This window comes from Macaca nemestrina, chromosome 5, assembly GCF_043159975.1.
Source record: "Macaca nemestrina isolate mMacNem1 chromosome 5, mMacNem.hap1, whole genome shotgun sequence".
Classification (NCBI taxonomy): domain Eukaryota; kingdom Metazoa; phylum Chordata; class Mammalia; order Primates; family Cercopithecidae; genus Macaca; species Macaca nemestrina.
Window position 1 is genome coordinate 17051147 of NC_092129.1, and position 72089 is coordinate 17123235.

General features: G+C 37.1%; 1 long non-coding RNA gene across 1 annotated transcript; it reads right to left on the reverse strand.

Annotated features, from left to right (window-relative positions):
• Positions 1–31571: 31571 nt before the first annotated feature.
• Positions 31572–60073, reverse strand: LOC105499727 (uncharacterized). Its single transcript, XR_011623023.1, has 3 exons — positions 59904–60073; positions 55741–55796; positions 31572–33468 (listed from the first exon to the last, which is right to left on the reverse strand). It is a non-coding gene; the product is annotated as an uncharacterized lncRNA (long non-coding RNA).
• Between the last annotated feature and the right edge of the window lie 12016 nt (positions 60074–72089).

Sequence of the window (72089 nt, forward strand, 5' to 3'; positions counted from 1 at the left end):
TGGGAACAATGAAAGGCCTTGGCATCCAATAGTTCAGTATGTACATTTTCATTAATCCCCAGTTTGGTCTTATACTTTGCCATAGTTGTGCATCCTTTAGTCTGGACCCTCTCTGGTTAGGTTTCCTCAAAGAAAAAAATCTTTTATTTTCTTTTGGGAAATTGTTGAAGGGGTGTTTACTTATTCTCTTTGAGAAGGGGACACAGGACTTCCAGCTACTCTATTTAAATATTGTCAATAAATCCATCAATTGAAATGTGTTTAACTTTACATTTAACATTTATCTGGTATCTTCAACCCTGAACCTTTTGTGAGTGGGATATGTTAGCTTATTTCCTGTTAGTATCTTACATCTACAAGCACTTAAGTTAAACATTTCTCAACTCTGTTTAGAAAGTTAGTTACTACTGCTTTTTTCACTTTCTACCTTTGAAAATTTTATTAATATATTTCCTTTCAGTTGTCTTCTATCTCATTCTTTTTGCCTTTGGGTTTATATATTTTTATTTCTCTTAGTAATCACTTAAGTGGGGCTCAAAGAAGTAGGTACCTAGGTTTAATTTGTCATGTTTAACTAGAACTCAAGTACATTTTTTTAATGGGAAGCTTTATCACCTTTTTCTGGGAAAGGCAAGGAATCAGTGATTACTGATAACTCTAGATCCTCTGGAATACACCTATTCCAATTTCTAGGAGCCAATATTCTGCCTGTCAGCTAAACACTTCAGGGTGAGACAGAGTTTGCTGCAATTCATCAAATTGTATTATTATCTGATCTCCAGAAATTTCATGTTATGGAGTCAATATTGTCTTATAACAAAGCTATCCCACCTGTCTTTTTGTTCTCCATCAGTTTTCAATGAATCAACTTGTCTCTCCCATACTTTATTTTTGTGAATGCTGAAGGAAGTGGCCAACATCCTGTGATAGTCATGGTAGCATTTTACTATCAAGCTCCCTAAGACTCAAGTCTCCATGATTACTTGATCTGAACCCAAGAGCTGACAGGCAGTAGTTTAACCAACCACTTTACCACCTTCAAAAAGTGTACATAGTACTAAAAATGTTCATATGGAATTCTTGAATTCCAAACCTCAGCCTTCAAAAATTTACTCACTTACATTTTACTTGGATTCAGCCACATCAAAATTTGTAGGTTCTATCCTTGTAGAAACCTAGATAATAATTTCTAGATAATAATTTTAAATATCGGTCTGGATTCTTTGGTTCTAACTAACCATAATCAAACTAAAAATTATCTGTCAGAATCCATAGAACAATTCAACAGTAAAGCTGAGAAGCATCTGGTTCTCATAAGCAGTCATGACCAGGAACTTCAATGACAGCAGGACATAACCTGTGTCATCTCTGCTATTCTGTATATCACCATCATCATTTCTAGTTTGCACGACAGAGGGCTGGATATGAGCCACCAAGAGTTCATGAGTTTTCAATATTATATCTTCCACCAAAACAAAAGACAGTTTTACTTTTCCAGTTTCAGTCCAAATATATCCCTGGGAAGAGCTTCACTTGGCACAGCTTGAATGAGGTGTTTATTCCTGAGCCAATCAACCGAGGCCATACAGTGGGGTCAGGTAAGACTGTGTTATCTCCCAAGGGAACCACTTAGAGAGGGAAGTTGTGGTGACAGTGGCATGTCCTCAAAAAAGTTTTAGAGCATTTTTTTTCTCTAAGTTCAAAATACAGGTAATGCTATGCTCCTTATACACATCAACTTAAAGTGTAGCTATGAGAGGCAAAGGGAAACATTTTGTCATTTCAAACCCTTCACTCTTTTTCACTCTGAAAACACCAGCTTATAGCAACAAAACTGATAGTTCACTTTAAAAAAGGAAATTTTGAATAGTGCCGCAGTAAACATACGTGTGCATGTGTCTTTATAGCAGCATGATTCGTAATCCTTTGGGTATATACCCAGTAATGGGATGGCTGGGTCATATGGTACTTCTAGTTCTAGATCCTTGAGGAATCGCCATACTGTTTTCCATAATGGTTGAACTAGTTTACAGTCCCACCAACAGTGTAAAAGTGTTCCTATTTCTCCACAGCCTCTCCAGCACCTGTTGTTTCCTGACTTTTTAATGATATTCACAATAGCAAAGACTTGGAATCAACCCAAATGTCCATCAGTGACAGACTGGATTAAGAAAATGTGGCACATACACACCATGGAATACTATGCAGCCATAAAAAAGGATGAGTTTGTGTCCTTTATAGGGACATGGATGCAGCTGGAAACCATCATTCTCAGCAAACTATCGCAAGAACAGAAAACCAAACACCGCATGTTCTCACTCATAGGTGGGAACTGAACAATGAGATCACTTGGACTCGGGAAGGGGAACATCACACACCGGGGCCTATCACGGGGAGGGGGGAGGGGGGAGGGGGGAGGGGGGAGGGATTGCATTGGGAGTTATACCTGATGTAAATGACGAGTTGATGGGTGCTGACGAGTTGATGGGTGCAGCACACCAACATGGCACAAGTATACATATGTAACAAACCTGCACGTTATGCACATGTACCCTAGAACTTAAAGTATAATAAAAATAAATAAATAAATAAATAAATAAATAAATAAAATAAAATAAAATAAAAGAGGAAATTTGAGAGCACTTGCTGACTTCAATTCATTCGACAGGAAAACTTTCTTGCGGTATTGACAACCAGAACTATAAGCAACAGAGTTAAGGATGCTAGAATGAAAAATACTTTTAACATAATTGACAGTAGTAAATATTTTGGATATTGATGGTAGTGAAATGTCCAACCTGGAATTAGAATCACCTTGAAACATGATGCATAGCCATTAAGTCAGTCACTAAAGTGATTTCTGACAATATGATTGGTGTATGCACATGAATGATTTAATAAAATTACATGAATTGGAAGGGAAGGTTTGCATCTTGCCTCAGCACATACAGTTTGTCAGAGCTAGTTATTGATACCTTGCAATAGAATTGACACAAGTTGAATTTGAATTTCTTCAGTTGGTTTGCTGTCATACAGTGATTTTTATGTTCTGTTTGTTTAAAAATACATGTAAGAATTACAATTTGCATTTGAGCTTGTTCAAGCCAGTGCAAACAATTCAAGACTTATAATTTAATACTGAGTTATCCTTCTCTGCAATTTGAAGATGAGGAAATTGAATTATTTACTTTGGGTATCAGTGCAGATACCATAGACCTGATTTATTGCTGGTAATGATAGTCAGTAAGTAGATTAGCACTCTGAGTATTCAAAGTTTAAAACACATCTTATTAATAGTTAAAAGTTTCCTAAGAATTAATGCTTGAATTTGAAAAGCAAGAAAACATTTTGGTAAGTGCAAGTTTTCAAAAACATTAATAGAGACTAGTCAGAAGTATTCCCTACTGTTATAATTTTCTCTGCTTCAAAATTTCAGAAACTCTCTGACTCCAAATATACGTGCATGGTGATTTCAGGTAATTTCACCTATGTGTAAAGTGTGATAGATAGCTGTGAATTTAGGTACATTACTTTAAAATTCCTCTTTTGTGATATTCTCTTTAGGGTAATGCATTAAAAATGCATGCATATTTATGTAGATTCGATTGCATATTTGTCTAACATAAATGTAGATGATAGAGTCATTAGAGCCTTATTCATTTCAACTCACATTAAAATCATTGAAATTTGAAACATTCAGGGATGAGACAGAAGGTGAGTGTGAGGACAAAAATGTATGAGGATGTATTTTCTGTTTCCATTGCAGTTTTAACTTTAGCAGCGTCACAGTGCCCAGGGAACAGAAAGAAAGATTAAAAGGGTTGCTATGAGCTAGGAGTCATATATTTTGCCTTCATGAGTGGGATACGAGCTCTGTTAAAGCTGGTAGACTTCAAATAAAGTTACAGTACACCAGACTGTAGAGGGAGCATTCCAGAGCTGGTAAAGAGATAAATCATTTGACAGTCTAAGAATTATTTATAACTGTTTCTCAGAGTCCCTGTGAATACCAGGGTTGTAAAGGTGTGGAAGAAACTAGGCCAAATGAAGCTGAGTGTAGATTAATTAACCTAGATTCAGGAAATACATGAAGATATATCATTGCCCTGTGTTGTGTGTGGGATGTTCTTGATGGTTTAGTAGAGAGATGGTGGTTTTCAGAATTAAGCTTTAGGAGTAAGTATTATCAGACATGTGCCCCAAATAGGTGTAGATGATAGGATGCTTTAAGGCATTTCCTAGGTCCCCACTTTGTGTCTGATAGAAAGGGTGACTGGGATTATGGAAGATATGGAAAAGATGGTGAACTTTGATATACCTTGGTACTTGTCATGGCTTTGAAGGAGCCCAAGAAAAACCTTTTTAAAAAGTTAGTTGTCCAATATCAGGGAAATATGTGGAGTGAAGATTATGAGTAGTAAGCTTTCCCTGAAAGATTCTCCTCTCGCTACAGACGTTGTTCTACTAAATTCAGGGACTACAACCTTTTTAGACTTTCATAGATAATATGAGTGACTTGTAAACAACTATGTCCAAATTTCCAAGCTTTTCTTGATTTAACTCAAAGTCATCAAATGCAGGAATGTGGGTTAGGGTTCTCACTGGAGGACTGGAAGCTCTGGAAAGCCCCACACCCTGAAGGAGGTGAAGGTCCACTAGTCCACAGACTCGAAGTCCACATAACAACATGCTGCTGTGAGTCAGTTGCTCTTCTAGGAGAAAAAAGCTTTAGCTCGATGGTATTTTTCTGGTTGTCACACACCTCCAGTTGAAAGGCAAGTTGTCATGAATGTTCATCTACAGAGCACTACTGGTTGCCTCAGAACCTCCAGCGGAGGAATGACCTGGGTCTATTGTTTCATCTCCACTCCATCGTGGACTCTGGGATACTTGGCAGCATCTCGGTATCTTGCTTCCCTTCTGGGTCTCTTCACTTCCTTTCGACTGTGATGAATGTGTTTCGAGTACTGTCTGTAATGAGAATGAAGAGATCTACAGCTCACCCTCTGCCAAGTGAACAGGGGATTTTTACAAACACTAATTAATAAGACTCGTTTGACTGTCTGCTCCTTTCACCACCTGCAACCCACCCTACTCTACCCAATCCAAGGAAAGAAAGAAAGAGAAGAGGGAAGAACAAAACAAAGAACAAAGAAGCAGAGAAAGAGACTTGCATAGTTTACATATGAATCTATGCAAAAACATTTTAATAAAATATTTAATTTCACCACACAGAAAACTAGAACTGTCAAGCAATTTACTGCTAGACTCTGTGAAGAGTAAATCTGTGGACTTTTACTCATTAGGCCAATGGAAATAGATTGAGAAAACAATCACTGATTTATGTAAGCTGGGATTCCAAGCAAATCTGCTGGTCTGAAAGAAATCAGGATGATTCTTGCGACCTCATTGATTGTCAGAACTCTAATTTGGGAACACGGGACCCACTTAAAACCTGGACCGCTCTCTCACTGTTTGGGGCAACTTGCACCAACTTCTAGGGATTAATTGACTGTGAAAAGAAAGTCACCTAATGGGATTTTGATACAACATAATCACATAAATATACTGCAAAACCCACGAGACCCCTGCAACCACAAACCCTGAAGCCTCATCAGTCATGCTCCTTACCATTATTTCCCTTCTCTTATAAACCTTTCCCTTCATTTTTGTGCTTCCAAATGCCACAAAATGGAAAATTGTCCTACAATTGCAGTTGCTAATTAATTGTTGATGGCAAAGTGAAAGTCATTGAAAAACAGAGGTAGTACATACTCAGGATATTTGGTTATAAGACCCTGATGGTATCTCAGATAATGGGGATTTATTATGAAGTTACTGATGTGGCAGTAATGGAGATGGGGTTTCACAAAGTCTATGAAAGAGCTAGGTCATTCCAAAGGTACAGGGGCCATGCTTACAGACACAATTTAGAGACTACAACAGAAGGAAGAGTCATTCAAGAGTCAAGGCTTCTCTGTGGAACCAGGCTTTATGGGGCCTGCTTGGGTCTTCAATTCTCTGCTGGGTTCCCTCTGATTTTGTGACTTCTGCTTAACTATCATCCTCTACTCACAGCTTTATTCTATGGTGTACTTTTTGTTGACTCAAAGTTTCTGCTTACTTGTAATTTGGCTCCTCTATGGTTCCTCCGCTTCACATCTGCTTTTGCTGTTTTTTAAATCTCCTGCGCCTGCTGATTACATCTCCTCTGTCTTTCATACCAATATTTCTGCCATATTAAAGGAAGATACTTTGGGCAAGACAATTACCATGATTCCTGTTGAGCAGAATGTTTCTTTTGGTTTGTTTTGTTTTGACTACAAATGCTTTTTTAAAAATTGTGGTAACATTTATATAAAGTAAAACTCACCTTTGTAGCCTTTTTAAAGTGTGTAATTCATTGACATTTAACGCATTCACAATTGTTGTACAACCATTACCACTATCTAGTTTTAGAGCATTTTCTTCACCACAAATGGAAACTCCATACCCATTAATCAATGACTTCTCATTTTTCCCTTCCCCCAGCCACTGGCAATCACTAGCCTTTTCCTTCTCTGTGGATTTGCCTATTTTGAACATTTTATATAAATGGAATCGTATGACATGAACTTTTGTGTCTGGCTTCTTTCACCTCACATAATGTGTACAATGTTCATCCATGGAGCATGTGTCAGTACTTCATTTCCTTTTTACAGCTAAATAATATTCCATTGTGTGGATATACCACATTTTGTTTGTCCATTTATTGTTTTGTGAATGTTTGGATTATTTCCACCTTTTGGTTCCTGTGAATAATGCTGCTATAAACATTTATGTAAAAGTTCCTATTTGAACACCTGTTTTGAGTTCTTTCAGGTATATACGTAGGTGAAGAATTGCAAGGTCATATGGTAGTTTTATGTTTTATTTATTGAGGAACTGCTGAACTGCTTTTCAAAGTAACAGTACCATTCTACATTACCATTAGCAATGTATGAGTGTTCTAATTTCTCCGTATCTTTACTAGCACTTGTTATTTCCCATTGCTTTTTTAAAAAGAGCCTTTTTAGTATGAAGTGGTATCACCAAGTACTTTTCTAAAGCTTAATTTAATTTTTTAAAATTGATATTCAATAATTGTATGTATTTATGTGGTACATAGTGCTGTTTTGATACATAAAATGTATAGTTATCAGATGGGGTAATTAGCATATTTATCTTTTTGTTGGGAACATTCAATAACTATAGTCATCCTACAGTGGTATAGAACACTAGCACTTATTTCTCCTATTTAGTTGTAATTTTGTATCCTTTAACAAATCTCTCCCCATTACCCCATTTTCTCTACTGTTTTCAGTCTCTATCTATTATCCTCTGTTCTACTTTTTACAACTGTTTTCAGTATCTACATATGAGTGAGAACATGCAGTGTTTAACTTTCCTATTGTGGTCAATTTCACTTAACGTAATGTCACCTAGTTCCATCCAAATTTCTGTGAATGATAGTATTTATTAATTTTTTATGGCTGAATAGTATTCCATTGTGCCTATACACAACATTTTCTTTGTCCATTCATCTCTCGTTGAACACCTAAGTTGATTTCATAGCATGGCTATTGTGAATAGGGTTGTGATAAACATGGGGGTACAGACATCTCTTTGATATACTAATTTCCTTTCCTTTAGAGATATACCCTGCAGTAGGATTGCTGGATCATCTGCTAGTACTATTGGTAGTTTTTTGAAGAACCTCTATACGGTTCTCCATATTGGTTGTACTGGCTTACATTCCCACCCACAGTGTATGAGTTCCCCTTTTTCCACATCCTTACCAGCATTTGTTATTGTTTGTATTTTTGATAATAACCATCCTAACTGGGGTAAAATGATATCTGTTGGCCATTTGTATGTCTTCTTTTGAGAAACGTCTGTTCAGATCATTTGTCCATTTTTTAAATTGGATTTTTTTTTTTGCTGTTGAGATGTTTGAGTTTCTTGTATTTTCTGGATGTTAATCCCCTGTTGAATGAATAGTTTGCAAATATTTGCTTCCATTCTGTAGGTTGTCTTTTCACTTTTTTGATTGTTTTCTTTGATGTGCAGATGTTTTATAGTTTTTATATAATCTCATTTCTTTCTGTTTGTTTTGCTTTTGTAGCCTGTGCTTTTGAGGTCTTATTCATAAAAATCTTTTACCAGACCAATGTCCTAAAACACTTTCCCTATGTTTTCTTTTTAATTGTTTCATAGTTCCTGGTCTTACATTTAGGTCTTTGATTCATTTTGAGTTGATTTTTATATGGAGTGACAAATAGGGGTCTAATTTCTGCTTAGATTAAAAAAAAAACAAAACCCAGGAGTTGTCTTCGATTTTCTTTTGATTCCATGTAGCTGCATCACCACAAATGGTCCTACTTTGAATATATACCTGGAATTTGACCACCTCTCCTCATCTCCACTGCTTCCACTTTGGTCCGAGTCACCACTATCTCTTGCTCCTCTACAGTTGTTTCTCCATCCTGTCACTCCCCTGCTGACAGCTGCCTATTAGCTATCAGTCTCACTAAGAATAAACATTCCAGATTCCAAATCATATAAGCCCCTGATTGGATGCCAACCCTTTCTATGATGTAATCTCTTCTCTTTCTCTAACATTTTTCCACTCAGGCAGAGTACTCTGGATTTTACTTAGGCGTAAACTTTTCCTACATCTATGGTTTACTTTTGCTTTTCTCTTTTCCTGGAACACTTGTCTTCACCTATCAGCTTCTTTTTTTGTTATTCAAGTCCCTGTTCAAATATTATTCCTCAAGGCGGCCTTCCTCAACTACCTTAGATAAACTTTTCTTTCCCCAATCTCATTCTCCTTTCTTATTTTAATTCATAACACTTATTACTATTTATTTATTTGCTTAAATAGCTACTGTCTATTTCTCTCACTAGAATATAAGCTAGATGATGTCAAGGTCTTTGTTGTATTTATCTCAGCTTTCCCAGTGATTATTGTAGCATCTGACATAGTAGCTATTCAATACATATTTATTGCATGAATGAATGAATAAACAAAAAATCCCATCCTTCTATGGTGTCCTCAGTAGAGTCTACTGCATGAAGAGGGGCTGGGCAGGCAAAATTAATAACAATTTGTAGGTTCAAAATATTTTTGCCTCATTATCTTCAGGAAAGGACTTTATTGTCTCACTTATTTTCTACTGCTTATTGAAAAAAATTGGATTATTTGTTTTTCTATTCATTTTACTGTCCTTATGTAATTTTTTTGGTACAGCTAAACAGACCACAGTTTCAGTTTCAGCCACTTTTGCTTGAAGGCAACTTTGTTTTCAAAGATGTTTTGCTCAGTCCTTAACTTTTTCAGAAGAATAGTATAACACACATATGTAATTCATATGAGGCTATATTTTTCCCTGATGGGTTTACTAGTTTTAATAAATTGTAAGTGCTATGAATCTAGCTCTCACCTTTTAATTTCATTCTTGATACTATGAATTTTATCATCAGAAAGCATATTCATTTCTTTCCATAACCTTTTCTTCATGCTAAGTGAGTTCTGTTTGTGTAGTACTGCTTCATGGTGGGTGATCCTCAAAAGAGAAAACTCTCTGACCTGTCATAATTGAATAAACACTTTCAAATTTGACAAAAATATGTTATGGCATAGTTATGGCCAAATCACATTTGGCCATTTGTTTTTTCTTGGCCAAAACTCTGATGCCAATGAACTAAGTAAAAGAAATTTTAAGAGCATAGGCTTTGGAGTTGGTCAACGTGGGGTCAAATCTCGGTTTTGCCCCTTATGTTTATAATGAACAAGTTGCTTAACTTTTTTGAATTTCAGTTTCTTTCTTTGTAAAATGGCTAATATAGTTCAAGGCTTCAGTGTCATGAACATGAGCAATGATGCATGCAAAACACCTGGCGGACTCTAGCTGGTAAAGATGGCTGGATAACTGATGTTATTGTTTAGCTATATTTCTTCAAGGTTTTACTTCATAACCATAGGTTCCATATAAAAATCGAAAATTCTTAGTCATTATAATTTTCTTTTGAAAACTGGCATTTGTTATATTTTTAAACATAAAATAAAATTTTGTTATATTTTTAAACTGGTTGACTATTTCCCCCTGTCCCATTTTGAGAAATTGCCTACTGTCTTTTTGGATAGTATTTCTACTGTTTGAAAATGTAACTTAGCAGGGTAAAAGTTGAGGGCTTTTGGTCGAGACAGATGGAAGATAAAGAGGGCATATATGGAGCTAAGACAGATTATGTAATCTAGTGTGACTAGACCTCAGGTTCCCTTGGGTATGTGGTAGGATATGTGGCTGACTGCAAGATGCAAGGCCAGATCTCACTGGGTTTGCCATCCATGCCAAAGAGTTGAAGTTTCTCCAAAAAGTATAGCCAAGCATTGAAACATTATACAATAGACAATGGCATAATCATACTGATGTTTACATATTATTACCATGGAAACAGTATAGAGACAGGACACAGGGAAACTGGTTGACCACTTTTCAAGAGAGAAACCTATAGTGGGTGTTGTAGTGTGCTGCCCAGATCACCTCTCCTGTCTGGGGAGAGCCTGTGTTCAATGACTGGTCTCTTCGTGTTAGCCACCCTATTTTCCTCAGTCTGGGACAACTCTTAAGAGCCATCTTAGCTTCAGAGCTCCTGTAGGATGAGCTGACACTGTATCTGCATCTCAGTTCAACTTCTACTTCTGTCTAATCCTATTTCCCTCACTTCCTTCCAGATGGTGGTCTTAGTGCATTCTCTAATAAACTTCCTGTACAGAAATCTCCATTTCAGAGATCGTTTCCAGGCAACCTAAGACAGAAAGACACTTGCAAAATTTTAAGTAAGAAATTATGAGGGCATAACCTAGTGACTGGCAAATGAAGATGTAAAGGAGATGATATAAATTCCACAAGTATTCAAGAGGCAGTGTCAATAGAACTTTGCCTTTCATTGTGTGTGTGTGTGTGTGTGTGTGTGTGTGTGTGTTAGATGGCAGGGAGGTAGTGTGAGGCTGGCAGGCCACGCAGGAGAGGATGAGACCTAAGATAAATTCTTAGTTTGTGATTTAGGCAACTGGGTGGTCCTCCTTCTTTAGGCATACATGATGCCTGAGCACCCTCCTGGCTGTACTTTCTCTAGTCTAGCTGGTTGTTAGGGCTAGGAGTGGGACTGCCTACTGGGCTATGGAGCTTGAGGCTTGGGAAAAACAAACAGTATCCAGGGACAAAGCCAGAATGAAACCAAACAAAAGTCCACCTGAAGCATCAAACAAAAAAGTGGTTGCAGAAGGAGGTGCCTGAGACATCAGTTAGAGGAGATAGCTTTGGAATGGGGATCAGGCAGAGCCTGAAGAAATTGCTTGAGGCACTGAAAGAGAGATCCAGGAACTTTTAGCTCCTTCGCTGTGGGTGGAAAAAGGAAAGACAGGAAGAGGAGAAGATCTGGAGGGAGAAGACAAAGAGTTTCTTTTTATCAAAAATGTCAACTTTTGTAAACTACAAAGCCTCAGACAATATAAGCTGCTTTTAATTATGTCATTTCTGGGGAATGGGCCTCACATTTTCTGTTATTCACATGACATTGAAAATGGAGGTTCCAGAAAATGAGAGAAAAAAAAACCCCCAGAAGTGTATATAAACTTAAATATTGCCCATGTAATTTACATGATTCTTTTTCCTCGAGGAGTGTAAAAATACAAGAGAAAGAAGAAAATTTTGAGATATGTTTGAAAAAAATCAGAGTTCTAAAGAGAAAAATAAATGGAAATGTATTTAATAGGCAGTAGGATATCTTTCATCTTAGTCCTTTACTAACAATATTTTTTCTTGGAAAAAATATTTTTGTGGATGTGTTAGATAATACAATGAAAAAGAATTATCTGAGAAGAAGAAACTACATTAAATGTCAGCAGTTGTCTTTGAATAGAAGGATTATGAGGGTGATTTTAATTTTCTCTCTACTTTTCAGAAGTTTCCAAATATTCTAAAATGAGCATATATTACTTTTACAATCAGAAGAAGTCAAAATACACAATGAAAAGAAGATACCACATTTCATTTTATTGTGGGAAAGGTGAAGAAGCAGGACATCTTCTAATTTTCTTGGCAAAACACCACATACTCATGAAAAATTGCTTTTGGTGAGAATAACCAGGGGATGTACAAACTGTGTCTCAGAATATAGTCCTTTTTGAAATACTCCGGGGGACAGAGGCAACCAGGGTAATACTTGTCCCTGGCCTTTAGCTCGTGGGGTCATTTCTATCACTGTAGCTTGTGAGTCCCCCTGCTGTTGCAACTGTGCTTCACAATCCCCAATGTGGGAAAAGCACAGGGAACTGAGGCTCCTTGAGATGGTTAATTATAGGTGTCAACTTGGTAGGCTATGGTGCTCAGTTGTTTCTTCAAACACTAATTTAGGGGTTGCCATGAAGGTGTTTTGTCTGATATGTTTAACATTTACAATCAGTTGACTTTCAATAAAGTATCCATAATGTGGTAGGCCTCATTCAATCAATTCAAACCTCAAGAGATTTTCCATAGAAATTCCACCTTGGTTTCCAGCCAGCTGTCCTGACCTATATACTTGCCAGCTCCCATTGTCAAGTGAGCCAGTTCCTTAAAATCTCTCTCTTTCTACATATATGTTACCTACATATATATATATAACATATATATAACATATATATAACATATATATATAAAACATACATATTAATGTGCATATAAAAATATAAAGACCCTTATTGAAACACACCTTAAGCTCATCTTTCCTGGAGCGCACACAATGACCAGAGAGATGTTACTGAAACAGGAGTTTTCTTGGCCACTTTGCCAACCAGGGACCTCCATGGCCAGTGACACCCCCCAGCCTGGGGCTTGCTCAGCCCCAGCCTGCCACTGGAGGTGTCCCGCCCACTCATCCCACCTGTTTTATAACTTGTATCTGCCTTCTGTGGTTCCTGAGCTCTTGTCTTGAGTCCAAGAAGAATGAGGATACTCTGATAATTGAAAGGTGAGGATGGGCAAAGGAGGATAACTTCATCAAGTGATGGAACAGCTCTCAGTGGAGAGGGCATCTGGGAGGGTCCCCCACACCCACAGTCAGGTGAATTCTCTCCCAGTGTGGTTGGGTCCAGGGCTTTTTATGAACTCAGAATGGGGAGTGTTTGCTGATTGGTTTGTGAGTGGGCAAAAGGTTAAAGTGAAGACACCACTCTAAGGTGAGCACGGCAGTGTAGAAAACCAATTAGGAATGGGTAGGTATATGTAAAATAGGTGAAGGGTAGATCAATCAGAGGAAAGCACTGCCAAACAGGAAGACAGGTTCTCAATCCAGTCTGTGGATTTACCCGAGACTTATAGCTCGGCTTTAAACTGTCTTGAGCTTGAAGGTTAGGTTTTAGCTGGGGTCTGCTAAAACTCACCCCTGGGGACTCCACCCCTATCTGCCTAGGCATTTGTCTGCTTCCTGTCTCTACCATTACTGTTCTTTCTCCAAGTCCCTCCTATGTTCTGAGGAGCTAGTCTTCCAGAAACCGAACAGTCACATCTACTGGAGCTCTCCCACACCTTTTTACTGACAGTCAGAGACTTCAGTTATACCTAGGGGATATGAGTTGAAACTTGACAAAATGACAGAGTGTCTTAGAGGGAAATATTGGACTTTGGGCCTCTGAAAGGACATTGTTCTGAAAGACACTCTCTTCCTCCCACCTTTCTATCCTCTCCCCTTCTTCATTCTCTAATTCCACATGTCTTCACAGGAGGTGTTTGATCTGTCCTTTTGGTCCAGTTTTGTGAATTGAAGACTAGAGAGGTTCAGGCTTTGAACAGATAACAAATGATGCCTCTTTGCATTTCATGTTTGCTGATTCTGAAGGCAAAGGGGTGACTGTAGTGGTCTGAGCTTCTCAATGTATAGGAGCAGAGGTTGTAGGTGTCTCCCTCCTTTTTTTTTCTTTAGATAAAAGAAGAAAACACATGTCACCACAGAGAACAATGCTGTTGGTTTTGTTTTTGTTTTTGCTCTAAAGAACTGTCTGGTCTTATATGAAGAAAGGATATTTCTTCTATTAGCACAACTTAGACTTTCCCCTTGTGAAGTAATAACCCTAGATCTATAGTATTCAGGGGCATGTGAAACTTTTCTGAGCTTTACTTTTTAAATTTTTGTTGGTTTGTTTGGGTTTTTATAATTGTGATAAAATATACATAACATAACATCTACCATCTTAACAGTTTTTAAATGTAAAGTTCAGTAGTGTCAAGTACATCACATTGTTGAGCAACCAATCTCCAGAGCTGGCTCATTTGATCAATCTCAGTACTTGTCATAAGCAGCTATGTTTAGTGATTTGGTCTTGGCAATCCCTGCTCTAATTGAATTCTCCTTTATGCTCTGGAGGGTGGGCTTTTTCTATTCATTTAGCAATGTAGTAAACGTAGTAGTTTTCCATGGCTGCTGCAACAAATTATCACAAATTCAGTTACTTAAAACAACAGTTTATTAGTTCTGGAGGTCAGAAGTCCAGCACATGTCTCACTGGGCTAAAATCAAGGCCTCGTCAGGGCTGTGTTTCTTTCTGGACACCTTAGGAGACAGTCATTTTCTTTCCTTTTCCAGCTTTGAGAGACCACCTATGTTCCTGGACTTGTGATCTTTTCCTCCTCTAAAACCAGCCATTTAGCATTTCTCTGACTTTATATTTTTAATTACATTTCTTTCTCTGACTCTCCTCCTTGGCTTCCCTTTTTTGCTGTTAAGGACTCTCATGGTTGCGTCATCCTGAGATAATTCAGGATACTCTCTCTATTTTAAGGTCAGCTGATTAGCAACCTTAATTCCATCTGCAATTGTTGCAGGAAGTCAGGGACCCCGAACAGAGGGACCAGCTGAAGCCATGGCAGAAGAACATAAATTGTGAAGATTTCATGGACATTTATTAGTTCCCCAAACTAATACTCTTATAATTTCTTATGCCTTCCTTTACTGTAATCTCTGAACATAAATTGTGAAGATTTCATGGACATTTATCACTTCCTCAATCAATACTCTTATAATTTCCTATGCCTGTCTTTACTTTAATCTCTTAATCCTGTCATCTTCATAAGCAGAAGATGTATGTTGCCTCAGGACCCTGTGAGGATTGTGTTAACTGCACAAATTGTTTGTAGAGCATGTGTGTTTGAACAATACGAAATCTGGGCACCTTAAGAACAGCTAACAGCGATTTTCAGGGAACAAGGGAGAAAACCTTAGAGTTTGACTGCTTGTGGGCTGGGCAGGATAGAGCCATATTTCTCTTATTATCAAAAACGGGTAAGAGAAATATCACTGAATTCTTTCCCCAGTAAGGAATATTAATAATTAGCAGCCCTGGGAAAACAATGCATTCCCAGGGCAGGGCCTCTAAAATGGCCACCCTGGGAGTATCTGCCTTATGCAGATGTAGATAGGGATGAAACACACCCTAGTCTCCTGCAGTTCCCCCAGGCTTGCTAGGATTAGGAAATTCCAGCCTGACGAATTCTAGTCAGAGCAGTTCTCTGCTCTTGAACCCTGTTAAGATGACAATGCATGCACAGCGGGACATAGAAGTTCATTAGTGATTCTAGTTTTGCCCTGACCTTGTGATCTCACCCTGACCTTCTGCCTTGTGATCTTTTGTTGCCCTTAAAGCATGTGATCTCTGTGACCTACATCCTATTCATACACTCCCTCCCCTTTGAAAATTGCTAATAAAAACTTGCTGGTTTTACGGCTCAGGGGGCATCACGGAACCTACTGACATGTGATGTCTCCCCTGGATACCTAGCTTTAAAATTTCTCTCTTTTGTACTCTTTCCTTTTATTTATCAGACCGACTGACACTTAGGGAAATAGAAAAGAACCTATGTGAAATAACAGTGAATTATCGGGGGTGGGTTCCTCCGATATGCAATCTTTTTTTTTTAAGTTCAGGGTACATGTTCAGGATGTGCAGGTTTGTTACATAGGTAAACATGTGTCATAGGGGGTTTATTTTACCAATTATTTTGTCATGAAGATATTAAGCCTAGTATCCATTAGTTATTTTTCCTGATCCTCTCTCTCATCCTACCCTCCACTCTCTGATAGGCCCAAGTGTGTGTTGTTCCCCTCTATGTGTCCATGAGTTCTTATCATTTAGCTTCCACTTATAAGTGAGAACATGTGGTATCTGGTTTTATGTTCCTGTGCTAGTTTGCTAAGGATAATGGCCTCCAGCTGCATCCATGTCCCTATAAAGGACATAATCTCATTCATTTTTTATGGTTGCATAGTATTCCATGATGTATGGAATACATGTACCATGTTTTTTTTACCCAGTCTACTACTGATGGGCATTTGGGTTGATTCCATGTCTTTGCTGTTGTGAAGAGTGCTGCAATGAACATATGTGTACATGTGTTTATATAATAGAATGGTTTATATTCCTTTGGGTACATATCCAGTAATAGGATTGCTAGGTCGAATGGTGTTTATGACTTTAGGTCTTTGAGGAATTGCCACACTATCCCACAATGGTTGAACTAATTAACACTCCCCCACCAACAGTATATAAGCATTCTTTCTTCTCCACAACCTATTTTTGACTTTTTAATAGTAGCCGTTCTGAATGGTGTGAGATGGTATCTTGTGATTTTGATTTGCATTTCTCTAATGATCAGCAATGTTGAGCTTTTTTGTATATGTTTTTTGACCACATGTATGTCTTCATTTGAAAAGCATCTGTTCATGTCCTTTGCCCACTTTTCAATGGGGTTGATTTTTTTCTTGTAAAAATTTTTAAGTTCCTTATAAGTACTTGGTATTAGACCTTTGTCAGATGCATAGTTTGCAAAAATTGTCTCCGATTCTGTAGGTTGTCTGTTTACTCTGTTGATAGTTTCCTTTGCTGTGCAGAAGCTCTTTAGTTTAATTAGATGCCATTTGTCAACGTTTTCCTTTTGTTACAATTGCTTGTGGTGTCTTTGGTCATGAAATCTTTTCCCATGTCCATGACCTGAATGGTATCGCCTTGGTTGTCTTCCAAGGTTGTTGTAGTTTTGGATTTTACGTTTAAGTCTTTAATCCACCTCGAGTTAATTTTTGTATATGGTGTAAGGAAGCGGTCCAGTTTTAATCTTCTACATACAGGTAGTGAGTTATCCCAGCACCATTTATTGAATAGGGAATCTTTTCCCCATTGCTTTTTTTTGTCAGGTTTGTTGAAGATCAGATAGTTGTAGATGTGTGATCTTATTTTTGGGTTCTCTAATCTGTTCCATTGGTCTGTGTGTCTGTTTAGTAACCAAAACCATGTTGCTTTGGTTACTGTAGCCTGTAGTATAGTTTGAAGTCAGATATTATGATGCCTCCAGCTTTGTTCTTTTTGCTTAGGATCATTTTGTCTATATGAGCTCTTTTTGGTTCCATATGAATTTTAAAATAGTTTTCTCTAGTTCTGTGAAGAGTGTCAATGTTAGTTTAATGGAAATAGTGTTGAATGTATAAATTGCTTTGGGCAGTATGACCATTTTAACAATATTGATTCTTCCTATCCATAAGCATGGAATGTTTTTCCATTTGGTTGTATCATCTCTGATTTTTTTGAGCAGTGGTTTCCAGTTCTCCTTGTAGATATCTTTCACTTCCCTTTTTAAATTGTACTCCTAGGTATTTTATTCTTTTTGTGGCAGTCATGAATGGGATTTTGTTTTTGATTTGGGTCTTGACTTGACTCTTGTTGGTGTATAGATATGCTAGAGACTTTGGCACATTGATTATGTCTTCTGAGACTTTGCTGAAATTGATTCTGAAGAAGCTTTTGGGCTGAGACAATGGGGTTTTCTATGTGTAGGGTCGTGTCATCTTCAAACAGTCACAGTTTCACTCCTTCTCATCCTGTTTGAATACTCTTTATTTCTTTCTCTTGCCTGATTGCTCTGGCCAGAAATTCCAATAATATACGTTGAATAGGAATGGTAAGAAAGCATATCCTTGTCTTGTGCTGGTTTTCAAGGGGAATGCTTCCAGCTTTTGCTTTTTCAGTATGATATTGACTGTGGGTTTTTTATAGATGGCTCTTATTATTTTGAGGTATGTTCCTTCAACACCTAATTTATTGAGAGTTTTTAACATGAAGTGATGTTAGATTTTATTGAAAGCCTTTTTTTTGCATCTATTGAGTTAATCATGTGATTTTCGTCTTTAGTTGGGTATTTGATGAATCATATTTATTTATTTGCTTATGTTGAACCAACCTTGCATCTGGGGATGAAGCTTACTTGATTGTGGTAGATAAACTTTTTGATATGCTGCTGGATTTGGTTTGCCAGCATTTTGTTGAGGAATCTTGCATTGATGTTCATCAAAGATATATGCTTGAAGTTTTCTTTTTTTGTTGAATCTCTGCCAGGCTTTGATATCAGGATGATGCTGGCTTCATAGAATGAGTTAGGGAGGAATTCCTCCTTCTCAAGTTTTTGGAATGGTTTCAGTAAAAATGGTGCCAACTGTTCTTTGTACAACTGGTAGAATGAAGCTGTGAATTTGTCTGGTCCTGGACTTTTTTCAGTTGGTTTATTACTGCCTCAATTTCAGAACTCATTATTGGTCTGTTCAGAGATTCAATTTCTTCCTGGTTTAGTCTTGGGAGGGTGTGCATGTCCAGGAATTTATCCATTTTTTCTAGACTTTCTAGTTTATGTGCATAGAAGTGTTTATAATATTCTAATGGTTGTTTGTATTTCTGTGGGATCAGGGGTGATATCCCTCTTATCATTTCTGGTTGTATTTATTTGAAACTTCTCTCTTTTCTTCTTTATTAATCTAGCCAGAAGTCTATTTATTTTATTATTATTATTTTTCAATAAACCAGCTCCTGGATTCTTTGATATTTTGAATTTTTTTTGTGTCTCTATTTCCTTCAGTTCAGCTCTGATCTTGGTTATTTCTTGTCTTCTGCTAGCTTTGGAATTTGTTTTATCTTGGTTCTCTAGTTCTTTTAGTTGTAATGTTAGGTTACTAACTTCAGATCTTTCTGGCTTTTTGAGAAGGGCATTTAGTGCTATAAATTTCCCTCTTAATGCTGCCTTAGCTGTGTCCCAGAGATTCTAGTACATTGTATTTTTGTTATCATTAGTTTCAAAGAACTTCTTGATTTCTGCCTTAATTTCATTATTTACCCAAAAGTCATTCCAGAGCAGGTTTTAAAATTTCCATGTCATTATATGGTTTTGAGTGGATTTCTTGTCTTGAGTTCTAATTTCATTCCACTGTGATCTGAGATACTGCTTGTTACGATTTCAGTTCTTTTGGATTGGCTGAGATGTGTTTTACTTCTGATTGTGTGATTGATTTTAGAGTAAGTGCCATGTGGCGATGAGAAGAATGTATATTCTGTTGTTTTGAGTGGAGAGTTCTATTGACATCTACCGGGTCCATTTGATTCAGAGCTGAGTTCAGGTCCTGAATATCTTTGTTAATTTTCTGTTTCAATGATCTGTTTAACATTGTCACTGAGGTGTTAAAGTATCCCACTATTATTGTGTGGGAGTCTAAGTCTTTTGAAGATCTCTAAGAACTTGTTTTATGAATCTTGGTGCTCCTGTGTTAGGTGCATATATATTCAGGATAGTTAGATCTTTTTATTGAATTGAACCTATTACCACTATGTAATACTCTTCTTTTTTGTTTTTGATCTTTGTTGGCTTAAAATCTGTTTTGTCTGAAACTAGGAATGCAGTCCCTGCTTTTTTTCTGTTTTCCATTTGCTTGGTAAATTTTTCTTCATCTCTTTATTTTGAGCCTATGTGTGTCATTGCATGTGATCATCTGTGATCTTAATACCCCATTGCCTTGTAACCTAATGTTCACTGTTCCCAATATTAGGATGTGGACATCTTTGGGAGATCAGTACTTTGCCTGCCACAAGCGTCAACCCAGCAACTAATTTCATTCTTACTAGACTGTGAAGTGACTTCCACACCACTTTCACAATCAACTTATCCTCCCTCATACTGAGAAAAGAAAATCTCAAAAAGGGAAAATGGGTTTTAAGCTGTTTTGTTTGCGTGAGTATGAATCTAACTTTATAAAAACATAAATGTAATTTACAATCATGGTAAAGTGTGACATTGCTACTTAGAAAACATCTTTGATTGTAGCCAGTTGAAGTACGGAAAATCCCAGCTTCTTTTGGGAAATAAATGCCTCATAAATAATACTCTAGGAAGAACAAGAGACTCAAGTACAATTTTTTTTCTTCTGTAAATTTTTCTAACAATTGAAAAAATGCTGACATTTTATGGCTATGAAATTAATGGAAAGAATGAATAAAGAACTCTAATAAAGAATAGTATATCATTATACATTCAAAATTGTTCTTCACTCTAAGAGTAGAAAACTGGGTAGGATTCTAAATCACAAGCTATTTGAAATGAGATATGTGATATGCATTGTCTAAGAATACTTACATCAGAGAGCCATAATTTTGTAAATTTCTTAAAAGGAAAGAATTTTGTTTTAATATATCTAAGAGGACAGAAAAGAAACATCCAGATACCGCATGAGTTCTAAGCTACAGAATAATGAACAATCATTTGTATTTAAAGATGATATGGTCAAGTCATCATTGGCAGAAAAGATATTCTAAGCTAATAAAATCTGAACCTCCATCTCCCCCTCAAGCTGTCTTATCAGAACTAAAGTTCAATACGTCAATTAGATAATATTGCTGAGGGCCTTCATTGTGCAAGGTACTTTGATTTGTTCAGAGAAGCAAAGAAAAATTTGTCTTTTTAGCAAAGAAAAGACTGCTAAAATAATTCTGTGCCATATACTGAAAGAATGGCATATGTGGAAAGAGTATCTCCTTGTTTAATTTAGCAGTTATTCCGAGGTATGCCACAAAAATACCAAATTGACATACTCATAAAACTCTTACCTTGGGCGCTGGGGTCATCAAATGGAGAACTGGAGCTTATACTGCAAAGGAAATGATCACCTATTGCCCAAGTATCTGTGGAAAAAGTGAAATTAGTCAGATTTCCACATCTAACCAACATCAAATTTAACGTCTCTTGGATCTGACATGTGTCACAGGCCTTCAAAGTGCAGGCTGACTTGCCTAACTAATTTACACATTATGAAAAGAAGCCAAACACTTAGAAATGCTCTATTAGACACTGCTACTTAAAAACCCCAATGTGCCTCATTTTAAAAAGTACTTGCTGAGATACTTTTGAAGTGTGATTATTATTATTCATTCAAAATCCCTCTTAAATTTTTATGAATACATAAAATGATTTATCAGCCTTGTCCATGGGCTGCCCCAGATGTTGCTTTCCAGGCTGTAATTTTTATGAGTCTACTTTATAGGTCAAAGAGCTGGGAGTCAGGGTGACTGGTTATAGCCTACAGTCTGGAGAGGTGATACTCAATCATTCAGGAGACAGGAAAGCAATGAAATGACCATTTAAAATTTTTGCATTTTAAAGACTATGTGAGATGTAAACATAGGCAACAACAAACCTAAGTCACCAGTCAATTGGAGATATACTGACTTAAGTCTTTTAGCTTTTTTTTTTTTTTTTTTTTTTTCCAAAAAAACAAAAACAAAATCTAAATCCAATGGAGGTGATAGTAGTGTTTCATAAACTTGAACGTAAGGTTCCACTGCATCTTCTTATTACCAGCTCTATCCTTACTCCTGAGGCTTTGATGCCCAGGGAATGTGACATGCTGAGCAGTCTAAACAAAGGAATAAAGCTGACCTGGATTCTTTTTGAATCCATTAATTAACTGATTTATTTATGCAGGAACATTAACAGGGCAGTTACAGGACACTGTTGGTATATAAAGATGCCTGGGACACAGCCCTGCCCTCCACTGGCAAATAATTCCTTTGTAAGGAATCAGAGATAAGGAGGGGCCAAAATGAAGATAAAGAAAAGTGGCAGGAGATTACTGAAGAGAGATGAGTGGAGCTTTTGAAAGACCATCGGGGTAACTGGATTCACTGAAAAGAAAGCAGGATAAGGTAGAGGTGAAGCCTGGAATTTGTAGATAGACCTGGGTTTGAATTTTGCTTCTATAAACTTCCAATATCTGTGACCTTGCTCAGGTTATTAGCCTCCAAGCTTTGTTCCCGGACATAATGGTAATGGCTTCATAAGGTTCTTCATAGAGGATCAATAATGTTATTATAAGGAACTGCAAATCTTGGCACATAAAGAGTGATTAGCAAGAGGCAGCTGTTATTTTTATTGTTGTTTTTATATAAGACTGCTCAGAGGTTTGGAATATTTCTTGTGTAGGGCAGAGAACTGGATTCACAAAATTTCTCTTGCCAGTAATATGATAGATATCCCCACACAAACTCATGAAAACATGCTGTGATGTTTTCGGGAATTTTGCAAGCTGTTTGTTAAACATAGCTGTCCTTGAAATTGGCCATGGTGGGAGTATTTACGCTATGAAAACCAGCAAACACTACAAATCTGAACTCCCTGGTGCCCACTTGATTTACCAGCACATCATTGCAAGCAAATTTCAATCCTAGCAGACCTAAGGGGCTCCAGGGGTGGAGGGTTGTAGATGTAGGTTTGGAGTGGGGAGAGCGTCTCCCCATAATTCAGGTTTTTAAGTCCTGTCTTGAGGGAACATAACCAGGGTCAAAGGTGATGCCAGAATGAGAAGAAAAATGTGGGCGGATAAACCCTCTCTCTCTTTTTTTAAAAAAATTCCTTAGAACTTGTAAACATGTTAAAACTCTCTTGTAATTTAAACATTTTATTTAAGCCTTTGAAAGCACTGTTTAAAAAATGTCATAGTTATTGGTGCATTCTGGAATTGAAAATTACAGCCCCAGAACGGCCCAAATGTTTGTTCCTTGATAGCAGCTGTTTTCAATATAATTGGAAGAAATGGAGCACACATGTAGTAATAATATTTATAAACATTTCTTTTTGTGCTGTCCAGATCTCCACAGTGAATAACAGTGCTCCGGGTGCCCAAGTATACCCAAGTCAATCATTGCCCTCTTTTCTGAAATGTAACAGGAGGATCTTCAATGGTTATGAGGTGTTTAAAATCCAGCCTGGTCCTTATTATGGAGAAAGTGTTCCTTGTACCTAACCTAATCAATTGCTTAAATTGAATTTCATTCCTTCTGTCTTTGCCTTCATTAGGCGTGGAGAACTGCTGGTCAGTATTTCCCATTTATTCCATCATCGAAGCTGGTGATGCTGTATTTAAGCTCCTGTAAGCCCAGCTTACATCTAGTCTTTTAAAATTTCTCTGTGTTTTATAAAATTTTCACTGTCTAGATTTTTTTTCTGCATTCTTCTTTAAAGATTTTTTTTCTGTTTCTGTTTCTTCCATGCCTGTTATTACATCTCCAACTGCAAAAGCATTCTTTGTTTCACTAAGTCCCTTATTTAGGGCCACTGCTTCCTGTCTATTCAAGTAGCAGATCTCTGATAAATCCCCCACCCACTGATCCTTTCCTACCTCTTGATTATGCCTGTTTTTGAAGGAGCTCCATGCACCTCTGAGGTTAGGCACTCGGCAGTTTATAGCTCCTTCATTTAATTGGCCTGCTAGGTTCTGCAGCTTGCTACTGTTGCATTCCAAACCTCAGTGACCAATGAGGTGTAAAGTCATCAAAAATCTCTTAATTTTCTCCCTGAGTGAACCTGGCACTCGAAAGTTTAGAGTTATTAATGGTTGTCTTGTCAACGATTACACCGCATTTGCTTGGCCTAGGAGACCTTTTTGGGACAGGGTAGACATACTATTAACATTTCAGGACCTGAGTTTTCAACCAGCTGACAGCTGAGCGGCAGTAAAGTTGGAATTGAGATGGAAAATCTCCAAAGAACATTTTTCCGACCCTGCAGAACCTAGGATGACCAAAACTGCTCTGCGTAATGGAGGAGAAAGAACACGGCCTTTAATGCCAGGGAGAGTGAATGAACTCTGCCCCTGGATTGACTCTGTGACTGTGGCCAAGTGCTTAATTCCTCCTGATGCTCAGTGTCCTTATTTACAAACTTAGATAATGTTATTTATTTCATAGGACTATATGAGGAATAATGTAATACTATTGAGAGACTATAATTAGGTGACTATCATTTATTATCCAAACCAAGACAGTTTTGAAAATGAAAGGGGGAGCTTCTAATTATGCCGTGAAAAGAGACATACACTGGAGCTTTCCCAGGCAAACATGGGTGTCCTGTTATGGTCGCTATCATTTCCTTAGGTGGAGAGGCTGTGATACATTTCAATGAATTCTGGTTTAGAGTAGGAACTAAATAAATGTTTTGCAGAATTAACAGAGGGCTTTTGCCCTGTTTCTTTTGATCTCATATTCTTCTCCTTTGCTGCATAGCATGACTCCAGGGAAGAAAGACAGTGCATAACAAAAAGGAGGCCAGAGGGTTTTTGGGAAAGGGCCTCCTTCCTTCTAAAACGTAAGCTTTGTCTGGGAGTGGTTGAGAACAAGGATACAGAAACTCCACACAGGTTTGGAGAATGCAAGAGCAGAGACCAGCAGATCAGTTATTATCGAAGGAAGGAACTAAGACTCCAGTGAAATCCTGATTCCAACACTGGGTGAAAACAGAAGCAATATTTGCATGTTTTTTAATCGAAAACTTAAGTGTGGGGTTTGGGTATTTGAAATGTGCCTAGTGCAAATTGTGCTGTCAGGTGTAACATACCCAGATTTTGAAGACTTAGCACAAAAAGAATGGAAGCTATCTCATTAATAATTTTTTATACTGATTACATGTTGAAATGATATCAGGATATATCAGATTAAATAAAGCACATTATTAAAATTAATTTCAGCAGCTTCATTTTACTTTTTAAACGCACATATTAGGAAATTTTAAATAATGTTTGTGGCTTGCACAGGTGGCTTGCCTTATATTCCTACTGGACAGTGCTGATGTAGACCAATGGGGTGACACAAGCTCCTTGAGCTCTACACATAGCTCACTTGTGTAGGAGCAGCAGGATGCCTTCCATGTTCCCAAGAACAGTTCAGGGAAGCCCCTCAGAGCCTGCATACGGGCTGGGAATAAGAGATGAGGCTTATGCCTGTAATCCCAGCACTTTGGAAGGCTGAGGCGGGTGAATCATGAGGTCAGGAGATGGAGACCATCCTGGCTAACACGGTGAAACCCCATCTCTACTAAAAATTCAAAAAATTAGCCGGGCGTGATGGCAGAAGCCTGTAATCCCAGCTACTCAGGAGGCTGAGGCAAGAGAATCGCTTGAACCTGGGAGGCGGAGGTTGCAGTGAGCCGAGATCGTGCCACTACACTCCAGCCTGGGTGACAGAGCGAGACTCCGTCTCAAAAGGAAAAAAAAAAAAAAAAACAGAAAACAAAACAAAACAAAACAAAACATAAACAGGGGGCAGCAGTAGGGAAATTCCAAGATCAATAACTAGTAACCAATGACCCCAACAGCTGTGAGGGTGTCTTGGTGGCTGCTCTATAGACAGAAAACAATACCAAGGGCAAGATTCTGCCACACTCATCTTCAGATCCCCATATCCAGTGCTTTTGTCCTATTTAAGCTTTCAGGAACTTAGGTAAACCCCCCTGGGAAAGCAGATGGGGACCTTGGCGTAACTGACATTGTTTCTGCCACTCAGTGGAATGGGCACTAAAAATTGAAATTAAATTTAAATAAAGGCAAGGGTAATATTAAATATTTAGCAACTGTATACCACTCCTACCAACCAATCAGAACAGAGGTTGGCTGAAAAATCCTGGCAGCTGCCTGCTGTGCCTGACATCATCTCTTAAATTTCTGGGACATTCAGAGGGCTGGGGCTTTGTGGAGTAGGGCTTAGGGTGGCAGTGATAGTGGAGAGGAATGCGCTTGATTGATAATGGAACATTTTAATATTTAACATCTGTTATGCCTATACTGGTGCACATCAGCTCATATCAGATCTGGTTAAAAAATAAAGTCACATTTCTTGCTCTTCTAAGTTTGTGAGTTGATTCATATATGTTGAATGTAAATTGAATGAAAGTTCCTTGCACACAATTCTTTGCCCTCCAACTTTTTTCCTCTCTTGCAAAGATTTGTTTTAACCTTCATAATTGTTGCCATTTTATTCTTTAAGCCAACACACACACACACACACACACACACACACACACACACACACACACACACAGAAACTACCTCATTGAGTATAGTGAGCTCTTCAGATTTTTCTTTTCCATCTTGATCTGATTAAATATCTACGTCAATGAGGACATTATTTTCATTTTAAGGAAGCAAAATTACTTGTTAAAATAAATAGTAATTGAAGTATCACACCATACCTTATAAATGCACACAATCATTATGTGTCAATTAAAAACAAAATAAAACTTAAACATCTTTTAAAAAGAGTAATACTGAAAGACTTACTATATCAGTTCAGTTATTTGGCTGTTTTAAAGGAGGTATAACATAGTATAAAATGATCTTAATAAGAATGGGAAAAACCCTAAATTGGGATACAGATGTAAACAAATAAACTTAACTAGACATTAAATAGATAACATGGCCACGGAGAATAAAAAAAAAAGGAATTCAATTAATTTTTGAAAGGAATTCCTTGTACACTTTCAGTGGGAATGATGAACAAGAGGAAGAATCCTGTAGTATTGGATGGGAATTAGGAGTATCAGTGATTAAAAACAAACAAAAACCAAAAGCTCTATTAAAGGGATCTAAAAGCAAAAACAAACCTTGTTGGTAAGCTCATCAGATGGCCAGATTTTGGTTTCTAATACCATATCTCAGTGAAAAGAACGTGGAGAAATGATCAACTCTAGGGCAAAGTTGAAGAAAGTATAAGGTGAGTACAGAAAAAATGAATTGCTCAAAAATGATAGGTCTTAGTCTACTGGTGTAAAAAAAATGATAGGGACATGTCGAAAGAACACAAGAATTAGCTTAACAGGTTCCCATTGGCCAAATTTTGGAAAACGTGAACATCAAAATAAATAATAACAGGAATAAATTTGATGAGTCTATGATGGAACTAAATCAAAGTAAAACAAATCTAAAAGCCCATCTATGCAGAAATATAAATGTGGAAGAAATGAATAGCATAAATATAATAGAAAAATTACTATTTTGCAACCTGTGTACTAATAATTTGATTCAGGCAAGAATCATCCCATATGCTAAAATCATGAATGAAAGTATTTTCACATAGCCTCAAAATATTAACCCCCAGATTACTAATTACAAAAGGAAAAAGCTACTTTTATGGATATGGTAGACATCTGGCAGATGTTGCCTTAGTCAAGTGATCAAAATATCATCAATGAGGGCACAAACATCTCTGATGTAATGCTAAAAAGAATAGAGCTATTTTCCCTCAAATATTTGATCTGCATCTAATTTGAAGACCAATGAGACAAATCTACATTGAGTGTAATTCGGCAAAACTACGGCCTAGACTCTTAAAAAATCTCGGTGCCATGAAAGGCAATGAAGGTTGAGAAACTGCCCTCAATTAAAGAAGACTAAAGAGACAGGAAAACAAAATGCAGTGTGATCTTTGATGGAGTCCTGGATCATTCCTGGGACAATTAGGGTAATTGAATATCTATCATATAATAGATATTATATTAATTTTATATTTCCTGGTGATAATTGTGTTTGGTTATAGAAGATAATGCCCTTGTTCTTAGCAGATACAATCTGAAGTATTTGGCATGATGGGTAATGTTGATTGTTTGCTGGTAACTTTTACATGTGTCGGATAAAATATGTGCACTCATGTAAAACAAACGTGTGTATGTTTATGTGTCTATGTATATATATGTATAGGTATAAATATAAAGAGACAAAATCAGATGTGATAAAATTTTAATAATTGACAAATCTGAGGGGAGGTATAAAAATGTTTCCTTTTCCTTTTACAGCTTTTCCATAGGTTTGAAAATGTTTAAAATAAACCCGAGGAAAGGTTTGAAGTTTACCTTTTGGCATGAGGGTAATAGAAAAAGATATTTTAGGGCCATGTGTGGTGTCTCAGACCTGTAATCCTAGCACTTTGGGAGGCCAAGGTGGACGGATCACCTGAGGTCAGGAGTTCAAGACCAGCCTGGCCAACATGGTGAAATCCCATCTCTACTAAAAATACAAAAAATTAACCAGGGACAGTGGCAGGTGCCTGCATCCCAGCTACTTGGGAGACTGAGGCAGGAGAATTGCTTGAACCTGGGAGGCGGAGGCTGCAGTGAGCCAAGATTGTACCACTGCACTCCAGCCTAGGTAACAGAGCAAGATTCTGTCTAAAAAAAAAAAAAAAAAAAAAAAAAAGAGAGAGAGAGAAAGAGAAAAATATATTTTAAGAAACAAAATAAAAAGTCTAGGTTTTATAGCATGCCCAAGGTGGATTCTAGTCTTAGTAGTGCCACTTGCTCTGCTTACTAGTGATACATCCAAAAGCAAATTTCTTAGATTTTTCTTCTACGAAATGGAGATAAACAATGGAACTTACCTTATAGAGGCAGCTGGCTGCCTAACCAATATCTATTCCTCTATTCTTTCTTATTAAAAGAACCATAAATGTGGTGACATTGGCAATGTGCGCAGCTATATAACTACATTTCCCAGAACCCTTTGCAGAATGGTCAAGACATGTGAGTGGAAGTTGATGAATTAGCGCTTTGACAGCTTTGATACTTAGCTGGCTGGTGCCTTTTCGCCTTTACGTCTTTCCCTTCCTCTTGTTCCTGCCTAGAAGATGGATGTAATGGTTGAAACTTCAAGCCATTTTTTAAATATGAGATTGTGGATCATGACTGCATCTGGAAGGAAGTGGAGTCACTGTGAACACAGAGGAACTCTGCACCTTCCTGAGATCATGTTTTGGACCTCCTGTTACATGCAAAAACCACATCATTATTTAATTGCCAGTATTATTTAGTTGTTTTTTTTTTTTTTTTTTACTAAATGCAATCAAATGTAATTTCTCATTTACACCCCATCTTAGAGTTATGAAGATTGAATTTGGTAATACATGTAAAGTGTTTAGTATCATTCACAGTGCACAAAAAAGGCTTATGAATATTCAACTATTATTATGTCAATGTAGTACAAAGAAATGTACTTTCCCATTGACCTAGAAGTAGAATGGATATTTTCTTTTCTTTTGTAATTCTATTTTAAAATACTCTTTTTTCAGCTAAGGAAATACATAACAATTCAGAGTTCCTCAAGCATCTTGTCTATTGAAACGTAATTTCTTACAGGGATTATCATAATCAGCCCATATTCAAAATGAAAATAATAAATATGTTCCTTGAACTAATGTAACCAAGTCATTTTTGGTGAATAATTGCTGTTCTATAAGTTGAATAATTTGTTAAAGTTATGAAAATGATTATCTACCAAATATGCTAGATGGATCCTAAACATATGAAAACTATTTTGTAATATGTGGGCTCAATAAATAAAAAGCATAAATGGGTAGCAGTGTTTGCAAATCCTGGGAGAAATGTTTAAGCAAATTACATTCTATATTTAGGAGAAATTCTATATATTTATTTTGTTACAAAATAATAAATATATTTAATGTATTTTAACTTGGTTTGAAATAAAATATGACTATAGTAGTTGGATTCAAAAGCCAGAATTTATCTTAACAAACTGGTATTTCTTGATGATAAGGAACAATGGAAATTTTTTTAACTTATGATCTGTAGTAACATGTAACCAATATCTGGATTCAATATATCTCATAGAATAATTTTCCTTTCTTTCATGTGGCTATTCATACTGCCTGTGTGAATAAGAATCTCTCCTTCTATGTATAACAAGGTATTGTGTGACTAGAAAACAAAATGCCTGATTTCTGGCAAAGTAGGATTCCTCCTGAGTCTCCAGCACTTGATTATGCAAGTCTTTGTAACACAGAGGTAACACACTGATTTTTAAACCTAGGATTCTGACAATCCATCCTTTAGCATATCATAAATTCACTTTTGCATGTAATGAACATTTATAATTGAGATAAAGAATTATAAGGACAACAAGCATAATAAATACAAAGGAAGTGCCCAGCCCTGCTCACATTTATCTTTACCCTCTTTACAATAACCCAGTGAGGTGGGTGAGCTTGTCCCCTTTTGTACAGGCTAGGGTTTCAGCAGGAGACAGATGGCCCTGCTGAATTAGATAAATGAAGGATGGCTAAAGAAAGGAATTCTTCAAAGGTGTCCTCAAGGTGTAAACCCCGGCAGGGGATCATGCAGTCTCCCAGGGTGAGTCATAGCAGAGTTGTTACCACAACCTGGCTCATAGGACAAGGGGAGAAAGTGGTAGTAGTCCCTGGACCCTAGAAAGAGAAGGATATCTTCAGAGATGTTATGACCTTTAATCAAGAGACAGAGCTGCCCAGAAATGACTTTGCCGGAAGGAAATAAATACCTAGCCTCACTTCTCTCCTTTCAATCTCCTGTCAGGCTTCTCATAGCTGAACTTGAAGGGAAGCCAGTGGGCCAGGATGTCTGACAATATAGTCTCTGCTGGTCTTCTGTGAGAGCAGGGTGGAGATGAGGACAGTACGTCTGGGAGGACACGAAGAAGGTATCCAGCACAGGAACTGAAGCTCAGAGAGGTTAGATGCATCATTAGAAGTCACACAGCTAGGAAATTTCAAAGGCTAGACTGGAACTCAGGTATGACTCTCAAGCCATCTATTCTTTCCATGATATCAGGTGATGGCTGCTGTGAGGAGTGAAATTACATTTGTAATGTCTTCTCTAATCTAGTCTATGTGAATTTATCCATTTATTTAATAAAAGTATCAAAAGAAGACAATAATGTAAAAGTTTATTGTTTGCATGGTGAAGAATATATTTTATATAGATGAGGAACAGATGAATTGTCTGTGGACGTAGTTTGTTCAAATAATTTACAAAGAGAACAGTAGTTTCATTCTTTCAATTTGATTCCCCTTTACTGCATACATCATCATAAAACCCAAATTAGGGTTACAAACCAGTGTCTCCAGAAGAAGGTCATTAGTTTGTTAAGGTCCCAATCAATGATAGAATATCTATTTTTGCTTAAGTTTCAAATTGCCTAATAGAAAAATCAGTTTTCTTGAAAAAGAATTAAATTGCAAGTCAGGATTGTCTTTCCCTTCTTGTGAGCATCAGTCATTTTCACTAACAACCATATAGTAAAACTGAAATGAATTGCTTGCTATTTGCAGAATAACTGAAAATTAATCTCATTTTTACAGGCTTCCATCAGATGTAAAATAATTTTACTTAAACGCCACAAAAGTCATAGTCTGGAAATATGAGAATACAATAATGGTTCTGTTCTTCTAGGATATTTCTTATTTTAATTAATTGAGTGATTGAGGATGGTTTTGTTGAGTAATTTCCTAAATGAATCATTTAACTTCTCAATGAAACAATCTATTTTCTTAAAAAATTGGGTAAATTCCAGAAGTTTATAATTCATAATTTATTATTCTTAATGAGCTAGTTAATATGAACAGTGATAGGATATAGAAATAATATGGTTACAAGTGTAAAACCAATTATTTAGCTTGTGACTAAAATTTCAATCAAGCTAACATTGAATTCTGCATGTTATTTAACAGAGTGACTTAGAATCAGTTTGATAAAGGATGAGAACAGTTTTCTGAAAGATTTTTGAAATGCTGACACCATGTAATGGCTGACATCTCCATAATCTCTTAGATTTTATTCAAGGAATCCAGTTAAAGTGTTTAAGAATTTCAGCTAAAGTTGACTTCAGCTGTGGTTCAAGATCACAGTATTAGTTTAGGCCAGACACAGGACTCACATCTGTAATTCCAGCACTTTGGGAGACCAAATCAGGCGGATTGCTTGAGTCCAGGAGTTTGAGACCAACCTGGGCAATGTAGTAAGAAAGACTCCAGTCTCTACAAAAAAATTTTAAAAACTTAGCTGGGTGTGGTGGTGCATGCCTGGAATCCCAGCTATGTGGGAGGCTGAAGCAGGAAGATTGCTTGAACCCAGGAGTTTGAGGTTGCAGTGAGCTATGATCATGCCACTACACTCCAGCCTGAGTGACACAGTGAGACTCTGTCTTTGAGAAAACAGTATTAGTTTATGTATTCATTTCACATGCTTCTGAGAAATAAATTATAGGCAGGATTTCAGTAGGTAGAGATTTAGGAAGAATTCCATACATTGTACTTTATCATTTTATGTTAGTATCCTTTTTTGTTGGATGGAAAGTGAAGAAAATGTATTTGTTTCTCTGTCTCAAGGATATTTTTGCCTATTTTAATTTACTAAATATTAACAACTTGCATAAAACAGAGCATTTAGTATACAAACTGGGACATTGGCTTATTTGAGTTCAAATTCCAGATCTGCTACTTACTAGCAGTGTAATGTAAAATAGTAATAATAATACTACCAACTTTACAGGATTGCGTGAAGAGTGTGTGAGTTCGTGTAAGCCCTTATAACAGTGCTTGTCACATAATAGGCTTTCAATAGCTTTCACAACTATAAGATCTGGGTTTAAGGCACTCCATTGCCTTTCCCTTGGTGTGGGTCATATTTACGGCATGCCAATCTTTTATGTAATGGTGCGTATGCTATATATTGTAAGACCTGTTTACAAAAGTCTATACAAAAAATTATCGCAAATAAATCAGGGTGATTTTAGATCTACACGTTTCATATTGCTATTGTTTTCAGAATCATAGAATAGAGAAATTGGAAGGTTTTTTTTTTTAACAGCAATGGATGGGGCAAGAAAATGACATAATTATAGTCTTGCAGCTAGGAAACCTGTGTTTTATTCTGAGCCTGGTCATGAATTAACTGTATTATCTTTGGGGACATCCCTTAATCTCTTGGGTCTCAGTTCCCTCAGCTAAATACAATGGGCCTAATAATACCATTTGAGATCATGTACATTCTCAGATTGTAAATTGTGTTCTTATTATTAAAGATCATTTAAATCTACATTTTGTATTTCGAAAGTGCCTGAAAACATTTTGTCCCTCTCTGAACTTTGGGATGTCTACAGAATAGTCAACTTCCTATTGCATTCCCATCCATTAGGTCATGTGAGTTGAGAATTAGGAAAGGGGCTGAGAGGAGGCCTGGAGAATCACTTTCATAGGAACTAGAAAAATATTAGGTTATTTGGATGTGCAACACATAGGGGCTCAGGAATTTTGGAGGCCGAAACCACTCACTTAACCTTTCTGGATGCAATCATTTCTCACTTCATTAGGCCAAAGTTCATTTTGATCTGGGAATTCCACGCCAGGAACACAGTTCATTCCACTTCTAATTCAAAACACCTGGACTCCTTTGACTGGAGGCCACTTCCTGGGGCTGGCTCATCTTTCTGTGGCGACCTGGGTCTTGCCTCAGCCTACAACAGCAAACACATCATGAGGAAAGATTAATTTTAGTGGAAGAGGGCCAAGAAAAACAAACAGATAATTTAAAATATTAAAAACTTACTAACTGAGACAATGGGAAGCCAACGTTAGCCCTGAAGTAAGAAACGTGCCTAATTAAGGAAGCAAGAGCTGCTATAATCAACCTACCAATTACTGAGAATTAGAGCAAGATACCTTGGAAGCGTAAAGTGATTGTAATAAAAGTATTGTCAGAGCTTAATTAGATAAAGAAAACACACAGTTTGCACACTGATAGCTTTGATATTTACTCTGTCCCTGCAATCACAATGATGAAGGAAGGAACCCCATCCTGAGTCTCAGGGTCACCTGTAGACCTGTGGAATGTGTGCCTTGATTCAACTTTTTGAAGACATAAACAATGAAAAATAGGAGGTGTGAATGCCAACTCATTGGTAGCAGTAGGTTTTTGTTTTGTTTTGTTTTGTTTTAATTATACTTTAAGTTCTAGGGTACATGTGCACAACATGCAGGTTTGTTACATATGTATACATGTGCCATGTTGGTGTGCTGCACCCATTAACTCATCATTTACATTAGGTATATCTCCTAATGCTATCCCTCCCACTCCCCCCACCCCACGACAGGCCCTGGTGTGTGATGTTCCCCACCCTGTGTCCAAGTGTTCTTATTGTTCAATTCCCACCTATGAGTGAGAATATGCAGTGTTTGGTTTTCTGTCCTTGCAATAGTTTGCTCAGAATGATGGTTTTCAGCTTCCTCCATGTCCCTATAAAGGACATGAACTCATCCTTTTTTATGGCTGCATAGTATTCTATGGTGTATATGTGCCACATTTTCTTAATCCAGTCTATGACTGATGGACATTTGGGTTGGTTCCAGGTACCAGTAGGTTTTAAACTGGATATCTACTTTCACCAGTTGTGATGTATATAGATAACACTTGTAGTGCAGTTTGATGACTTTCTAATTTGTGTTTTGCAAGTTTATCCCTAAATTCCCAATCACTCCTCTTTTCTGCCTGCCTTTCATTTCAGATTTTCTTGGCCCCTCAGTATAACAGAGAGAAAAAGCAGGAATAGGAGGGGGCATTCCAATGAGTCTCTTTGCTCTTCCAGGATTCAATCACAGGTTTGCTTCAGTTCAACAAGCCTTTTATTGACTAACCCCTTTGCCAGGCACTGTGCTGGGAGCTGCAAAGATAATTGGGACTTCATTTTAACAGATTCAAACCAAAGACCTTCTTCATACCTTGGCACTGGCCACCTTGCTAGCCATTGCTCCTCACTCACACAATGTCAGTGTGCTTCTTTCTTAGCTGGGGGCTGAAAGTTTAAAACACTTGCACAATTATCCCCCCACTCTCCACTAGTCTTAGTATAATGCCCTGAGGTAGTTATTGGTTGTAGTACTGATGGTAGAAATAGAAGAAGAGAGTGAGTCAAATATGATTTTTTAGTATTGACAATGGGTTTGGTTTTCTATAAAAATTGACAATTGTGTCAGCTACTCAGGAGGCTGAGGTTGGAAGATGCTTGAGCCCAAGAGTTCAAAGATGCAGTGAGCTATGATCACACCACTGCATTCTAGCTTGGGTGACAGAATGAGATGCTAACTCTAAAAAACAAAACAAAACAAAACAAAAACAAGACAACTTGTAGTGATATTTCCATCAAAAATATATTAAATTTCAAAATTTTTAAATCCATGAAGATGCTATTTTTTGTATGTTAGATGTATGATAAACCAAAATAAAAAAAATTGTGGATACATACTAGGTATATATATTTATCGGGTATATGGGATATTTTGATACAGGCATACAATGTGTAATAATCACATCAGTGTAAATGCAGTATCCATCACCTCAAGCATCTATCTTTTGTGTTAGAAACAATCCATTTATACTGTTTATTTTAAATATGTAATTACATTATTTAATTGTAGAAGCTTTTTAACTTGCTGTAATCCCTTTTGTCCATTTTTGATTTGGTTGCCTGTGCTTGTAGAGTATTACTGAAGACATCTTTGCCCATTACAATGTCCTATAGAATTTCCCCAATGTTTACTTTTAGTAGTTTCACAGTTAAGTCTTTAATCCATTTCATCTTGATTTTTGTCTATGGTGAGAGATAGAAACCTAGTTTCATTCTTCTGTCTACTGATATCCAGTTTACCCAGTACAATTTATTGAAGAGAATATTCTTTACCCATTGTAAGTTTTTGGCACCTTTGTCAAAAATGAGTTCACTGTAGATATACAGATTTGTTTCTGGGTTCTCTATTGTGTTTCATTGGTTCATGTGCCTGTTTTTATGCTAGCGCCACGCTGTTTCTCTTACTATATCTCTTTAGTATAATTTAAAGTCAGGTGATGGGATTCCCCCAGTTTTGTTCTTTTTGATCAGGAGAAGTTTGTCTACTCTGGGTCTTTTGTGGTTCCATATACATTTTAAAATTGTTTTTTCTATTTCTGTGAAGAAAGTCATCAGCATTTTGATAGGGATTGCACTGAATCTGTAGATAGCTTTGAAGAATATGGGCCGTTTAAAAGTATTGGTTCTTCCAATCCATGAACATAAAATATTTTTTCATGTTTTTGTGTCCTCTTCAATTTCTTTCATCAATATTTTATAGTTTTCATTGTAGAACTGTTTCACTTTCTGCCTAAGTACATGCCCAGGTATTTTATTTTATTTGTACCTATTGTAAATGGAATTACTTTATTTCTTTTTCAGATTGTTTATTGCTGGTATATAGAAAAGCTACTGATTTTTGTATGTTAATTTTGTATTCTTCAGCCTTAATGAATTTGTTTGGCAGTTCTATTAGTTTTTTGTGGAGTTTTTAGGTTTTTCCAAATATAAGATCATATTGTCTCCAAACAAGGATAATTTGACTTCTTCCTTTCCAATTTGGATGCCCTTTATTTATTTCTCTTGTCTGATTGCTCTACCTAGGACTTCTAGTACTGTGTTGAATAACAGTGATGAAAGTGGGCATCCGTGTAGTGCCCCAGATCTTAGAGAAAGGCTTTCAGTTTTTTTCCCATTTAGTATAATACTAGCTGTGGGTCTGTCATATATGGCTTTTATTATGTTGAGGTATGTCATTTCTAGACCCAGTTTTTTGAGGGTTTTTATTATGAATGAATGTTGAACTTTATCAAATGCTTTTTCAGCATCAATTGAAATGATCATATGGCTTTTGTCCTTCATTCTGTTGACATGATGTATCACGTTGATTGATATGCATACGTTGAACCATCCTTTCATCCTTGGGATAAATCCCACTTGGTCACAATGAATGATCTTTTTAATTGTTGTTGAATTCAGTTTGCTAGTTTTTTTGTTAAGGAGTTTTGCATCAATATTCATCAGAGATTTTTGAGAAAACCTGTAGTTCTATTTCTTTATGTGTCTTTCTCTGGTTTTGGTATCAGGGTAATACTGACTTTGTAGAATGAGTTTGGGCCGGGCGCGGTGGCTCACGCCTGTAATCCCAGCACTTTGGGAGGCCGAGGCGGGCGGATCATAAGGTCAGGAGATCGAGACCAGGGTGAAACCCCGTCTCTACTAAAAATACAAAAAATTAGCCGGGCGCGGTTGTGGGCGCCTGTAGTCCCAGCTACTCGGGAGGCTGAGGCAGGAGAATGGCGTGAACCCAGGAGGCGGAGCTTGCCGTGAGCCGAGATCGCGCCACTGCACTCCAGCCTGGGTGACAGAGCGAGACTCCGTCTCAAAAAAAAAAAAAAAAAAAAAAAAAAAGAATGAGTTTGGAAGAACTCCCTCCACCTCTATTTTTGGAATAGTTTGAGTAGGATAAGAATTACTTCTTCTTTAAGTGTTTGGTAAAATTTGGCAGTGAAATTATTGGGTCCTAGGCTTTTCTTTGCTAGAAAACTTTTTACTATGGCCTCCATCATATTACTTGTTATTGGTCTGTTCAGGTTTTGGTTGTCTTCATGGTTCAATCTTGGTAGATTGTGTGTGTCTAGGGATTTATCCATTTCCTCTAGATCTTGGAATTTATTGGCATATAGTTGCTCATGGTAGATACTAATGATCCTTTAAATTTCTGTGCTATCAGTTGTAATGTCACCTTTTTATCTCTTATTTATTTGGGTCTTCTCTCTTTTTTTCTTAGTCTGGATATGGGTTTGTCACTTTGTTTATTTTTTCAAAACGCAACTTTTTGTTTTCTTGAACTTTTGTATTGCTTTCTTTATTTCAATTTTATTTATTTCTGCTCTGAACTTTATTATTTCTTTTCTTTGATTAACTTTGGGTTTGGTTTGCTCTTTTTTAGTTCTTTGAGATGCATCATTAGGTTGTTTATTTGAAGTTTACTTTATTTGATGTAGGCACTTACAGCTATAAAGTTCTCTCTTTGCACTGCTTTTGCTGTATACCAAAGGTTTTGAAATGTTACGTATCCATTATCACTTGTTTCAAGAAATGTTTCAGTTTCCTTCTTAATCCCTTCAATGTCCCACTGTGCCTTTAAGAGTGTATTGTTTAATTTCCACGTGTTTGCATAGTTTCTAAAATCTTTCTTTTTATTGATTTCTTGTTTTATTCCATTGTGATCAGAGAGAAAATGGTACATTGTGCATGCTGGTCTCAAACTCCTGACCTCAAGTGATCCACCTACCTCAGCCTTCCAAAGTACAGAGATTACAGGTATGAGCCTCCACAACTGGGCTCAGGCCAGTAACTCTTAATTTGTCCCTTTGAGGCTATTTTCTACATCGTGTAAGCGTTCTTCATTACTTTGAATTCTTTCTTCTTTTGTCTCCTCTGACAGGTATTTTCAAATAGCCTGTCTCCAGGCTCACTAATTCTTGCTTCTGCTTGATCAATTCTGCTATTAAGAGACTCTGGTTTTTTCACGGGCAAGATGGTTGAATAGGAAACGCTCCGGTCTGCAGGTTCCAGTGAGACCAACACAGCAGGTGAGTGATTTCTGCATTTCCAACTGAGGTGCCTGGTTCATCTCATTGGGACTACTTGGACAGTGGGTGCAGCCCACAGAGGACGAGCAGAAGCAGGGTGGAATGTCCCCTCACCCTGGAAGTGCAAGGGGTTGGAGAACTCCCTCCCCTAGCCAAGGGAAGCCATGAGGGACTGTGCCATGAGGCACGATGCATTCTGGCCCCGACACTATGCTTTTCCCATGGTCTTCACAACCCACAGGCCAGGAGATTCCCTCAGGTGCCTACACCACAAAGGCCCTGGGTTTCAAGCACAAAACTGGGTAGCTGTTAGGGCAGACACCTAGCTAGCTGCAGGAGTTTCTTTTCATACTCCAGTGGCACCTGGAATGCCAGTGAGACAGAACCGTTTACTCCCCTGGAAAGAGGGCTGAAGTAAGGGAGCCAAGTGGTCTTGCTCAACAGATCTCAACCCCCATGGAGCCCAGCAAGCTAAGAACCACCGACTTGAAATTCTTGCTGCCAGCACAGCAGTCTTAAGTCGACCTTGGAGGCTCAAGCTTGGTGCGGGGGAGGTGCGTCCACCATTACTGAGTATGAGTAGGTGATTTTCCCCTCACAGTGTAAACAAAGCCACCAAGAAGTTTGGACTGGGCGGAGCCCATGGCAGCTTGGAGAAGCCACTGTGGCTAGACTGCCTCTCTAGATTCCTCCTCTCTGGGCAGATCATCTCTGAAAGAAAGGTGGCAGCCCCAGTCAGGGGCTTATAGATAAAACTCCCGTCTCCCTGGAACAGAGCACCTGGGGGAAGGGGCAGCTGTGGACACAGCTTCAGCAGATGTAAAATTCCTTCCTGCCAGCTCTGAAGAGAGCAGCCATCTCCCAGCATGGCACTTGAGCTCTGCTAAGAGACAGACTGCGTCCTCAAGTGGGTCCCTGACCCCTTTGCCTCCTGACAGGGAGACCCCAGCAGGGGTTGATGGATGCCTCATACAGGAGAGCTCTGGCTGCCATCTGGTGGGTGCCTCTCAGGATGAAGCTTACAGAGGAAGGAACAGGCAGCAATCTTTGCTGCTCTGCAGCCTCAACTGGTGCTAACCAGGCAAACAGGGTCCAGAGTGGATTTCCAGCAAACTCCAGCAGATCTGCAGAACAGGAGCCTGACTGTTAGAAGGAAAACTAACAAACAGAAAGCAATAGCAAAAACACCATCAAAAAGGAAGACCACACAAAAACTCCGTCTGAAGACCAAAGGTAGATAAACTCATGAAGATGAGGAAAAACCAGCACAAAAAGGCTGAAAAGTCAAAAAACTAGAGCACCTCTTCTCCTCCAAAGGATCACAACTCCTCACCAGCAAGGGAACAAAACTGGATGGAGAACGAGTTTGATGAATTGATAAAGTAGGCTTCAGAAGATGGGTAATAACAAACTCCTCTAAGCTAAAGGAGCACGTTCTAATCCAATGCAAGGAAGTTAAGAACCTTGATAAAAGGTTAGAAGAATTGCAAACTAGAATGACAGTTCAGAGAAGAACATAAATGACATGATGGAGCTGAAAAACACAGCACAAGAACTTCATGAAGCATGCACACGTATCAGTAGCTAAATTGATCAAGTGGATGAAATGATATTAGAGCTTGAAGATCAACTTAACGAAATAAAGTGTGAAGACAAGATTAGAGAAAAAAGAATGAAAAGTAACAAACAAAGCCTCCAAGAAATATAGGACTATGAAAAGACCAAACTTATGTTTAATTGGTGTACCTGAAAGTGACAAGGAGAATGTAACCAAGTTGGAAAACACTCTTCAGGATATTATTCAGGAGAACTTGCCCAACCTAGCAAGGCAGGCCAACATTCAAATTCAGGAATTACAGAGAACATCACAAATATGATTCTCAAGAATAGCAATCCCAAGACACATAATTGTCAGATTCACTAAGGTTGAAATGAAGGAAAAAATGTTAAGGGCAGCCAGAGAGAAAGGTTGGGTTACCCACAAAGGGAAACCCATCAGACTGACAGTGAATGTTTCTGCAGAAACCCTCAAAACCACAGAGTTACATGGAAACTGAATAATCCGCTTCTGAATGACTACTGGGTAAATAACAAAATTAAGGCAGAAATAAATAAATTTTTTGAAACCAATGAGAACAACAACACAACATACCAGAATCTCTGTGAAACAGCTAAAGCAGTGTTTAGAGGGAAATTTATAGCACTAAATGCCCACAGGAGAAAGTGGGAAAGATCTAAAATCAACACCCTAACATTGCAAGTAAAAGAACTAGAGAAGCAAGAGTGAACAATTTCAGAAGCTAGGAGAAGATGAGAAATAACTAAGATCAGAGCAGAACTGAAGGAGATAGAGACATGAAAAACCCTTCCAAAAATCAATTAATCCAGGAAGTAGTTTTTTGAAAGGATTAACAAAATAGATAGACTGCTAGCCAGACTAATAAAGAAGAAAAGAGAGAAGAATCAAATAGACACAATACAAAATGATAAAGCAGAAATCACCACTGATCCCACAGAAATATAAACTTCCATCATAGCATGCTATAAACACCTCTACACAAATAAACTAGAAAATCTAGAAGAAATGGATAAATTCCTGGACACATACACACTCCCAAGACTAAACCAGGAAGAGGTCAAGTCCCTGAATAGACCAATAATAAGCTCTGAAATTGAGGTAGTAATTAATAGCCTTGCAATTAAAAAAAAAAAAAAAACCCAGGACCAGATGGATTCACAGCCAAATTCTACCAGAGGTACAAAGAGGAACTGGTACCATTCCTTCTGAAACTATTCCAAAAATAGAAAAAGAGGGACTCCTCCCTAACTCATTTTATGAGGCCAGCATCATCCTGATACCATCATCCTGATGCCAAAACCTAGCAGAGACACAACAACAACAAAAAAGAAAAATTCAGGCCAATATCCCTGATGAACATTGATGTGAAAATCCTCAATAAAATACTGGCAAACAGAATACAGCAGCACATCAAAAAGCTTACCCACCATGATCAAGTCAGCTTCATCCCTGGAATGCAAGGCTGGTTCAACATACAGAAATCAATTAATGTAATCCATCACATAAACAGAATCAAGGACAAAAACCACATAATTATCTCAATAGATGCAGAAAAGGCCTTTGATAAAATTCAACACCCCTTCGTGCTAAAAACACTCAATAAACTAGGTGTTGATGGAACATATCTCAAAATAATAAGAGCTGTTTATGACATCCACAGCCAATACCATACTGAATGGGCAAAAGCTTGAAGCATTCCCTTTGAAAACTGGCACAAGAGAAGGACGCTGTCTGTCACCACTCCTATTCAACATAGTATTAGAAGTTCTGGCCAGGACAATCAGGCAAGAGAAAGAAATAAAGCGTATTCAAATACGAAGAGAGGAAGTCAAATTATCTCTGCAGATGACATGATTATATATTTAGAAAACCCTATCGTCTCAGCCCCAAAACTCTTTAAGCTGATAAGCAACTTCAGCAAAGTCTCAGGATAAAAAATAAATTGACAAAAATCACAAGCATTGCTATACACCAATAATAGACAACCAGAGAGCCAAATCATGAGCAAACTCTGATTCACAATTGCTACAAAGAGAATAAAATACCTAGGAATACAACTTACAAGGGATGTGAAGAAAGTCTTCCGGGAGAACAAACCACTGCTCAAGTAAATAAGAGAGGACACAAACAAATGGAAAAATATTCCATGCTCATGGATAGGAAGAATCAATATCATGAAAATGACCATACTGCCCAAGGTGATTTACAGATTCAATGCTATTCCCATCAAGATACCACTGACTTTCTTCACAGAATTAGAAAAACTACTTTAAATTTCATGTGGAACCAAAAAAGAGCCTATATAGCCAAGACAATGCTAAGCAAAGAGAACACAGCTGAAGGCATCATATTACGTGACTTCAAACTATACTACAAGGCTACAGTAACCAAAACAACATGGTATTGGTACCAAAACAGATGTATAGGCCAATGGAACAGAGGCCTCAGAAATAATACCACACAACTACAACCATCTAATCTTTGACAAACCTGAGAAAAAAAATAAATGGTGTTGGGAAAACTGGCTAGCCATATGCAGAAAACTGAAATTGGACCCCTTCCTTACACCTTATACAAAAATTAACCCAAGATGGATTCAAGATTAAAATGTAAGACCTAAAATCATAAAAACCCTAGAAGAAAACCGAGGCAATATCATTCAGGACATAGGCACAGGCAAAGACTTCATGACTAAAACACCAAAAGCAATTGCAACAAAAGCCAAAATTGACAAATGGGATCTAATTAAATTAAAGAGCTTCTGCATAGCAAAAGAAACTATCATCAGAGTTGTAAAAAGTAAAGTAGAGGTTCCTCTTCAAAGACTCCTGTCTAATTAGGAATAACAGTAACTTCTCTTAGAAGCAAAATGTATTCAAAGACCTGTGCTAACATTCTTAAATATCTGCTAGCTGTAATAAAGAAATGAATGTACTTTATGTTTTTAGCTACCACAATTTAGCCTAAATATGTGCCCTAGCATGCTTATACTAGTCCAAATAAGCATTAGGTCATAGCCTATTCCTCTTCCTTATTTGAAGGTGTTTTTACATTTCTCAGCATTCCACAAGTTACTGCCTCCTTCCTTTGTTCTCTCTGCCTTTGTCTCTTTTAAAAAGTTCTAAGTTGCTAGCCAATCAGGACAAATACAGAATATGAGGTCCTGTTCCAGCCAATGGAGAGAATGTGGAGAAATAGTTTACTCTCCCACTGTTGGTGGGAGTGTAAATTAGTTCAACCATTGTGGAAGACAGCGTGGCAATTCCTCAAGGATCTAGAAACAGAAATACCATTTGACCCAGCAATCTCATTACTGGGTACATACCCAAAGGAATATAAATCATTCTACTATAAAGACACATGCACACGTTTGTTTATAGAAGCACTATTCACAATAGCAAAGACCTGGAGCCAACCCAAATGTCCATCAACATTAGACTGGATAAAGAAAATGTGGCACATACACACCATGGAATACTATGCAGTCATAAAAAAGAATGAGTTCATGTTGTTTTCAGGGACATGGATGAAGCTGGAAACCATCATTCTCAGCAAACTAACACAAGCACAGAAAATCAACACCGCATGTTCTCACTCATAAGTGGGAGTTGAACAATGAGAACATTTGGGCACAGGGAGGGGAGCATTACACACTGGGTCCTTTCAGTGGGTGGAAGGCAAGGGGAGGGATAGCATTAGGAGAAATACCTAATATAGATGATGGGTTGATGGATGCAGCAAACCACCATGGCATCTGTATACTCATGTAACAACCCTGCACATTCTGCACATGTATCCCATAACTTAATGTATAAAAAAATTTTCAATTTTGATAAAATCCAATTTATCTAAAAAAAATGCAGCAGTTGATGGTTTGCTTAAATGGAGCACAATTATCACAAGTTGCACAGTCTTTTTATCTGTACTTTCACTGCAGGAAATCTCACTGTCTATGTGACCTGAATGCTTATTACCTAGTGGAAAATTCCACAAATACAGAATAGCCTAGAGCACTCAACATCTGCCTTCCTTTTTTTTTTTTTTTTTTTTTTTTTAAATCAAACACAAGGGATTGCCAGGGAATAGCTCCCAAAACCATGGAGCCTCTTTACAATTCTCTGTCATTTTTGTCTGTCTCTATTAATTCTTAAACTGCATCCATTCAAATTGCTATGCTTCAACCCCAATGAATGTAAATACAGAGGCAATTATAAAGTTGTGTTTTCCAGTGGCATACATTTTAATGATTAGCTGAAAGTCAAATGTTAATATCACAAAATAGAGAGGTAAAATACAGTCAATGTATTTTCCCCATAGTTAATAGGCTAAACTAGAGCAAGCAATCTAACATTGCAAGGAAATTTGAATGTGGAGACTCACAGTATTTTTTAAATGATCTAAATGTACAACAGTAGATTTATTTCATTCGCTTTAGCCTCTAGGCAGAACTGGAGGGATCGGAGGGGCAAAGATGGAAGAAGAAAATGTATGGAGATGAATTGTAGGACAAAATGTGAGTGTACAATTAGGCAGTGTTTTGAGATGAGAAGACAACTCAGGGTACAGTCCTCAACCTAGAGCTGCCAAGAGCTCACAGACAGCAAAGAAATTTTTTGTTTTGTAGAAATTAGCTATGAGCTGTCTTGGCCCTCTTCCTTCTCTGGATTCCATTTCTACAAGTTGCCCCTCCTACTCCTCCTTTTTACACCCCACCCCTTCCTTTAAGTCAATTTGAACAAACATTAAGTTTGTAACATCTCAAATTACACCCCAATTTTTATTTCTCATGCATTATGAAGCTATTCTCTTGAGTAATTTCACAGAGTCATAAAGTCCAATATGAGTTGAATTGTGTGTCCTCCCAAAAATATGTTGAAATCCTAACCTGTAATACCTCAGGATGTGACTTATGTTGGAAGAAGTTCCCTGCATATGTAATAAGTTAAGATGAGGTCATCGTGGAGTGGGGTGGACCCCTAATTCCACATGATGGTGTTTCTATGAGAAGACAGCCATGTGAAGACACAGAGATACGCAAGTAGAAGCTGGAGGCAGAGATTGGAGTGATGCATCTACAAGCCAAGGAACATCAATCATTGCCTATACGCACGAGAAGCCGGGACATAGACATGAAACAGATTCTCCCCCAGAGCCTCTGGAAGGCACCAGTTCTGCTGACATCTTCCTTTCACACTTTTAGCCTCCAAAACAGTGAGAATAAATTTCTGTTGCTAAAAAAGAGACTCTGATGCATTCTTCAGCATGTCAATTGCATTTTTAAACTCTAGAATTTCTCCTTGATACTCTTTATTTCAATTTCTTTGTAAAATTTACATGATAGGATTCTAAATTCTCTGTGTTATCTTGAATTTCTTTGAGTTTCCTCAGAATAGCTGTTTTGAATTATCTATCTGAAAGGTCACATCCCTCTCTCTTAGATTGGTCCCTGGTGTCTTATTTACTTTATTTAGTGAGGTCATGTTTTCCTGGATGCTCTTGATACCTGTGGATGTTTGTTGGTGTTTAAGGTTTAAGCATTGAAGAGTTTGATATTTATTGTAGTCTTCACAATCTGGGCTTGTTTTTACTCATTGTCCTTAACAAGGCTTTCCAGGTATTCCAAGGGACTTGAGTATTGTGATCCAAGTTTTTGGTCACTGTAATCATATATGCATTAGGGGGCACCCCAAGCCCAGTAAGGCTGTATTTTCTGTAGACTCATACAAGTAATGCCTTGTTGGTCTTGGATAAGATCTGGAAGAAATCTGTGGATTACCAGGCAGAGACTCTTCTTCTCTTCTCTTATGGTCTCCCAAACAAATGACCTCTCTCTCTCTCTCTCTCCCCAGCCCCCCCATCCCTCCCTCCCTCCCTCTGTGCTGAGCTTCCTGGAGCTGGGGGAAGGGTGACACAATCACTCCTGTGGCCATCAACACTGGAACTGTGCTGGGTCAAGCCTGAAGCCAGCACAGCACTGAGTCTTGCTCAAGGCCCGCTGTCACCACTACCTACATACCACCTATGTAATAAACCACAATTTTTGTGTCTATAATACAGAATAACTAATGAAACAAGCATAAAATAAATAGATTTTATTATATATAGGGAAATACTTAAACGCTTATTAAGCTTCTAAATCTCAGGCATAATCCTTCACACAGATATTCTTCTGCAGGTGAATATGGACAGACTGGAGTGGTGGTTGAAGTATTTGTCTGTACCAGTTGGCCCTGAGCCTTCTAAATATGTTTTCCCGTGCAGTCTCCTAAAAACTTTTTAGGTCTATCCCCCCAAACTTTCCCAAATCTGGCAACATAAAGGCAAATTCCTGGCTCAGTGGGTGTTTCCAATACTTGTCTCAGCACTAAGGGTAACATCTGCTGTGATTGTTCTGTACCTGAGACAAAAATGTATGTATTTTATATGAGTACTTCCCCAATTACTCCATTTCGCGATGTGGAAGGCATAGTCAAGTAATTTGCTGGTAGAGATAAAGAAAATTAGAGGTGGAGCTGAATTTTAAGTCAGATATGACTTGAAGCCTATCCCACCAAGCCATACTGCCCCTCCAGGAGGTAGTGCCAAGGCTGTAAAAATTCAGGGGATGTTGGAGGTCACTCACTTGTCTTTGCCTGGCTGACTTTTCTCTTCATAAAAAGGCACGTGAGCTGTCAATTTAAGGATTGAACTGGTATTTCTTTATGTGTGGGGAACATACATAGAAGGAGAGACTGGAAAAGCACCAAAACCACAGGTGCAGTGATTTCCTAATGGGAATTTACATGTATGTGAAAAGGCATGAACAAAATTTGTATGAAACAAAAATATGAAAACTTTTGAAATGCCCATAATAGGTAGTGGTTACATTCATTAAAGGGCCTGTACAGAGTAAAATATTATGCAGCTCTTAAAAAAGGTAAGGTTGATCTATATGTGCTGATATGGAAATGTGTTCAAGATAAATTAAAGTGCAGGACAATAAGTCTAGCATTTTCCTTTGTGAGACAGAGAAAATGGTGGAGTAAGGGGAGTAGCAGCTGAGGCAGGGGTTAGCACAGTGTTAGAAGTGAGAAGCTTGCAGGAGGGCTTGCAGCACAGGGGCCAAGTCCCCTGAAGACACTAGGTATCTACAGGAGCTACATTCATGTGCAAAGTCATTGTATGGCTGATCTTTCTCAACTCAATGATGACACAAATACAGGTGGTAGAGTATGATATTCACACTTTGCCATAATGAGACACTAGGACACACTTATTGGAATGGATATAATTAAATAGATTGATCATACCAAGCGTTGGTGAGAATATGAAGCAACTTGAACTCTCATACATTACTGGTGGAAATATAAAATGGTACAATCACTTTGGTATACAGATTGGCAGTGTCTTAAAAAATCTAACCATATGCTTATTTATGACTCAGCCATTCCACTTCCAGATATTTACCCAAAGAAATAAAAGTATATGTTCATAAAAAGATTTGTACACAAATATTGACAGCAGTTTTATTTTAAATAGTCAAAAACTAGAAAGAACCCAATTGTCCTAGAAATTGGTGAACGGACAAACATATTGTTGTGTATCCATATAATAGAATACTACTCGGCAATAAAAAGAAATGAACTATTCAACATGAATGAATCTCAAAATAATTATGCTGTGTGAAAGCCAGGCAAAAATATATACAGTATGATTCCACTTATATCAAATTCTGGAAATTGCAAACTCATTGGTAGTGATAGAAAACAGATCCATTATTGCTTGGAGCTAGAGGAGGGTAGGGAAAGGAGGAAGGGAAATATCAAAAAGAAGTATAATGTGACTTTTGGGGGGTGATGAAAATTTTTATTATCTTGACTTTGGTGATGGTTTTAGTGAATACATATTTGAAAATTTATCAAATAGTATACTTTAGTGCAATTGATTGTACATTAACTGTATCTCAATAAAACTGTTTTAACAAGTAGAAAAATAAAAAGCAGAATTTAAGAGGACTTTTGATTCTCCTTTGGCAGGTAAGTGGATAATTATATACTTTTTTGTAAATTTATAAATGTAAAGTGGGGGTGAAAGATGGGGTGGGGAGCTAGAGAATGTTTACCGTCTTCTAGAAATCCAAGTCTATATATATCAATGAATCAAAGAAAGGCCTAAGTGGATGTTAAACATCCTGATTATTTGATGAAAATCATGACTTTGCTCCATACTGATAAACCTTTGTGTAAACACTTGAGCATGTTCTGCTTGTGATTGGATAATGAAAAGCACACTCTGAGTTTGTGGTGGAGGAAGGGTGTGTTTGGTGGTTAGTGGTGAGGTTGGCAGCTGGGTCTCTGAGGAACTCTTTAAAGATTATTTATGATTTGTTTCCTTTAATTTTCATAAACAGAAAAAAGGAGCTTATAAGTTTTTAACAGCCCACTTTTCTCTCTGTAGGATTGCATTTTATCACACACAGATTTTTGTAGGATTCTTTAACATTTTACAACCAACTGAGCCAGATGGTGCCTTAATGCTTTGGTTGGAATAATTGGTTCATTTGCTTTTCTCAAACACAATATTTGGAGATTTTCTGAAAGAAGGGCCCCTCAAAATATTAGCCTGCTTCAAAGCACCATGAGCAGAAAGCAGAGCTCTACTTTTTGTTTTTTTCCAACGAATATTAGAAAGAAGAAGATGTTTCATTCCTAGGTTATTTATCTTATTCCTATGGATTGTTTCTCAGAAATTTACAGTAGTGGTACCCATGAGACCTGAAATGGATCCTCATGGCAAAGGTAGTGATTTCATCCCGTGTAGAACATAGCCTTGGAAAAGACCAAAAGCCAATGGTGGCTTCAGTAGCCATGATTTTGTATCCTTCATTTCCTCGTCTGAGAATTTTCCTAATGGGATTAAAAAAAATGCAGAATTCAGGGTCATGATGTAAAACTGGAAGAAAGGTACATTATTTAGGCACATTGCAGGGTTGATAAATACGATAGTCAAGCATCGTTGGTTGCATTGCACATTTATCTCAGAAGATTTTACCACCTGCTAATCTGGTAAAACACAAATTAACTTTTGTTCAAGTAAGGAGCGAGAATGTAGCCATTGGCTATCAGTCTAAGTCAGTTCACAGATTTTAACCTGTGGCAGGGTGGCTTCTTAAAGCTCCTTATTCAACAGCTCAGCCCCCAACAGGAGGAAATTATTGCTCCTAGATCACACCTTGAAGCAAAGTCATACAGTTTCCTTTATAACTAGCACAATTAGAGAAATGCCTTCAGATGGAATTATTAAGGAAGAGGAAATTCTTTGAGGCATGAAATCAGCCTTATAAAAATTACTAATATTTCAAGAATTTCTTTGTCATTGTTTCACTTTCTCAAAAATAATTGTGTTCTTGCTGCCCTGGAAGACTTATAAAACACATAATCCAGGCAAGTGGCTTAGCACTAGAGACTTCTACAGATTCCAGCCCAGAGAGATGCTATTGAGGTCATCTTCTGAGTCTCCATCAGGATGAAGGGGAAAGTAGGCATATAGGGGTGATGGGCCCTTGGGTGCAATTTCAGGTCAGAGTCCTAATGAATAATGAGAGTATTTTGTGAAAGAAGCAAATGGGAGAGGGAAGAAGCATGAGCAAGGGACCAAGGTCTTGCCTTTGGGGAAAAGTATAACAAGGTGAGGCTTCCCCCACTCTAAAAATGGACATGGCACCTTGTCACTTTGCAGCGTGTTGCCACTCTCATGGTAACAGAAAGCATTTTCTTCCTAGAAAGTTTCCTCCCATATGTCAGGTACTAGAACATAACTTAGATTTGTGCTTTACAATTTAGAGTACTGTTTCCCTATGTACTTGCCTTACTCCCTCAAAACCAGGTTGAGGTAGGTGCCATTGTCATCCTTAGTTCACAAAAAAGGAATCAGATACAAGGTTAAACTGTTTGCTCAGGAGCACATGGCTAGAGAAGGGAAGAGCATAAACTTGGGTCTGTGTTCTCTGATGCCAACCCCAGGTAATCTGCTAGTTGTTTGGTTTAACATTTTATCACCGTAGAGAAATAGGTTTCCTTTTAGAATTTATTACAGCAACCTGATACTAAGTAACAAGTACTTATCCTAAGAGGTTTAGCAAGATAGTAAAGTGAGTAGGCTTTGGAGTAAAAATTGCTGGAGTTCAAATCCGAACTCTATCACTCACCACAATGTGACCTTGGGCAATATTTTTAATAATATTATTTATTGCACAGAGTGGGTGTCTAAGAGTAAATGAGTTAACAAGTACAAAGCACTTAGAATGCTGCCTGGCACCTTTTACTGTCTGCCAATTAGTTCTAACCACAACAGCATACACCGTTGCTACCATAATTGATGCTTATTGTAATAATAATGGAAAGCATTTATTACATTTCTTCCAGCCCTGTGGGAGTAAAATTTAGGTCTGAATGGCATGTTTTCAATGTTCATTTGAATCCTGCCAGGAATACATTAGGCAGTGGAGAGCTGCAGTACTTTAGTAAATTGTTGTTTCTATTCCCAGCCAATACCTTAAAGAACAGGAAATATATACTCATTTTCTAAGGTGTTTTATTTATACTTCCCAAGCTGTATCTAGGGGTTCCTGGATTTATTGAGTTCTGTCTACAATCTTGAGTTCTATACCATTTGAGAGGGCTTGGAGTAAGAGTGAATATTAATTCTAGAGATACACACATGTACCTTCCTCAACATATTTTTCCCCCTTATTTTATCTTCTGCGTTTCTCAGGGTTCAACCCTTGGATTTCTTCTCTTCTCTACCTGCATCTACTTCCTTGGAGTTATAATCCAGTCATACGACTTCAAATGGCAACACTATGCTAATAACTCTCAAATTTATGTCCTGGCTGGATTTTTCTTCTGAATTCCAAACTCGTATGTCTGACTCCACCTCATCCCTTCAAAGTCTGATGTGTCTCAAACTTAGCGTAAGAAAACAACCCCTCCTGACTGTCCCCTCCAAACCTGCTGCACCTTTAGTTTCCCCCATTTCAGACAGTGCCGTCTCCATTCTTCCAATGGTTCAGGCCCCAAATCTGGGAGCCATCTTCTCTTTCATACCTACATCCAATTTGTTAAATGTCCTGTTGACTCTATCTTCAAAAGCAGTCTGGAATCTGGCTACTTTTCACCATTTCCATTACCACCACACTGGTCTGAGCCACCATATAAATTAGGAACCAATGTCCTCCTAATAGGTCTCCATGATTCTGCTTTCATTTTCCTGTGTTCATTTTCAACACATCATCTGGAATGACGCTTTTAGAATATAAGTCAGATCAAGTTACTATGTTAGTGAGAATCGTGTGGCCTAGAGATCTGTCTTAAGCACCACATCTTACTTCTCTGACCTACTTTCCTTCTCTTCTCCTTAATTATGTCTCTGCTGCTTCCAACACCTTTGCCCTTTCGTTTTTGCTTCCTGGAACACTCCTACCCTGGCTGTCTGCCTGGTTAACTCCCTAACGTCTGTAAGTGAAGGTGCTGAAACCCCACCTTCCCAGAGAGGCCTACTCTGATCACCCTATGTAATGCTGCACCCATGTCCCTGCTTGCTTTCCTGTCTTCCAGATTTCCCTGACCCTGATCCTCTTTCTTTTTTCCCTGGCACTGTTCCTAACAACACTTTGTGTCCACAGTCCTCATCAAAACCCTCTGGGAACAGATGTGTTTCAGAATTTAGTCTTTTTCATATTTTAGCAGATAATGCAGTGCATATACCATATATTATATCTTAGTGAGTCGTGTTTTCAAATACATTTGTATTGCTGAAGCAAAACACAGAAATATGTACATTAACTACAATAAAGATGATACATAACTGCTCATCACTTCAGGTCAGGTCGGTTTCACTGACAATTAATTTAAGAAAAACTACCAATTTTTAGATCTCTTTGGGCTTTGATTTGGCAGATAAGGGATTGTGGGCCTGTATATAATTATTTGTTGTGTTTGTCCCTCCACTGGAGTGGTAAACTCCTTGAGGGTGGTATTCATGTACTTTAAATCACTGACATACCCCAGATGCTGAGAACACCTTCTGGCACATAGTAAAGGCTCCATGTATGTTGCTGGAATGAAAGAATTTGTCACACAGCTCTTCCTTTCTTTCTTCCAGGTTTAATGAGCTGGTAATTGTTTATTTAACATGTATTTATGCCTTACATATATACTTTTCCATCTGGACTTTTCTTTCCTTTGATCCTTTAATTCTTCCCTTTGATCCTTTAATTCTTCCCTTTTTCTACTTTTATGAAAGTAGTTCAGTCTTTCACAGTTTAGGCCAGTCTTACCCTCTAAGTGTTTCCTTAGAATGCAGTTTTTGATCTCCTTTTCCTATGAAATACTATGGCAATTGTTTTTCTATTAACACAGCATTTGTACTCTATACTCATATACTTCATTTCTTTTATTAATATCTTTGGGGGTAAATAATCTTCACTATACCTAAATTGCAAGCACCTTGAAAATAAGGGCTATAATCACCACCACTGCCAGCAGGGTGTTAAGTAAAGTTCTTATTTCACAGTTGTAGGCTCACCATTTAACAAGCTATTATGTTTTGTGGTTTTTGTACTAGATGCTGGGGCTGTAGTGACCTATTTGATTCACTCCTTATCCTGACAAAATATGCTTCCTGACTAGTGAGGTGAAAAAATAGGCAATTACAATAGAATTGCTAGGAGCTATGGTGAGGGAAGTATCGGGGACTACATGCAGCTAGCCCTGCCTTGGAGGAACAGGTATCCTCCTTAAAGTTGTGGCAGCTAAGATGTAACATAAAAATTAGGAGTCACCCAAACGAGGAGGAGAGAGAAGGGGAAAGAATGTTGCGAGCAGAGGAGACTCCATCTACAAAGACCTGGAAGTGAGACAGCGAGGGTATGTCATTATATAAGGCACTCAGTAGATGAACTAAAGGCATTTTGGGTGGTTGGCATACAAGTAGCAAGGGAGGTGAGTGGTGAATTGAAAGATAAACCTGGCCTTGAGGGAGGCAGAAGCCAGACCATAAATGGTATTGAACATCATCCTAAAGAATTAAGGCTTATTATAAGAAAGGTGGTGAATTATTCAAGGGCCTATGATGTGCTCAGACTTGTATTTTTGAAAGATGACTCTAGCTGCACTCTGAAGAATGAATTGGAGAGATGAAGGCTGGAAATAGAGCAGTCCTTTTATTTTTTCTAGTATTTGTGGCAATGCCTTTTTGAACAAATATGCTTGATGTTCACCAAGCACATGTAGGATGGAAAAGAAATCTTAATGATTATGCTGAGGAGAGTACAGGAATATAGTTATGCATTTGTTGATTAAAAGATAATGTCTTTTACTTTATGATCTTTGGAAAATAAATTTCCCCAAACTAAAAGCAAAATGCATCCATGAAGCATCTGAGTGGCAGGCATGTATTCTACAAAACAGGATGCAGTACAGGTTGAGCCAACTCCCCGACAGCAGAGATAGAGACTCCAGAGGGTAAGGAAAGGACAGGTCAGAGATGCAACAGAAAGACTGACAGTGACAAATGGGGTGTGAACTCTGGGAGAATGAAAAGCCCAGTGCACCTCACACTCTATCCTGATGAAAGCAACCCTCAGAGACCCTTAGGGAAATCTGTTAAACAGATGCCTTCAATGTGTCACTTACAGACAAAGCTTTCTTTGCTAAAACCCCTCTTAGACGATGAATAAGTCTGGTGAGAGGAATAATTTGTCAAACTAATTTATTATAGTGTAAGGAGGTCTCCGAATAATAGCAGACACTAAGGAATAGAAGGTAGTCATCTAGTGGTATGTTAGTACCTCTCTTCCCCCGAGACTGAGGCCTCTGTTTATTTATTTATTTATTTGTTTTAGTTTTATTGCTAACATTGTTCTCAGCAATTTGGTTTGTTAATAATAGTCCATTGTTTGTTCAATCTGAAAATGGGAAAATGTGAACACTGTGTGGGAATGCTGGATTTCAAATAGGATTCACCAGGGAAAATTGGGTCTGCAACTTAAAGCTATGGAGAAAACAGGAAATGGTACAGCCTGTTGCTGCTTTGTTGCTATGAATCTATGGGATTCTCAGGGAAAGGACAACTAAAATTGGGCTTGTCAGGCAGTATCTTCTGCTGGTGAGCTCCCTCCTTGCAACTTAAACCCAAACCACTAAGCACTTTTCACTTACAAAGGAACTTTAATTTTTTGCTTTTGTACAATAAGAAAAAAAATCACCCTGCCAAAACAAAACCAAACCAGTTTATCAGTAACTAAATGGGAAAATTATCACCATTCTGATAGAAATAATCATGTTTCAAGATAAATTACTAACATATCTACTTCTTATGTGATATATATTGGGCTGCACATCTCTGAAGGAATTATTTTCCTAGGTCATGGTAATGACTATATCTGTCAAACTATTATAAACTATTATAAAGAAAGAGAGAAAAAGAGAACATATGTGAGCTTATTCTGGAGAGATTCTCCATGAACATTATTTTCAGGTGTGAGGTTGTCCATATTGTATCCAACCAGTATTCAGCTCTAGTTGTTTTTAGCCTCAGTTTTTTAACATGCATATTTCACGATCTCCATAGCAGTGTTTTAGGAGTTAAACAATTAATGTCTCACAAAAGAATTTAACGACTTCAGAAGTTAATAGAAAACCTAAAATAAAATTGTTCCCTAACTATCAGGGCAAGAAATACTAAGACAAGGATTATAAAGAATCTTCATGGCATGGTAGAAAGATGTAAGGGCTCTGAATCTGTGAGTTGCATAATTTTAGAAAAATATTCTACTTTCTATCACAATTTCTTATTCTGCCAAATGAGAAGTTTGGACTAGATGATCTCTCCGGCCCTTTTCCGATCTAAAAATCATTATATGAAGTGGACACATTTAAATCCAGACAGGATTGCCAGGTTTTGGAGGTCCTACAATGAACAGGATATGGGCCCTGTCTTTATAGGTTCACATAATGTGACATGAAGGTCTCATTTTGTGCAGATGTGCAAATTGAGTAGCATTTTTGCTATTTGTTTCTGAAACATATTAATGTAATTCATACAAAGACTTTCCAGTGAAACACAAGTAAATGCTAATCTATATGGCCCATTGGTGGATTTTTCATGCTCATGAGTTTATAAGAGTCTCTTCAGCCTGTGTTGATGTGCAACTGGGGGTAGACTTTTAGAGTAACCTCACAGATACTATAGTTCATGGAGGTTCATTTGTATGTGTTTGTACAAACATGCACAAGTTTACTCTTTAATCTGGTGCTAGGTCTCCCAATGTTGAATTATACTCACAACCACTGCTTTCCTTCTGATCCTCAAAGGAAGTACTGACACAAGCAGGGAAGAACATTCTAATCTGAATTCTGAGAGCTTTGCCTGTTTGTTTCCTGCCAGACACAAGTGTGAGTAGACAGTGCCGTCTAGCACATGCATTGTCTAAGTCTGCCGGCCGTGGCTGTCAGGGGATTCTATGGTTCTAAGGTGAGCCTCCTAGAATGGCACATTTCAATGTTCACAGGGCAATAATTTGTAATATTAATCAAAGTCTTTTATTCTATCTTTTTATTTTCAGAATGTTCTGACTCTCATGAAATGTTACAGAGTATTTCCTCTGAAAATGCATTTCTGGGAAAATGCCTAATACTCCATGTTACTTTTTTTCCCCCCCTAAAAGTTCACCCAGATAATATACAAGACCTTTTTGGACTTTGAACATTCCTTAGCCAGATGTTCAACAGCAAATATTTTCTCAGCTGGAAAAAAGAAGAAAAAAAACAGTGAAACTTGTCAGTAATGGTGGGAATTATCAGTGTCAGTGAACACTTTTTTTTTTTTTTTTGCTATTGCATGGAAGACTGGCAAAAATATTTGAAATATGAATCTCAGTCCTATCCTTAATACAGCTTAATAAATTCCAGCTCTGGAGTAGCAAAAGAAAACTGATACTGGAGACTGCAGAGCCTACAAAAATATGGAACATATTCAGAAGTTATTACTATTCATTCTACTTCCAATCATAGGTTCTCTCAACCTCTGTGTGATAAATGAACCTTCAGGGTATGTTTGCATTGACATTTATGAGTTTCAAGAATAAATGACCTGAGTTTTTTGGAGAGGTGTTCCCTGGAGGACTTAAAGGTAACTGAAGTATCTTTGGCCAAAAATGTTTCTTACATAGCTTTGATGCCAGAGAATTTAATTGAATATGAAAACCCACTTAGGAATAAAAATCAGAAGGCACTTTGGGCATTGCATTATGGGGCTAAGCCAAATATTTCAAAAATACTGTACTTCAAATGAAATTTTCATACATTTGGCTGGTTAACTAAATATGATTAAAAAATTTCCTGGAGAAGGAAAGAATTTTTTGAATCCATGATATTAAAAAGAATGCTAAATAAATTGGAACACAAGAAATGACTGATTTGGGGCAACCTTGAAAAGTAACAGCTTTTTTATCAACAGAAGAAATATATTACTTCCCTTGGTCTGGTCCTTCCCTCCTTTGCCTTGAAGCTATTAGGGTCCACTTTATGGTCTCTCCCAGCCTGTATGGTCACTCATTCCCCAGCTAAAGTGATTTGGAAAATAACTAGAATCCACTCTGCTGCTTTCTCCCACAATGCTTGGATTCTAAAGGGTTCTCAAATAAGAATAGGCAAAGCAGTGTCCTTTTAACTCAGAATACCTATGGATTCAGACTTAGGTTTTTTCCATTATTGACTTGGGATCTTTCCAAATCGGAATCATCCTATAGATAAGGCTCCTTCCTTGTGACATGATAAATTATCTTACAATTAAAAACTAAGTTGTAGGTCAGGTGTGATGGCTTATGCCTCTAATCTCAACACTTTCGGACACCAAGGTGGGAGGATGGCTTGAGCCCAGGAGTGCAAGACCAGCCTGGGCAACACAGTGAGACCTTATCGCTACATAAAAAAAAAAAAAATAAAAAATTAAAAATTAGCCAGGTGTAGTGGTGGGTGCCTGTGGTACTAGCTACTCTAGAGGCTGAAGTGGGAGGATCGCTTGAGCCCAGAAGTTCAAGGCTACAGTGAGCTGTGATTGCGCCACTGCACTCTAACCTTGGCAAGAGAGCAAGATCCTGTTTCATAAGAAAAAACAAAAAATGAAGCTTTTATCTTAGAAATATTTTAAAGGAACTACAGTCAAAACTGGCATACCAGTACACTATAAAACGCCATCTAAAATTTTGGCATTTTAACTTTGAGAATGTGACACTGGAGTGTGCATTGACAAGTTACTTGAAATTTGAATGTTAGAACATAAATCTTGGAAATATTTGGGCTTAGTTAAAGAGCAATCTCAACTTATAAAATGATATCCCCATGGGCTTTTTGGTAGATGTTAAAACTCCTTTAAGAAATCTCTTGAGTTTAATGAACATACATTTTTTAATTGAAAATTTGAAAAAATGCCCCTCTCTTGAATGAGTAGAGTTGATGATGCTCAGGTTGCAAAGTTCAGGAAATGCGGTCCAGGGAGTCACCTGCCTACTCAAATCCTTCTTATGGTAAAAACTGAGTCTAAGGAACTACCATTATTTACTCTCACCCCATCTCTTTCCCTCAGTAGAAAGAAAAATTGTTGATTATATTTATTACCCAAGCCATATTAAAATTATTATATTATATTAAGTTACAATACATAACTTCAGTGGAAATATCAGAAGGGTTATTTGTTTTGAAAGGGATTAGCAAAATATTTGAAAATTTCTATTGCATTATTCACTCTTTGAATAATGCTAGTATCTGTGATTTGATTGAAAGGAATCTTTTCAATTGTGATTGAAACACCTAAAGTCAGCAAAGTGGGGTGAAATTTTACCTTTATTACACCTTGATGTTATAGTTCTACTGAAAGGGTTGACAAACAATTGACATACAAATAATTGAATATTCATTTGCTGTTCACACCAACCTGAAGCCTGATTACTTGCTAGAGAACCATCTTTCAATTCTTCAAATCATTTTCCAAGCACCTTTTGATTTCAGAATTGGCCCAAATGCAAGGAACCAGAAGTACAGAATGTACTGCCAGAAAATCTCTTTGCATTTCTGTTACTGGAAGCCAATAGGCTTAAAACAAAGAAATCTTCTAAAGGAAATGGTAAAGGATATACCATGTATATTTACACATGATTAAATCTTAGACTGACACTTTCTCCTAATATTACCTGGTTTCAAACTGGCCAATTAACAATGAGCTGTTCACAAAACTGCCCAATTACTAACATCACTTAGGTGGTATTAAAAAATACACAGGTCAGATCTTTGAGTAAGTCCTTCTTACTTCCTTCTTAAGAGTTTCTAATTCAGCAGCATTGGACAGTGTCCCAGGAAGTTTTTAAAAAGATCTCTGGGTGGTTCGGAAGATAGACCACATTTCAGATCTTCTCACTTTAACCACCTATTAGCCAGGTACCTCAGCTCCTTTGGAGATGGAGTGACTCAAGTGAACCTTCCACTTGTACACCAAATACTAGAGTGCACTGCTTTAAGACTAATCTCTGGTACTTGCAATTATATATGCAAATACCAACATAGATGAAAGAAGAACCAAAATAATTTAGTAATGGGAAATCCAGTCCTGAAGCTGTTGACTTCAATCTTAGAAATGGCTGGAAATTTCTTCCTAGAGGGATCAAATTTAGGTATAAAAGTTGAAAGTTGTCCCTCAGTGGAATGAAAGTGCCCTGGGAGACCAAATGCTAGAATTTCAACAAACTATCTTTTATTTCCTTATGAAATTCTATTTTCTTATTACAAAAGTAAAACTTAGACAATAGAAAAAATATTTTTAGAATTAGAAAATAAATGAAGATACAGAGCGTTTGAGTGACTTTGCAACTACCACGAGGAAGCAGAATTCTAGCCCTGCTGCAGAGCTGTTGCTCTCAACTGCCATGGAGGGCCTATTGGGAGAATGAGTGGACAGGACGTGGATGTGGACTTGCAATTTCCTAAACCTCACCTCTGCTCCTGCATTTCTGTTTTAACATAAATATTTAGGTGGTAGAAAATTGATTAGGAAATCTTTAGGTTAGTTGGAGACACTCCGTGGTACTACAAAAATAGCTTAGGAACCATAGATCTCAATTTACCTATCAGGCTGGGTTTTGCCTCAGATTTTTATTCTTTAAACATGACCAAAGGGAAAAGAGAGAATTTTACAAGTAACTAGAAACTTTAACTGTAATGCATTTTATTTTCCTTTCCTTGGTAAAATAATTCTGATTGTTTTCTTTAGATCTGGAACCACCCCCAAATGACCACTGTAAATTTCTGCAAATTTCTAGATACAAGCAAACATCTCAAGCAAGTATCTTATTTTTTTTCAGACGAATTTAACAATTGGATACCTGTTTCTAATCAACAGTCACTTTTAACTCAGGCTGTGAATTCAGAAAAGAAAAATATGAGCCCTCTCAACAGGGTTTGCTATTTTAGGAGTCTTCTAAGCTTTTGTGCTCGGTCATGCTTAGCTAACACAAAGCTCTCTCCCTGGGAAATCAGCCATCTTAATTGCTCAAGATTTCACTGAAGAATATTGAAAGTGACCAGAGCCCAGAGGGTCAGAGTCATAATGATGAATATTTATTGCTATTCTTCTGTCCTCGTTGTTTAGTGACACACAGAAGCATCTCTCCGTTTTTAGTATCATGTAATCAGCATCGAATCACTTTCTCTGGAAACCTTGACCCTGTGTCTGTTAAGTCACATGTACACTATTAAATGATTTACAAGCTGCCCAGCTTAGCTTCACCTTTTATATCTCTCCAGTGATTGCATTTCTATTTTTTTAACAACAAACTTCTCATAGGTCAAAGAAAGCCTCACCTCAAGGAAGTCAAACTCCCTTTACCTTCTCATTCAGTTTGACGAAACAGGATTGGAACTCACTGTTTCTGAAGCATCATTCTCAGTGCTAGGTGATATGGCAGGCCAGCACTGCTGAGTGATGGAAACCTCCAGGCTGACATCTGGTGCTGGATCATTTCAGACACAAAGGAAATCCACTTATTCTGAGGCTGCTGTGGAGGCAGCCGGCCAGCAGTTAAGCAACAGCATAAAGATCATGCTTGCCCAACTTTGAAATTCTAAAAAAATGAAAAGAAAAAAAAAAAAAGAAAGAGGAAAGAAAAGCATCTGTCCAGTATCTGTTGTTAGAAACTTTCTCCCTCGTATGAACCTCAGGATGTCTGTTTCTAGAAATGTCAGTTCACCAAGTGATATTGCTAAGACCAGTATAATGTGGAATACTGACAATATGGGGAAATGAAGTAATAAAAATAGAAATCCTATCTCTGTTAAGGTGAAATCCTACCTAAGATACAGGGATCCAGTTGTATTTTAAGGTACATATCAAGACATCTAGACTAATAGGCCCTTTGTTTAGTTTCAGATTTCTTCCAAATAGTTTTTTTATATCCTCAATAAATAGTTTTTCCCATTCCCAGTACCCCTTGCATAGCTTTTCATATATAGGGGATATTCAGTCAATCACTTTTGAAAGTTTTAAAGTTTGTCAGATAATTTAAAAAAGCTTTAGGGTGGGTGCAGTGGCTCACTCCTGTAATCCCAGCATTTTGGGAGCCTGAGGTGGGAGGATTGCTTGAGCCCAGGAGTTTGAGAGCAACCTGGGATTGCCTTTGTGAAAAAAAAATAATTAGCTGGCCATGGTGGTACATGCCTGTAGTCCCAGCTACTCAGGAGGCTGAGGTGGGAGGATCAGGGAGGTCAAGGCTGCAGTGAGCCATGATTATGCCAGTGCATCCCAGCCTGGGTGACAGAGTAAGAATGAGACCCTGTCCCCCCTCAAAAGAGCTTTGATCTGTTAGATTTCTTTTGATTTTTTTTCTTATGAAAAATTTCCAACAATCTGCAGTTTCTATTGCGTTTGGAAAAAACGTTGATTTGCTTTTATTTATTTATTTAGAGATAGAGTCTCGCTCTGTCACTCAGGCTGGAGTGCAGTGGCATGATCTGGGCTTACTGCAACCTCTTCCTCCCGGGTTCAAGTGATTCTCCTGCCTCAGCCTCCCAAGTAGCTGGGACTCCAGGCACATGGCACCACGCCCAGCTAATTTGTGTATTTTGAGTAGAGACAGTGTTTTAACATATTGGCCAGGCTGGTCTCAAACTCCTGACCTCAGGTAATCCACCTGCCTGGGCGTCCCAAAGTGCTGGGATTACAGGCATGAGCCACCACTCCTGGCCCGGTTTGCTTTCATGTATTTTATTACGAAATATTTCAAACATAAAAGAAGATATACAATGATGTAATAAACACCCACATACCCATGAACAAGCATTAAAAAGAAATCAACTTTGTCCCATGTGGTTTGTTGCAGATATCTTTTTAAAAAGAAGCAGAACATCACAGATACAGTTGAAGCTCCTAACACTCCAGGGATCTGTTCCCTTTTCTTTCCTCCCTTTTTCAGAGGGTGCTGCTACTTAGAGTTCAATGTATGTCATGCTCATGCATGGCTTATCAGTACATACCTATGCCTTCTACTGTATAATTGCATATATTTTATTGTTTCATTTACTATATAAGCAATAGATATTTTACTATGTATATATTTACTTATAAGATAGTTGGCAACACACTGTATTTACAATTCTCAAATTTTCTCTTTTTACTCATTATATTTCTGGGATTTACTGTCTGTTCATCTAGCTTCTCCAACTTTGGAAAAGAAAGTTTTTGTCTTTAATAATTTTCAATTAATTATGAACCAATGTCTTATTAAAATGTAATAAAATAAATTATTAGAAACATGTAATAAAATAAGTCAAAATTTTTTATTATTTCATTTAACAGATAAAAATTATTTCAAGTTGCTATAAAAGTTTCTAAATATTTCCTCTCAATTTTAGTTCTCGTCTTGATGTAGATTGATAATAAATGATTTACCAACTGACACTGATCCACAGAACATGCTTTGAGTATAATAGGTCTCTATCATCTACTTTCACCACTGTACATTAATTTATGGTCTGTAATTGTACCATTTATTTATTAACTACTCTTTTAGTAAGTGTTTATTTCTAGTTTTTTGCTATCCCAAACAGTGCTCCAATGAATATTGTGACCTAGTATAGGGCTTCTTGTGCATAAGTACCAGAATACAATTGTGTAGTCAAAAGATATTATTGCCTTCTTCCTCAGTGGTCTTAATACATTTTGCTTGCATTGTCCTAAAATAATTTTGTAGACCTAAATAAACTCTCACACATTTAAATATATATATACACACACATATTAATAAATGTTACATGATACCATTATATATAAATATATGTGTGTAAGTTTAGAAATGTGTGTATACACAGGCTAGTATATACACATACATTTTCTAGCTGTGATCCCTGAGAGAGCCTATAGCAATGACATCCCAGAAAAAACAAACGCACCAATCATGCAGATCTTGATTTCTATTACCATTCTCCAATAAAAGGAAGCAGGACTTTTTGGAAAAATGGCTGATTCTAGAACTGAGTCAGGGAAAATACAAGAATGGCCTAGGGAACTTGAAGGGTCAGAAAGTAAGAAAGTGCTTTGAAGACAAAATGATGAGAGTCAAAGTGACACAGGAGCCAACTTAAAAAGCTCCCAGTGGGCAAGGCTGGGACAATTTGAGCAACAAAATAAATAATGTAGTGTTAGATTATAACTCAACATATAAAATAAATACTCAAGAATTCATAGGAATAGAAATACGTACTCAAACAAATAAATAAATAAATGAGGAAGAAGAGACAAATATCCCATATCAAAGATTTTCAAATAATTATATAGAAATATAACTCCTTCAGGGAAGTGGAATGCAGCTCTTGGATGCCTTAAGTGAGGGCTGTGCATAGTGACTTCCTTCCAAAGAGTACAATATGGATCGAGGTGGGGAAGTCAGGAAGAGCAACTTTACCCTGGAGAGATCTGACAAACACGACCGCAACTGGGCTATCAAGGTGAATATCCTCTGTGATGTCATGTTGATAGAATGTATCTTTGATATGATGTGATGATAAGGACAGTTTACCATTGTGGTCTTCCTTCACAAAATGCACAACTACAGTGTAACTGTGAGAAAAGCATGTAGAAAAATCCAATGTGAGGGGCATTCTACCAAATATCTGACCCGTAAGCCTCAATACTGTCAAGGTAAAAACAAACAATAACAACAACAACAAAAACCAAGAACAAGGAAAGATTGACAAACTGTCACAGTCTAGAGGAGCCTAAGAAGACATGGTGACTAAATGTAATGTGGTAACCTGGATGGGATCCAGGAATAAGAAAGTATATGAGGCACAAACTGAGGAAATCCAAATAAAGTATGGAATTTAGTAATAATCATTTATTAATATTAGTTTATTCATTCTGACTATAGTAATGTAAGATGTTAACAATAGGAGAAACAAGGTGCAGGGAATATGAAACTCTCCATGCTGTCTGGAAATCTAAAATTATTCTGAAACAAAATGTTTATTTTTATAAAAAAGCAATTGAGAAAATGTAATAGAACAAGGAACATAAACATTTACATAAATACTTGCACCCATAAAATAAAACAAATGGTCATACATGTAAAAGGTTATTTTGGGATTTTCAATTCTGATCCACGATTTAGATGTCTCCTTACACAATACCTCACTAACATAATTTCTGTAGTTTTGTAGTATATCTTGAAATTAGGTAGTGCAAATCCTTCAACTCTTATTTTTCAAAGCTTTTTTGGTATTCTGGGTCCTTTGTGTTGTTATTTATTGTTGAAATATGTTGTCAATTTCTTTTTTGTTATCATAGCTAGGGATTATTTTATGTATGTATGTATGTATTTATTCATTTATTATACTTTAAGTTCTAGGGTACATGTGCAAAACATGCAGGTTTGATACATAGGTATACATGTGCCGTGTTGGTTTGCGGCACCCATTAACTCGTCGTTTATATTAGGTATTTCTCCTAATGCTATCCTTCCTCTAGCCCCCCACCCTACGACAGGTACTGGTGTGTGATGTTCCCCACCCTGTATCCAAGTGTTCTTATTGTTCAATTCCCACCTATGAGTGAGAACATGCGGTGTTTGGTTTTCTGTCCTTGTGATGATTTCAATTCTGATCCACGATTTAGATATCTCCTTACACAATACCACACTAGTTTAATTTCTGTAGTTTTGTAGTTCATCTTGAAATCAGGAAATGTAAATCCTTCAACTCTTATTTTTCAAAGATTTTTTTTTTTTTTTTTTTTTTAAATTCTGGGTCCTTTGCATTGTCATTTATTGTTGAAATACCTTGTCAATTTCTATTAAGACAGACTGCAGAAATTTTAATAGACATTAAATTGAATAAATACATACATTAACCTAGGCAGAACTGACCTCTTAAGATACCATCTTAGAATCTATGAATAGATAATAGCTTTTCATTTTGTTAGAAATATTTAATTTCTCTCAGCAATCCTTTGTAGATTTTTGTGTACCAGTCTTTCATTTCTTTTGTTAATTTTTTTAAGTATAGTATTTCTTTTCGATGCTATTTTAAATAAAATTGTTTTCTCAATTTCAAGTTTTGATTATTGCTAGTATTAAAAAATACAATTGATTTCTCAATTTTGGTTTTGTATCCTGCAACCTTTCAAAGATGTTTACTAATTCTAGGTTGTTTTCCTTTTTATGTTTCCTTAAGATTTTCTACACACAAGATCATGTTATCTGCAAATAAAGACAGTTTTATTTCTTTTTACCCAATCTATATCCCTTTAGTTTATGTGTATGGCCTGATAGCATTGTCTGAAACTTCTAGCACAGAATTGAATAGAAGCGGTGAGAGCAAATATCTTGGCTTTGTTTCTGGTCTAAGTGTGAAAGCATTCAGTCTTTCATTATTAAATAGGTTGTTAGTGCTAGGGTTTTTAAAGAGGTCCTTTATAAAGTTGAAGCTGTCTTCTATTCACCGTTTGTTGGAAGTATTTTTTAAAATCATAAGTGGATGCTGGAATTTCCTCAAATGCTTTTCTAGGTCTATTGAGGTGGCCATGTGGTTTTTGTCTTTTATTCTATTGGTATTGTGTATTATACTATTTGATTTTTGGATGTTAAACTAACTTTGTATCTTCACATCCAAGTGAGTAAATCCTACTTGGACATGATATATAATCCTTTTGACCTGTTAACGAGATTTGGTATTGCTAATGTTTTGTTAAAGATTTTTGTATTTGTATTCATTAATCCTAAATGAATTGGTCTACAGTTGTTTCTCATTTGGTGTCTTTGTCCAGCTTTGGTATCAGAGTAATGCTAACTTCATAGAATGAATCAGAAAGTGTTTCTTCCTCCTTTACTTTCTGAGTTTGTGCAGGATTGGTATCTTTTCTTCTTTCTTCATTAAATATTAGGTAGAATGCACTAGTAAATTCAGGCTTTTCTTCATGGGAATGATTTTTATTACTAATTTTAATTTCCTTCCTTCCTTCCTTCCTCCCTCCCTCCCTCCCTCCCTCCCTCCCTCCCTCCCTCCCTCCCTTCCTTCCTTCCTTCCTTCCTTCCTTCCTTCCTTCCTTCCTTCCTTCCTTCCTTCCTTCCTTCCTTCCTTCCCTCCTTCCTTCCCTTCCTCCCTCCCTCCCTTTCTTCCCTCCCTGTCTCCCTTCCTTCCTTCCTTTGTTTCTTTTCTTTTCTTTTCTTTTCTTTTTTTTTTTTTTGGCAGACTCTTGCTCTGTCACTCAGGCTGGAGTAAAATGGCACAATCACAGTCACTGCAATCACCACCTTCTGGGCTGAAGCAGTTATCCCAACTCAGCCTCCCAAGTAGCAGGGACTACAGGTGTGTGCCACACCTAAGTTGTGTATTTTTTGTAGAGAGGGGGTTCGTCATGTCACCCAGGCTGGTCTCAAACTCTTGGAATCAAGTGATTTGTTTGCTTCAGCCTCCCAAAATGCTGGGATTACAAGTTTGAGCCACTGTGCCTGGCCTAACTTAATTTCTTTACCAGTTAGAGTTCTCTACAAATTTTCTATTTTTTCTTGACTCTCTTTTGCTGTTAATAATAAGTATCTTTGTCTCAATTTTTCCATTTTATTCAAGTTGTTAATTCATTGGCATAAAATGAATTGTAATATTTTCTCATAATCATTTAAATTTATGTGGAAATTACTGATGCTCTCATTTTCATTCCTAATTTTATTAGTCTAATTCTTTATCAATTTTGCTGACTTTTCAAAGAACACACTTTTGGTTCCATTGATTTTCTTTGTTGGTTTTCTATTTTCTTACTCATTGATTACAGCGCTGATCTTTATGATGTCCTTCTACTTAATTTGGGTCTTTTGCTTTTTTTTTTCTTTAGGTGGAGAAAGCTTAAAGTTTTTTTTATTTCTAATATATGTTTAAAGCAATTAATTTTTCTCTAAGTATTACTTTAGCTGCATTCCCAAATTTTTATATATTATATTTCCTCTTCATGTAATTCAAGATATTTTCTTATTTTCAAAGTAGTTTGTTAATTGACTCTTGGGTTATTTATAAATGTGCTGTTCAATTTCTAAATATTTGGAATCTCCCAAATTTCTTCATTAACAACAGAAAATGAACAATTTCTAATTTAACTAAAATTAAATTAGAGTTAATAATTATAATTAACAACTTCTAATTTAATTTTATTGGTCTCAGAAAACATATTTTAAGTGATTTCAAGTCTTTTAAATTTATTGAGACTTATTTTATGGCCCAGAATATGGTCCACTCTGGGGACCATTCCTTTTGTCATTGAAAAGAGTGTGTTTTCTGCTGTTTTGTGAGGGAGTGTTCTGTAAATGTCGGGTAGGTCAAGTTGATTGGAAATGTTGTTTGTTTCAGTTTTCAATATCCATACTGATTTTCTGCCTACTTTTTCTATCAATGACTTAAAATGAGCTATTAAAATCTGTGCCTATAATTGTTGAACTGCTGATTTATTCTTTCAATTCTGTTTGTGTTTGGTTCATGTACTTTGGGGCTCTGATGTGATGTGTGGTACATTTAAAACTTCCATATATATTGACCCTTGTATCATAAAATGTCCTTCCTTGTCACTAGTAATTTTTTTATTTTGATTTTTTGAATTTTATTTTTAATTGATATGTAATAACTACACATAGGTAGGGGGTACAGAGTGATACTTTGATATCTGTATGCAATGTGTAATGATCAAATCAGGGTAATTTGCATATCTATCAACTCAAATATTTATCATTTCTTCATGTTGGGAGTATTCATAATCCTCTCTTCTAACTATTTGAAAATATGCAATGAATTATTGTGAGCTATAGTTATGCCACAGTGCTGCAGAGCACTAGAACTTATTCCTGCTCTCTAGCTGTACTTTTGTATCTGGTAATCAACCTCTCCTTATCTTTCCCTCCCCACTCCTCTTCCCATGTTCTAATAACCACAGTTCTTCTCTCTACTTCAGTGAGTTCAACATTAATAATATTTCTTATCTTAGTCTCTGTTTTATCTCATGTTAATAACCACTCCAGCTTTTTGATGGCTACTATATGCAAGGTATATCTTTTCACATCCTTTTACTTTCAGCCTAGTTGTCTCCTTAAATTCAAATAGTGTCTCTTGTAGACAACACACAGTTGGATGTTGCTTTTTTATTCAGTCTGACAGTCTCTGCCCTCTCACTGGAGTGTTTATTTAGTTCATATACTTTATTTTATTTTATTTTATTTTATTTTATTTTATTTTATTTTATTTTATTTTTTTTTTTGAGATGGAGTCTTGCTCTGTGCCCCAGGCTGGAGTGCAGTGGCGCCATCTCGGGTCACTGCAAGCTCCGCCCCCCCGGGTTCACGCCATTCTCCTGCCTCAGCCTCCCGAGTAGCTGGGACTACAGGCGCCTGCCACCTCGCCCGGCTAATTTTCTTGTATTTTTAGTAGAGACGGGGTTTCACCATGTTAGCCAGGATGGTCTCGATCTCCTGACCTCGTGATCCGCCCGTCTCGGCCTCCCAAAGTGCTAGGATTACAGGCTTGAGCCACCGCGCCCGGCCCTAGTTCATATACTTTAAAAGACACTATTGATACAGTTGGATTTACATCTGTCATTTTGCTGTCTATTTTTGATATATATCATGTGTTTTTTGTTCCTCTATTCTTCCTTTATTACATTTTTTATATTGAGCAAATATTGTAATGTGCCATTTTACTTTGTCTTTTAAAATAACAGCTTTATTTAGATAATTCATACACTATAAAATTCACATATTTAAAATGTGAAATTCAATTGTTTTAGTATATTTACAGAGTTGAGTAGCCATCACAATCAATTTTAGAACATTTTCATCACCCCCAAAAGAATCCCTGTACTCATGGGACAGACTCCCCCATTCCTCCCTAAACCTTCCCTTGCCCAGACCTCAAAAATTATTGTCTACTTTCTGTCTCTACAGATTTTCCTGTTCTGGTAAGAGCAAACATTCTTATATTGTTTCTGATCTTAGGAGGAAAGTACTCTTTCACTGTTAAGTGTGATGTTAGCTGTAGATCTTCATAGATGCCCTTAATTATATCGAGGAGGTTCCCTTTTGTTCCCAATTTGTTGAATGTTGTTATCAGAAAGTGTGAAGTTTTATCAAATGCCTTTTCTGTATCTATTGAGATGATCATGTAATTTTTGTTTTTAAGCCCATTACTGTGATGTGTTATACTAATCGATTTTGGGTCTGGGGCAGTGGGAGGTTTAGAGGGGAATGGGGGAGGCTTTCCATGAGTACAGGGATTTTTTGGGGGGTGATGAAAATATTCTAAAGTTGATTGTGGTGATGGCTACTCAACTCTGTGAATATTTTCATAAACTTTACATTTCTGAAATAAATTCCACTTGTTAATGATATATAGTCCTTTTATATATGTTGCCAGACTCTGTTTGGCAGAATTTTATTGAGGATTTTTACATCTATATTCATAACAGATATTGGTCTGTAGTTTTCTTTCTTTGTGATATGCCTTTCTGATTTGAAGATTAGGATAATACTGGCCTCATAGAATGAGGTGAGAACTATTTCCTCTCTTTCTGATATTTGAACAGCTTTGTGAATAACTGACATTAATTCTTTTAGTGTTTGGTAGAATTTACCACAGAAGCCAGTTTGTCCTGTGCTTTTCTTTGGGGGTAGTTTTAAATTATCTATTCAGTTTCTTTACTGTTCTATACCTATTCAGATTTTCTATTTTCTTTTTGAATGAATTTTAACAGTTTGTGTTCTTCCTGAATTTTATTCATTTTGTGTAATTTATGTAATTTGTTGACATATAGTTGTTCATAGTATTCCTTTATAAACCTCTTTATTTCTGTAGGATTTGTAGTAATGTCTCCTCTTTCATTTTCATTTTTCTAAGTCTTTATTTGAGTTATTTTCTTAGTGGTAATTGTAGATTATTTTAGGGGCACACTATACATCTTAACTGTCACAATCTGAGCCAGGTAATCCTGATTTAATTCCAATAAAATATGACAACTTTGTATATGTTATAAACACAATACAGTGCTACAGTTTTGCTTTTATAGTTTTGTATTTTTCTTATTGTAGTGTTTTCCCTCAATTGGGATTGCAAGCCCAGGCTAGTTTAGCATAATGCTTTCTCAATTTATTTGGATAATTTTACTAACAATACTGCCATCCACAATTATTGCCCTCTGGTCCAAATCAAGGTCACTCCTGCTAGCAGCAAAGCTGCTGGCTTTCCATACCTGTCCCACCCTTGTAAAATGACCATGCCAACTGACTAGGTGTGTGTGTGTTTATGTGCACATGTGTGTGAGTGTGTGTATGGGAAAAAGCAAGCTAGGTAAAGAAGGCTGCAGGTAGACTTCCACTGTTTTTACACAAAACATTGGTAATCGTTCATGAGTAAACACTTCTTACTTTCTTGTTTACCACTGGCTAACTATAGCTCTGAAATGTCTGTTTTTAACAATTGGTCCAGTTTTAGACTTGTTTTTTTTGGTGGGGAGAAGATTCTTCAATGTCTTCAAGCCACCACATTCAGAAAGTCAAACTTCCTGCTTTACAAAGAGAACACTTCTTCTTGTAAAATAGTTAAATAATAAAGGCATAAAGAATAAAAATTCCCGTGTATCTCAACATCCAGGTACAACCCATGTTAACCTCAATGTGAATATCCTTTCAGACTTTCTCGATGTATTACTATACAATTTTATATTAAGAGTGTCACACATTGCAGAATGCTTTACGACCTGCTTTTTCCGTTCACTAATACAATAAATAAATATTTCAATGTCAGTATTAATAGACTTACATCATTCATATTGATGCCTGTTATTTTATGACATAGTTATTCAAAAATTCATTACCATTCCTTATTGAGGGGGTTCAAGATGATTTTCTCTCTTTTACTTTTTCTCATTTCATAAATAACATGATAAAAGTACATCTGTATCTATGTGTGTAGGTATCTCTTTAGGAAAAATTTCTATAGAAAATATTACCTGTTTTCAGAATGTAATCATTTAAACTTTGGGTGCATTTTGTCAAATGTCTATCGATTTATACCCCCTCCATCAGTTCATACGGATTGCCATTCCCCATATTTTCTTTTATTTATTTATTTATTTATTTTTTTTTTTGAGACGGAGTCTCACGCTGTTGCCCAGGCTGGAGTGCAGTGGCGCGATCTCGGCTCACTGCAAGCTCCGCCTCCCGGGTTCCCGCCATTCTCCTGCCTCAGCCTCCTGAGTAGCTGGGAATACAGGCGCCCGCCACCGCGCCCGGCTAATTTTTTGTATTTTTAGTAGAGACGGGGTTTCACTGTGGTCTCGATCTCCTGACCTTGTGATCCGCCCGCCTCGGCCTCCCAAAGTGCTGGGATTACAGGCTTGAGCCACCGCGCCCGGCCTCCATTCCCCATATTTTCAAAAGCACTTGGCATCACTCATTACTTTCACATTTCCTAGACAAATAATTGAGAAGGATAATTCCTATTTTTGTTTGCATTTATTTGATTACTTGTACAATTGAACATGTTTTCTGGTATTCATTGAATATTTCTATCTCTTTTTCTGTGTGAACTTCCCATTTCTATTAGGTGCCAATTTCTTTAATATTAAGATTTTTCATATTTGTTAAGATTCTTCCATTTGTCGTGTTAATATTTTGTCTGCTATCTTCATTATAAATATCTTCCCATTTTTTCATGCCTTCAATTTTATAATGTGTTTTTTATTTTATTTTGTTCATGGTTGTTTCTCTGTAGTGTGAGGCACTTACTTCCCGAATTTCTGACCTTAAATACATGTGAGTGTAAATCATATGGTTGTTAAAAAACTTTGCAAAATATGAAATGAACTTTAAAAAGGTCATTTATTAATGAGCTTTTAAAAAAGCTCATTTTATTTTTATGCTAGAACACAGGTTATGGAATCAGAATGTTGAGGTTCCAATTCTAGCCTGTCTATTTATAAGTTATGTGACTATAGATAATAAATTACTCTATGCCTCAGTTTCCTCATATGTAAATTGTGAATAATGATAGCACCTACCTTATAGAAACTGTGTGTGTTGAATGTTACAATATATGTAAAACATTTAGGATATTGCCTATAAGTTCTTAATGAATCTTCCCTGTTATTATTGTTATATAATACAATCTTAATTAGTTTCTGGCTTTCTGGTATTCACAGCCACCCTCACTATAAGATTTTATAATATGTTAAATGTGCTTGGTTGGTTTAAGGTTTTAAATATATTTATTCATACTTTATTCCCATACTTCTATAATATTAGTATTTACATACTTACATATTCAGCTTATTTGGATTTCATTTTGGTGAGTGAGATGTATATCAAGTTTTTTGTTTATAATCCATTTTATTGAATAGTTGCCAGATAAATTAATAATTTGTTGCATAGTACATTTTTGCATTATTTTAGATTTAATTATAATATACAATTAGAAGCAACTGTGGCCTCTCTATTTTGTTCTAATTAAGTCTTTCTACTTCTACATCAG